This window comes from Cyprinodon tularosa, unplaced genomic scaffold (assembly GCF_016077235.1).
Source record: "Cyprinodon tularosa strain WSP-4 unplaced genomic scaffold, ASM1607723v1 ctg139, whole genome shotgun sequence".
Lineage (NCBI taxonomy): Eukaryota > Metazoa > Chordata > Actinopteri > Cyprinodontiformes > Cyprinodontidae > Cyprinodon > Cyprinodon tularosa.
Window position 1 is genome coordinate 883,334 of NW_024038210.1, and position 72,089 is coordinate 955,422.

General features: G+C 37.1%; 2 protein-coding genes across 2 annotated transcripts in view; one reads left to right on the forward strand and one right to left on the reverse strand.

Moving 5' to 3' along the window:
• The first annotated feature begins 6,464 nt into the window (after positions 1 to 6,464).
• On the forward strand, positions 6,465 to 56,588 carry cnksr1 (connector enhancer of kinase suppressor of Ras 1). The gene is made up of 21 exons (XM_038278159.1): positions 6,465 to 6,672; positions 9,210 to 9,367; positions 18,141 to 18,343; positions 18,588 to 18,672; positions 33,486 to 33,527; positions 33,638 to 33,757; positions 38,631 to 38,690; positions 39,460 to 39,528; positions 40,159 to 40,284; positions 43,344 to 43,462; positions 46,277 to 46,416; positions 48,999 to 49,135; positions 49,235 to 49,268; positions 50,693 to 50,868; positions 50,954 to 51,027; positions 51,349 to 51,420; positions 52,534 to 52,604; positions 52,928 to 52,989; positions 53,098 to 53,188; positions 53,432 to 53,616; positions 53,870 to 56,588. Exons 1-21 carry the CDS (start codon positions 6,621 to 6,623, stop codon positions 54,311 to 54,313), a joined length of 2,520 nt encoding a protein of 839 aa, XP_038134087.1. The 5' UTR covers positions 6,465 to 6,620; the 3' UTR covers positions 54,314 to 56,588.
• An 8,356-nt stretch (positions 56,589 to 64,944) lies between these two features.
• Positions 64,945 to 72,089, reverse strand: part of si:dkey-221l4.11 (claudin-23) — an 8,504-nt gene continuing 1,359 nt past the window's right edge. Inside the window, exons 3-4 of the mRNA XM_038278160.1 lie at positions 69,599 to 69,651; positions 64,945 to 66,075 (exon numbers count right to left, since the gene is read on the reverse strand). Coding sequence (XP_038134088.1) covers positions 65,142 to 65,894 — 753 coding nt within the window. The 5' untranslated portion in view covers positions 65,895 to 66,075; positions 69,599 to 69,651 and the 3' untranslated portion in view covers positions 64,945 to 65,141. The remainder of the gene's footprint in view (positions 66,076 to 69,598; positions 69,652 to 72,089) is intronic.

Here is a 72,089-nt window from a genome sequence, read left to right on the forward strand (position 1 = left end):
TTTCATTTTCACACTTAAGTTTATGACCTATGAAAATCAACTCCAATCCGATGAAAAAACACTGCTTCTTTTTCTGTTAGAAAGCAGGTTGCATTTTTCCCAGCCTTCTTATTTTGTGCTATAATTAGGACTCACAGCCTAAACCAGAGTTTCTTAACCTTGTCCTCAGGGCCCACTGTCCTTCATGTTTTAGATGTGTCCCTACCCAAGCAAATCTGATTCAAATGATTGCATTACCTCCTCAACAGCCAGAAAGGCTGCAAAAGCCTGTTAATGACCTTTTCATTCAGGTCAGGTGTATGGAGACAAGGAAACACCTACAACATGTAGAACAGTGGGCTCTGAGAACCAGGAAATACATTGAAAATAAACTGCAGACAGAGTAAGACTTCTTTCCAGAGTCAAATCAATCAGACCATTTCTTTTCCAGATTTGTGTTAACATCAGTGTTCAGCCGCCCCCTTAAGAAAAACTAAATGCATTCTTCGTCGTCAGGACTATATAATGAGTCCCTCTTGGTTGCTTCATTCCTTTCTCATGATGCTGCTGCCACCACCAAGGACAAAAGCAGGCTACAGCATATGATTCACTTTGAAAGGAAGGGGATAGGCCTCCGTCTGCTAACAAGCATCACACTATTAACCATAATGAATATTTTGACTTATACCACAGAACAGTTTCTTCCCGTCACAGATACATTCTTTTGCTTTGTAAATGCCCTACATTGCTATTTAGACTACTTGTGGTTTAACTTAACATTCCTTCATTCCACATGTTTTAGCTTCCAAACAGCCCAAACTTTTTTATTTTTCTTACGCATCATTCTGTTTTTGTTACTAAGACGCCTTATTCTCTTTGGACTTCCGAGTTTACTTTTTGCTTCAATTCTAGTGTCTGAGTTGTCATATGACTGCGGATGTCTGCTGGCCGGAGGTCTTCAACAGGGGGTTCGCGACCCCTAGGGGTCCACGGAGATACTGCATGCGGGTTACGAAAGTTTTGGTTGATTAGACTTTTTTTTTTTATATTCCACTAATTCAAATGTCTTTAAATATATATTAACATGAATTCAACACACTGTAGTAAAGAGATAAATGGAGGCAGAAGATTTATTTCAGTCATCAATGCATACATTTAGCGACACACAGGAGCTCTTTTAAGCTGGGCACCGTTTCATTCACAACACCTGTCCCATCAACGAGGAAGAAGCTATACAACCAGGAAGCTATAAGTAAATTTCTAAGCCACTGTATATGGTGAAACATGAGTACGTTGTTACTTCAAGTTGATGTAGACTTTGAACAAAACAGAAGGCCTGTATTGTCACTATACACACAGAGATTAGAAGCTCACATTTCAGTGCAAACATAAATCTATAACAAAAACATCAAATAAATAGGAGATTTTACAAAGTGTTTCATAGTTGATGGAAATAATTCAGGGTTTGGATTACAAATCAGTGCATATTAGAGTTAAAGGCGTTAAAGGATTTTGGGAAAAAAACAGTTTTTTTATCCATTGGTCTCTGTCTTGCGGTACTTTTAGTGTCTTATTTAGGGCAAGAGGTCAGACAGTTCAAAGTTAGGGTGTGAGCTGTCTTTAGTCATTTAGTAACCTGCTGCAGTGGAGCTTTAGCCACTTGATCCTCAATAGTTAATGCAAAATGCATCTAAACCACTGAAATTCAGTCAGCCTGAATAACAATTTCTCTTTAATAAAGCTTTTAATTTGTTGATTTAACAATTAGTAATGGCTAGAAATTAGACATAAAAAGCACAACAAAACCAAACTGATTTCTCCTCCTCATCCTCCATTTAATCTGTGATAAATATGATGAGGTGGGTTTTTAAAGGCAGGGGGTTGGTGGATGATTTGAAGTGTAGCCCACAGGGTGTGGCAGATTTCAGCTGAAGGACTTTTAGACTGTTGGTCATAATTTTTTCTTATCCGAGCTAAGAGAGAAGACATGAATGAAGTGCAAACAGAGTGGCACTAAAAGAAACTAATTATATGCTCAATATTGAGGGAAGAGTAATTATCCAATCTGTGCTGATTGACAGCAGCAGGAGGTGATGTAATTATTCAGAGGCCTGGATTTTTGCCACGAAGGCGTCAGATGTAAGCATTGGTTTGGCATTCCAAAAATTACTGAAATCATCACTTTCACACAAACCTCTTTAAGGAAGCAGCAAATGCAATGAAACAATACATTGAATTTGACATAGAGATAAAGAAGAGAGCAAAGTTCTTAAAGTTCCATTTGTTGCCAACACCAGAACATTCGAAGAACTAACAACAACTGACAAAATCACATGACTGAGAGAGAGCGCCGTCGAGCAAAAACTGCATGCCGGGGCTTGAATTAGTTTCTAAGGTATTTGGGTTGGGCAAAAAGAAGGCCAGTAAGGGTGTCTTTGAAATCATCTGTGATACCAGCCCTTCTCTTGTCAAACAACAACAGCAACATGATCCCAGGTTACTGATTGTCACTGTGAGATGAACAGATCAACAAGTGAACTAGAGAAAATTGAAAATGCTAGTAGTGTTTTGCAAAGTGAAATCAATGCTGAGCACCTACTGAAAGCAGGACACAGAGAGAAACTCAATCATCAGTTCCCTCTTTTCATCTCACGCTTTGTATTTTCTAAAATAAAGCCTTTATGTGTCACATATAGGATATCAATCTAGCCTTCACCCTGGCCAGGCCTCTTATGCTTTCTTTAAAAGCAGAAACAGTAGGGGTTGCCAGATATCAGGGGGCAGCACTTTGATGAATTCCGCTGTTTGATCAGGCCCTGCCCTTTGCTGCCTTAAGAAAAAACTGTATGTTGAAAACTTAAAGAAACATGGCCATGAAATGATGGTACACAGTTTCTCAAAAAATCCCTATTATGATCCAAACAACAAAGAATTAACGAACAGAGACACTGAACATGTTCTTTGACAGTTAATATTTGTTCAATACTTCACCTTTGTGAGTTCTATCTATGTATCTATCTATGTATCTATCTATGTATCTATCTATGTATCTATCTAATCTATCTATCTATCTATCTATCTATCTATCTATCTATCTATCTATCTATCTATCTATCTATCTATCTATCTATCTATCTATCTATCTATCTATCTATCTATCTATCTATCTATCTATCTATCTATCTATCTATCTATCTATCTATCTATCTATCTATCTATCTATCTATCTATCTATCTATCTATCTATCTACACCACGTTTTATTCAGCAAATCCAACATACTTTACAGATAAAACTACAGACTGTGCACTATATATATAGATAAATCAATACCTGAAAAGGTAAATTGATAGATCAAATAAATGATAAGAAAAACTGCAGTAAATTATTAAACCTAAAAGCAAAGGAAACTGACTGTGAAAACAGGAGTTATAAAATATACATTAAGCGTTCCAATATTATTGTTATTATTAACAGTAAAACTAAAGCCACAAATGATAATCGTAATAAAAGTTTAAGCTTAGATTTAAAGGAAAACTATGACAAAGTAAAACTGCGACAGGTTAGCTAAGAATATTGAATTATAAACTTAGATTAATGTAAAGCTAACAGAAGGTTTATTAAATATAATTAAAAGCCAACACAAACTCCTTTGAAGACATGTTAATGTGAAATTACAAAAATCTTTACAGAAGATATAATTCTATTCAGAAATTGACAGTGGAGCTAAGAAATAAGATTTTAAAAAGTAGTGTCTTGTATTTTCAAAACATCAACAGAATTAAAGTTTCTCTGGAAATGCCATTAAATACTAATACCATTAACCCGCAAATGTAGCGAAATTAATAACATATTGATAAACTTTGGGCAGAGTTCACTCATCTCAGGAGTCCAGACGTCAAAGAGAGTTCAAAGAATGACTTAGGCAACATTTCTGAACATTTCTCAGGAGAGCAGACTGGTAGGATAAGAGGATTAGGTCAGCTGGTATGGTTATTTTTTTTCCCACTGAGGTCTTGGGATAATTCTCGAATAGCAAATTTTACTCTGGTCTCTGTTAGTCTTAGTAGTCGTAAAGAGCAATGATTTCACATTAGAAAGTATGTAATAGCAAAATAGAACAAACTGATGTTGCACCATTTAGAGAGGAATAAGGAAAGAGACCAAATAACAAAATATGTAATATAATAAGTTCATGATATCAATTGTACAGATTCATTACCCAGAACAAAGTACGCTAAGTATCTATCTCCATTTGTATTCAAAACAAGGTTTACATCAGAATAAAAACATGTTTTTTTTCTAAAAACATCATATATTTAACTTTCAGTTCAGAAAAAGTAACATCTACAATCACAGGCAAGACTGCTGACTTTGCAGCTTTCCAGAAAGCAGACCGTTTTACCCTCCACAGTAAGATATGCCAAACAATTTATTGCTAAAGAAGCAAATAGTACTTTTAATCAAGTATGTAGATAGAAAGTTGTGTGATAGGAAAAAGTGCAGTAGAAAAAGCTGCACGGGCAGAGGGAAAAAGTGGAGAGAAAATTAATGTAATAGAAGCTAAAACAAATCTTAATGATGTAAAAGGTTAAGTGGAAGGAAAAAAAATTAAAAAGAATAGTTCAAAGGTCGCATGCAAAACCACAGACCTTCAGGGGTTGTCAAGAAAAATTTCAAGAGCTTGATGAAGATTCAAACTGTGCAAACTGCAGTAGAGTTCCTTTAGGGCCATTAGGACATGGGCTATCACTGCACCACTTCTTGTGTTAACCCACTCCTGAACCAGAGACATGAAGCACATTGGTTGAGGAGAAAAAGGAGTATGCCCCTCCTTATAATCTGGGGAACATTTCAACTGGTGGGTCTGATCTAAACATTTTAAACCATTTCAATTTTTCATGCAGATCTTATCAACTGCTGCCAAATACAAATCCCTGCTTCAATCACCATGATCTAACCATTATTAATTGGCCAACAAAGTGGTGTGACATAAACCAAACAGATAATCTGAGGATTATTGTCACACCAGACCCAACAACACTGACAATCTGAAGCCTGCATTTAAGGCAACTTGGGATTTTTGTCAGCACATCAGCAGACGCACTGATCTCTTATTGAGTGATGCATTGATACAATAATAATGCAAATGTAACTCTGACTACTCTACAATAGACCTTCTTATTTCTACGGAAGAGGATTAGGGCCACTGGAAAAAAAAAGTTAACAGATTTTTAGATTTTATTTCACTATAACATGAGAAAAAAGTCAGAATTTTTAGAAAATTCTGACTTTTTTCTCAGAATTCTGATTTTTCTCAGAAATCTGACTTAAATCTCAAAATTCTGATTTTTCTCGGAAATCTGACTTAAATCCCAGAATTTTTACTTTTTTTTCTCAGAATTCTGACTTTAATCTCAGCAGTCAGACTTTAATCTCAGAATTCTGAATTTTCTCGGAAATCTGACTTTAACCTCAGAATTCTGACTTTAATCTCATAGTTCCGACTTTAATCTCAGAATTCAGACTTTTTCTCAGAGGTCCGACTTTAATCTCATAATTCTGACTTTTCTTGGAAATCTGACTTTAATCTCAGAATTCTGACTTCAATCTCATAATTCCGACTTTAATCTCAGAATTCTGACTTTAATCTCAGAATTCGGACTTTTCTCAGAATTTTGACTTTAATCTCAGAAGTCCGACTTTTTTCTCAGAATTTTGACTTTTTTCCTTCGAATTCCAACTTTAATCTCAGAAGTCTGACTTTTCTTAGAATTCCAACTTTAATCTCAGGAGTTCGACTTTTTTCTCAGAATTATGACTTTTTTTTCCTCAGAATTCCGACTTTAATCTCAGAACTCTGATTTTTCTCAGAATTCTGACTTTAATCTTAGAATTCCGACTTTTTTCTCAGAATTTCGACCTTTTTCCCAGAATTCTGACTTTAATCTTATAATTCTGACCTTTTTCTTATATTATACAGAAATAAAATGTAAAAATCAGTTAACTTTATTAATTTTTGTCAGTGGCCCTAATCCTCTTCCGTATATTTCTGTATTAGAAATAACTGTTTTTTTTTTCTTTATTGAGTTAAGCCATAATTTCCTGAAAATGAAAACTAAACACATACATTCAACTGCCAGAAAAATAAAGCATTTCAATTAAATTACAGATTGTCTTTTTAATCAATTTATATCCACCTTTAAATCTAGAAAAATCTGTTTTTTAAACTAGTGTAAAACTTGAGGGACGTTTTTTTAGCCTAATTCCGGTCAGGTGTTGGTGTTATCCGCCCTCTGTTCACTGTGTTGAAATCTGCGCCTTTCTCCCAGATTCCTGAGCCTGAACACGAACAGATTATTATGAAGGAAGTTATGAAGCCTTAAAGCTGCAGTTCCTGCAGGTAGGTGGGGGCCTCAGGTGCGGGAGGGAGGGGTCCTGCTCCTGGTGGCGCTTCACAGTTCCTTATTGGCTGATCCTAGGAGGGGGTGAACTCTACCTGTTACCTGAGAGAAGGAGTGCCATTCGTCACCATCCGATTCCAAATCAGGATCGGCTTTTCCTTCCTCCAGGAGTCCGGAGAGGTAGAAGTCGGCCAGAACCGCCGGCAGCTGAACGAGCGAGTGGAGCAGGACTCCCAGCATGGAGCCTATAGCTGCTTGGAGCGAGGAGGGAGTCACCAGGTGGCTCCAAGGTGAGCACCATGCGCGCTTCTTCTGTTTAAAAGCTTTATCCCCTCTCAGGTACTTTGGATCGGGCGGTTAGGTCGAAAATAGAAACGACACGCAAATCCTATTGGAAGTGAAAGGTGGAGGTGGAATGAGGAAGTGAGAGAGAGAAGCCACAACAGTGCAGCTCTGATCAGTGTCAACAACTAAACCTAAACCCTTTAACAGTGTAAATAAAGGCCTTTTGTTTGTCTTTCCTGTTGATTTGGGTAGATTTAAACTATAGAACGTTATGCAAAATTGAAGAAAGTGGAGGAATTTGACCACAAAGCTCAGCATGGATTAATGGTTTCCTACAGAGTTATAACACCATGAAAATACCTGCAGAATACATTCATTCATCTGCAAGTTTCTGTTGGTATTGACTGAAAAAAAGGTTTTTGTTTTTACTTTAAAGCCATGTGTTTGACATTTTTTTCTATTTATTTCCATTTTGGAAAAAAATGCATTTCTGTAATGATTAGATTTTTTGTTTAATTCACATTATACTTCCGATGAAGCCTCCGGTGCATTTTCATTTCTTTCACTATGTGATCCAAATCTTTATGGTTGAAAGGCCTCATTGCCCTCAGCATAATCTTTACACGACTCTTCAAGATCTCTGTCCCATTCAAGTCAGAACACTGACTGGCCTACTCCAAAGTTACTATTTCTTCTTAACAGAAGCAAAATCTTGGTTAAATAAAAAAAAAAATACTCTTAATCCCAATCCCAGTAGTGTATGAACTGAATCATCTACAGGTGCTGGTCATAAAATTAGAATATCATGAAAAAGTAGATTGATTTCAGTAATTCCATTTAAAAAGTGAAACTTGTATATTATATTCATACATTACATACAAACTCATATATTTCAGATGTTTATTTTGTTTAATTTTGATGATTACAAATGACAACAAATGAAAATCTCAAATTCATCATATCAGAAAATTAGAATATTACTGAAGACCAATAAAAACAAAGGATTTATAGAAATGTTGGCCAACTGAAAAGTATGAACATGAAAAGTATGAGCATGTACAGCACTCAGTATTTAGTTGGGCCTCCTTTGGCCTGTATTACTGCAGCAATGCGGCGTGGCATGGAGTCGATCAGTCTGTGGCACTGCTCAGGTGTTATGATAGCCCAGGTTGCTCTAATAGTGGCTTTTAGCTCTTCTGAATTGTTGGGTCTGGTGTATTGCATCTTCTTCTTCACAATACCCCATAGATTTTCTATGGGGTTAAGGTCAGGAGAGTTTGCTGGCCAATTAAGAACAGGGATACCATGGTCCTTCAACCAGGTACTGGTAGCTTTGGCACTGTGTGCAGGTGCCAAGTCCTGTTGGAAAATGAAATCTGCATCTCCAAAAAGTTGGTCAGCTGCAGGAAGCATGAAGTGCTCTAAAACTTCCTGGTATGTGGCTGCGTTGACCCTGGACCTCAGAAAACACAATGGACCAACACCAGCAGATGACATGGCACCCCAAACCATCACTGACTGTGGAAACTTTACACTGGACTTCAAGCAACGTGGATGAAGTGCCTCTCTTCTTTTCCTCCAGACTCTGGGACTTTGATTTCCAAAGGAAATGCAAAATTTACTTTCATCAGAGAACATGACTTTGGACCACTCACCAGCAGTCCAGTCCTGTTTCTCTTTAGCCCAGGCAAGACGCTTCTGACGCTGTCTGTGGTTCAAGAGTGGCTTGACACAAGGAATGCGACAGCAGAAACCCATGTCTTTCATACGTCTGTGTGGTGGTTCTTGAAGCACTCACTCCAGCTGCAGTCCACTCTTTGTGAATCTCCCCCACATTTTTGAATGGGTTTTGTTTCACAATCCTCTCCAGGGTGCGGTTATCTCTCTTGCTTGTACACTTTTTTCGACCACATCTTTTCCTTCCCTTCGCCTCTCTATTAATGTGCTTGGACACTGAGCTCTGTGAACAGCCAGCCTCTTTAGCGATGACCTTTTGTGTCTTGCCCTCCTTATGCAAGGTGTCGATGGTCGTCTTTTGGACAACTGTCAAGTCAGCAGTCTTCCCCATGATTGTGTAGCCTATAGAACTAGACTGAAAGACCATTTAAAGGCTTTTGCAGGTGGTTTGAGTTAATTAGCTGATTAGAGTGTGGCACCAGGGGCCATCAATTTTGAACCTTTTCACAATATTCTAATTTTCTGATATGATGAATTTGAGATTTTCATTTGTTGTCATTTGTAATCATCAAAATTAAACAAAATAAACATCTGAAATATATGAGTTTGTATGTAATGTATGAATATAATATACAAGTTTCACTTTTTAAATGGAATTACTGAAATCAATCTACTTTTTCATGATATTCTAATTTTATGACCAACACCTGTACTCTAGTTTAAGTGTGAGTTTTCTTGTCCTTTCGGCTCTACATGAACCAGAGCAGGAGGTATTTTTCATGCTGATACTTGCATGAGATTTTCTGACAGTGGAGACTTCCATGTATACTGTGCATAGTACCTAGTAACCATTTATAATTTACAGGTCTAGATGCTCCCATTGATCAGTACCCGGTTGCAGAGTGGCATCTGTCAGGTATGGATCTGCTCCAGTTGACTTCCCTGGATCTGGAGAGTTTGGGAGTTCAGAAGATTGGACACCAGGAGCTTATTCTGGATGCTGTGGAGAAGCTCTGCTCCTTGGTGAGTAAAAAGGAAAACTGTGTGTGGAGTTTTTTGTTGTATTGCATGTCTACAGGTTTCTCCTGGGAGTGTTTTGGAAGTGTTTTCAGAGAAGGGGGAAAAACAGGATAATAAGGGAGTGATATTGTCCATGTTTGGGAAGGGTGTGTATATTCTGTGAAACAGCAGCATGGTGGCTCCGAGCTCTAATATTGTCAGATCAGGCTGGTTTTTCAAAGCTATAACAGGTATGGTTGAACAATCCTTTAAAACTCTTGCCTGCATACCCAGAACTTTTTAATTTACTAATATATAAGCATTCCCTCAGGAAGATGTTTTAAACAAGTCTGATTTGATATAGCTTCATCTATTTAAATGTCTTAAGGTTAAAAATATGCTGGTAAAGATTCTGAGGTCCAGGTCATAGTCATATTCATTGAAAAAAAAAAAAAAAAGAAAGTTAAAAACAATCCACTGGGCTTTCCAATTTCAAAGATCTTTTGACTCCCATCCATTGAAAAAGAGCTGAAATGTCTTCAAACTTGTAAACAAAGACCAGTGGTTTGTTTTTAACTTTACTTTTTTTTCGGAGGGTTAAAAGCAGTTCCCATATTATTGATGTTAGCATTAAATACGTACTCCTGCTTCATCATCTGCCAAGTTATATTTCTAAAAGTCTTGCTTCCTAGATTTTTAAGAGGGTTTAGATTCATATGGATGCATCTCAATAGGTTAGAATATCATGAACAAAAAACATTTTAGTGGATCTGTTCAAAAATTAAACAGTAAATTATATAGAGTCATTACTAGAGATAATCCGATACTTCGGCTGGATGATTTGGCCAATATCAATACATTTTCAATTTATCAGTGGATTCACCAGCCATGCTTTGAGATGCACTGTTGATTCCTATGTTTACTATGCTTTGTAAATGTTTCGCCTAAAATGTTTGTTTTATGTTTAAATTAAGACTTTTGTAACATTTTTATCACTGTAACATTTTAATCATGTAAATGGAGGAAGAAAAGTCAATATCTGTCAAGGCTCAGAACAGAGGATCCTATATTAAAGGCAAAGCAATTAGATTACTCAAAAAGTGTTTATTTAAAAACAACAGATTGTAGTGGCAGTTACTGTAGGACATCTAAGGCAGGAACCTTTGCAGGAGGGAAACATGGGTTAGTGACCATGTTAATCTGGCGGAGGATGATCACTAACATGTGAGTCACTAGCCTGGTCTTACAGTTCAGTCTCTGCCCAGAGTAAGCGGTGGATTCCAGCTGAATGGCTTCCAACTCAATTTTTGTTGCCCAAAGAGTTCAAGACTCTTAAGTCTTGAAGACTGCAGAACTGACAGGAGATCAGATCCAAGCAGACAAAGATAGGCAGGACTATCCAGAGGGCGAAGCCAAAGCCAGACAGAAGATCAGAGATCCGAAGAGGTACTGAAGGGAAATCCAGGTCAGTGTCAGGAAGAAGATCCAGGGTCATCAGAATCCAGCAGCAAACAGATCAGAAGATGAATAAGCCGGCTCAGAGGCCCAAATGCAGACGGGTCAGGATCAGACAATAAGAACACAATCAGGTATGCTTGATAACTCTCACCGCAGGCTTGAATAATATGGCACTTATGACTGGGAGCAGGCAGGTTAAATATAGACTGGAGCAGGTGACACAAATAAACAGTGATGAGAAACTGGGCGGAGTTAAACTGGTGAATGAGATAAAAAGTCAAGCTGGTCATCAGTGCCAAGATCATGACAATATCAGCTTTAAAGAAATCGCCTCATATTGACGATGGGTTAGATTCATGTCAGAATAACCGGTATCAGCATTGGCCTTAAGAACCCTGTATCATTTGATCTCTAGTCGTTAAACATAAAGTGATAAATTCAAGTGTTTTCTTGAACTTTGTCCAGAAAAGTGGATAATTTAATAAGACAAATAATATAATAGTTTTAAAGCAGAGATGTGAGGCTACTGAAAATTATGGTGATTTACTGTAAAAGATATGGGCTTCTTTTGCATCAATTTCAGCTTCCATCCATCCTGTGCTTCTGCTGAGGTGTTCAGGAATCTCAGTCCACAACTGGTCTGTATTGTTAATTCTAGTGCCTCTTATCATCATCTTTACAATTCTATAGATTCTCAGTGGGGTTCTGGCCAGAACAGTGTACTGGTCATTCTAGCACAGGGTCACCACAGTTATTGATCCAGGTTTTTGGTTCTTTTAGTGGCGTGGGCCGGTACCATGTTCTGCTGGAAAATTAAATCATCATCTTTATAAAAGAAACAGAATCTTCTTTAAAACCAAGTGGACCAACAACAGCAGAGGACTGGGCTCCTCAAATCATCACTGACTGTAAACGTTTTACATTGGAGCTCAAGTTACATGGATTATCTATCTCTCCATTTTTCTCCTTTAAAGATAAGACTGCAGTATTTGCTTCGATCTGAAAAGGAAACTTTGGACCAATAAGTAACAGTTCCATCTTTTCCTGATCTAAGTAAGACACCTTTGACATTATCTGTGGTTCACATGTGGCTTAGCACAGAAATGTGACAGTGTTAGCCCATGTCATGGATAGGTCTATTTGCTGTGGCTGTTGAAGCACTTATTCTTCCACAAACTGCTGAATGAGGTTTGCCTTTGCCTTTCAAGGCTGCAGCAGAATGTCAGATAGTTTTTTTCCTATCATTAACAGTCTCTGATACATCGTTCTGTGTCCAGTCAGCGTCTCTAGTGCTGATCGTTTGTCCCTCAACCTTGTAGTGGAGGCTGTTAGTGACGTCAGCTCAAGACTCTACCTGAACATAACATCTGTATATTGAAATCTTTTTTCTATCTTCATTTTTATAAAAAAAAAATAGACTTTTTTTTTTGTTAACTTTAACCGTTCTCAGTAAGGTAAAGTAAATTAACATTCATAATATATCACTTTTTATGTGTAAATTTCCTCTTGTGAGACTTTAACTTTTGGAAATAAATCACTGATATGAAAAATTCTAATCATATTCTAAGTGATACATGTGCAATAAAGCATGTTCACCCTTTAATTGAATCTTTGTTCTTTTTTTCTGCTGTATAAATGCAACCACTATGAAATCTTTCAGGAGGCTTTAAGGATTTAACAAATGAGCTGTTATATGTGGAGATTTGCGGTCTCCCGGTATAGCCTTTTGCTCAATTTAACCACTGATTCAGCAGGATAGTAGCAGGCAAACGTCCAGCTCTGGTGGCGTAACAGCCTGTAAACATCAGACTAAGACGGCTTAAACTGCTGGTTGTCGAGTTCCTGAATTAGCCGTGAAGCAGATTGAACCCCTAAGCCCAGAGTCTGTGTGAATGAGGAAAACTAGTCCTTTAGTAATTGCCTTTAGGCTCAAACAGAACTTGTGTGTGGGTGCTTGTATCTGCCATGATGCTCCATGAAACTCTAACACTGTCCTCATTCATAAACAGCACCCCCCATCAGATGCTCACATGGCACAGACAGAACGCTTTCAAGTGCATAGCTACATAATTACCAGTTCCATAAAAGATTCATGGCCATTTGTTGACAAGCTCGTTCAGGTAGCTGGTTGATGTGTGCCAACAAAGCCCGACCCGTCTCAAGCTCTTGACCTCGGAATGAGTGGACCGTAGCAATCAAACACTCTGGTTAAACAGTATCGTTTTAGGATCTGATGCAGAAAATTGGGGTGATGGGCAAACAAAGAAAAACTTGAGGGACAATTAACATAATTTCTACATCTTTCTGCACCCTAATTCCATAGTAGGGATATGTCTGTGTAGGCTTTGATTTGAATAGCATTTTACTAGATATAAATCCGTTTAAGGTGTGGCGTTATGTGCATTGATTATTATGAAATGGGACTGAAAGGATTTATCATTGTAGCAGCATCATACGTGTGTAACACCTGCTGTTATACCTGCTTTGTTATGCAGTGTTTTTGGCCCACAGATACTCTACCTAAGCTTTATAACAACTGAACTGCATACAGTTTTTGAATGGCAAAAAAACAAGGATTAACCTGCAATATAGGCATGTAACAATTAGGGCTGGGCGATATGGAAAAAAAACTATATCACGATATGGATTATTTTATATCACGTTAACGATATATATCACGATATACCACAACTGATGTTGCATTTTATGTTTTCTGAAGGGGAAAAAGTGAATGCTACAGCACCTTTGTGTGTAAACACAACACTCACAGGTGCAGTAGCCTTCACTTTTCCCCCCTTCAGAATAAATTATACTATCAGTGCGTCCAGTAATGGATGCGTATGCTGTAAAAGCACACAGTTCATTGGTGTAAGCATATTAGTAAAACCAATAATAGTAAAACTAGCGAACGCACAAAAGTGCATAGCAATGTCAGGCTCATACCTTGGGCGAGCATCACTCCGGTGTGGTCCTCAGGAAAGTACACGGTCTGTAGACACCGAGCGCGGAGGGTCCAGTCCTTGATGAAATGGATGGTGAGACTCATATAAGGCTGTGTTGCTCTACTCATCCACATGACCGTAGTCAACGCATAATGCGTCGCACCACTGCGTACCTCTCTCTCCACTTCAGCCCGACAACTAGCATATAAGCCAGGCAGCTCCACTTTACTGAAATGTTTTCGACTAGGCATCACATATCTGGGATCGAGTGTACGGACGAGGTCCCGAAAGCTGTCTTTCTCGACTATGTAAACGGGGGCCATGCCTTTACAGATATAGCGTGAAATAGCACCTGTGATCTGCTTGTGTCGCTGAGACGTCTTCTCATATTGTGATCCTTGGGCGAATGCTTCCTTAAGCTTCGGCTGTGAGAATTTCTTTCCAGTGCTTCCTGTATTTTCATCCCTTGTTTGTTTTGATCGGACTGGTTGTAGTTTCCCGTGTTCTTGTTCATGATTTTTCTTCAGGTGGTAAAAGAGGCCGGAAGTATTTGCATCAGCCGCTGGAACGGCTTTGCTGCACAGTTTACATATCGGCTGCGTTTGTTCTTTATCAGATGGCTGAAATCCGAAAAATAACCAAACAACCGAGCTGCCTCCCCTTTTGGGCAAAAGTGGTGTTTGTTGTGTCTGTGACCTGGCAACCGTTTCGGACTCTGTAACCGCTGCTGTGGTAACATCTTCTTGGGTGTCCATCATTCATTTTTTTTCAAGCCAGAAAGAAATTTCGCGGGCTCTCTCCGTCAGTAATGTCGCAAACGTATGGTGCAAAGCCCGGTGACGTAAAGCGGTGTAGTGTCGCAAAACCACGTTCTCTACACATTATCTTTTTATTCTCTTTTTTTTTTTTCGTTATATACATTTAGAGTTTGCATAGCAAAAACGCAAAATGTTATATTAACAAATTATATTAAAATGTATATTAGCAGTAATAATAATAATAAAAAAGTTTATCACGATAGAAAAAATAGAGGAGAAAGGTCACGATAGACATGTTTCTCTCGTCCTCACGATATATATCGCCATATCGCCCAGCTCTAGTAACAATATGAAAATATAGTATTATAAATGTTATATGTAAATGTATTATAATTGTTAAAGGTATGATGGTTTTGTTGAAACAGGATAAAAATATACTTTATTAAAGTCATAGAGAAGTTATATTTGAATTTCAAATCATTCTGGCTTAAACATGTATGTAAATATAGTCTTTATCAGACCATATTGTCGCAAAGGTTACAAATTTCTATAAAAAAAAATGCTGTCTTAAAATCTGTGTTTTTATGCAGGCCAGTTAGTTATACGTCAGCTTGTACACCTAAATTTGGCCAATCAAATATCAGCTGTCATCTGTCAATCAAATTTTTTCAAGTCATTGCGTCTTGATTCATACGTTGCAGCTATTATATGCAACGGTTGAAATAAGAAATAAGAATCAATTTACTTTACCATTGAGTTCCGTCCCAGTGTTCACATGGATGGACGTCTGTGTCTTCTGCAGGCGTAGAGCTAAGAGAACTGGCAGCGTTGCGAGGCAAGGGCTCAAACATGTACGGCTATAAGCCTTCTACACCGAACAAACCTTCTGCTGCCCTGGCGCCCTCATTCACAACATCTTTGTCCCCAATTTCCACCTCTAAATAAAAAATGCATGACGGAGGAGACTCATCCACGACCTCCGACACAAAACTCTCCTCCTCTTGCATGTTTCCGCTGTCCATAGCATTCCTTGACAGTGTCAAATGCTACTTGGTCCTAATGTAATTTCCCATTGGGAACCTACTAGCACTAAGTTGCTAACTGGTTAGCAAGATGCTTCTGAGACACCAACCATAATCAAACTTGCTTGCAAACCTTCCGCCAGAAAAATCCTTCCCCCTTGATAAAACACCAATCACGTTCACTTTGTTCACTCGTGTAAAGTCAGGCACCACTTAGGAGAATTTGGAACTGCAATTGTGACTTAAGGGCCTGAGCTGCAAAATTTGCATGTCTTAAAACAGGTGCAAAAGTGCTTGTATGCGCAGAGCAGAGCTTGAAAGAAAGTGCAAAGTAATTTGGGTTTGCAACTTAGTAGACAGATGCCTAGTTTCAAGCTGGCCCCTAAACACTACCCCTATGCACTAACCCTCCATTTGCTCGTTCCCAAAAAAGGGTCCACTGGGCCATCCTGAACCACATAGTGGGTAGGGCGAGTGGACCGTTCAGCCCTTAAATAATGAGTCTGCATCAATGCAGCCACTCTGAAATTTGGCAGCAGGTGTAAGAAGAAACATGCATTTAAATGCATCTTTGTCACGCTGAAGAAATGTACAAATTAGAAAAAATAAGTCATTAATTCCATAAGAGGAGGTCTGATTTAAAATATTATTAATTTGACTGTATGAATTTATTTTTAAGAAAAGGCCAAATGTTTGATTTCATTGCAACCTGTGCCACAGAGCTAAAGCCATGCACATGGGGTGTCACAGTGTTGCCGTAGCAACGCCTGCTGCTTTCCTTTTGCATTAAAGGAAAGAGGGTGTCCCATTCTCATTTTGTCTTGTAACAGAAATGTAACACTATTCCCAAAGATGGCACATCAGTTGCACAAAACATAAACAAAACAAACTTTTTCTAAATGAAATTATTTGAAATCTAAATCTGCCAGGGGTGTGAAATATTTTTGGCTTAACTCTACTGTTAACATAAACCTATATTAAGGAATATTAATACAAAACAATGATGTTATTGTTTTGTTTGCTTTCTATGTTTCTTTTGTACTTTAAATCAACTAATGTTCTTTTCTAAATGTAAAGAAACATTTTATTACTACATAATTTTTATTGATATAGTTTGCCATCTATTTCATTTTGCTTTTTGTTTTTGTTGACAATAGGTGCAGAGATTGTACCGTATTCACAACAACAATCCTCTTGATGCCGGGATAAAGCTTGCACTGATGGATTATTTTGCTTTTTTACAGTTTTCTCTGTTTGCCAAAAAAAATTACTCAAGGAGCACAACTTTTACATGTTCATTTTACTCAAGTAAAAGTAGAAAGTCATCCAAGAACTCACTTCTAAAGGGATCAAAAGTTTGATTTAAAGCTACAGTGTGTAATAATTACAGGGATATACACTCAGGAATGTAATATATTATACATAACTATGTTATTTATCATCATCTACGAGCTCAGCCTCTTAACCTTAATATTTGTGTTGCCTTAGAATTCGTTATTTATAATTACATAGGAGCGGGTCTTGCAGCCATGGAGGCAGACATCTTTGCACTACGGTAGCGCAGAGCCTAGTACTAGCGCAGAACTAGTGATTGCGAGATCGCCCATTACACTCAAAAGTAACTACGGCAAGTTGAGAGAGATGAACTGAGACGGTACTGAACAATAGATGGCAGAATTAAAATTATCTATGTAAACAAACCTCATCACTTGAGAAGGTAGGTGATGCGGACGTCGTGGAAGACATTTTGTCCCGTAACGCTCGCCGTACTGTTGGGGGGGAGAAGCGGTGGGGGGGAGATGTTCATGTTGCTGCGGTCTGCAGTCTGGACGTTAGATGTCGCTGAAAATTACACACTGTAGCTGTAATGGTTGCAACAATGTAATCAGGCAGAGAGCTATTTGCAAAATCTGTAAATTCAAATTAAAAACATTGAAAAAAACAACATCACCACAAAGCTAAAAAACAAGGGGAAAAAACATTTTTTTCAACATAACCGATTTTAAAAATGGTTAATACAATAATGCAGAGGATAAGAAATTCCAGATATGAAATGATTTCTGTATATATTTTTATGTGTAGCTCCTGTTACTCATAGTCGATTAACTAACCAGGAGTTTTATGTAAGCAAAAATATTACAGAACTAAAAGTAAAAAGTACCATACAGTACAACTTCTCCCAGAAGTAAATTTATATTTTTAAATGTTACTCTATTAAATATAAATAATTAGTACCTGCCTTTGCTGTTTCATAAACTATTAAATGACTGTTGTTTCTTTTTAAGGAGGATGATTGTTCATTTTTTAATCATTAAAGCCACACTGTTCAGAAAAAAGTCACATGAAAGATGCTATGCATTGAAAAGCATAATAAAAACAGTTTTCTTGTCTCCAATAATAAAGAAAAATAGAGTTCTTTTTTAGGCCTTCTATGGATTTCATCAAACCAGGCAGTAGGAAAGACACAGGAAATGAAGATATGTGTTAAATATTCAGCTGGAACATTAAGCTGGACTTAAAAACCATCTCTTCCCTCCTCTGAGGGGTTTGGCGACAGCAGGGGGTGGAATGTACTGCCCATCCGTAACCATGTGTGTTTGTGTATGCTTGTCTCCAGACTTACGGCATGGGAGGACAGAGCCTGCGAGGTCTGACAGAAAAGCTGCGTGCTGTTGCCCACTCCTTGCAGATGGGCATCCAGAGCCGCTGGCGCCTCAACGGCTACGACGGACGGAGCTCCACCAAGCTGCCAGCTGGCATTCTGAAGAATGTCATTGAGCTCATCACTTCTGCCAAAGGCCTCTTCTCATTGCTTAACAGGTTTGTAAAAAGGAATTCCTACCCGCATCATTTTGAGACTTAGTGTATTTAGCTCTTATCATAGGGCTTAGTTTGTAGAACTCACAATTCTTTCTGTTTTCCTTCATTTGTTGTATGTTAGAATAATTTTACTGTTGGATTCTTTCTTTAAAACCTTAATAAATTATCTTTTCTTCACTTAAATGACCCTGCCTCCTCCCACTCCCTATCATCCGAACTGATTTGTAGCATCATGTCTTTCCAGATATCAGTTAACCAAGCTGAGCGGATACACCTCTACCCAAAATATATTCACTTATTGCAGAGATCTGAGCGAGATTGTGCACAAGGTGGGTGTTATATTTTGTTTCCCACATCTTTTGAGCTCAGATCTGATGTCTTTCACTACTTCAAGCTGCTCCGTCTGTTTTTATTACAACTCTGAGAGCTAAAACACAAAGCTCCACGCTGCGTGAGGACGGCAAGCCCTACTGCAATTTTGGTTCCCAAATCCTTGATCCATTTTGTGTTAAAAGGAACTACCTATCAGCAAGTATGTTTTCTCTTCATAGGGCCATGCATGACAAACATTCAAAGAGGAAATACAGTCAGATGTGTGCAGGTTTATTTTTTTATTTCTATTAATTAGACTAAACCAGAAAAACAGAAGCAATGCATGACTCTTTCCTCCTCAGCTGAACTTTATTTATGTTGTTTTTCATCTGCAAATTCCTGACATATTTTTAGGGAGGTTTCACCTCCGTGGAGCTTAGGCGGAAAAACAACAAACATTTAGCTGGACTAGGTATCTGTTTCGTCCATCGTGGTGTTGTGAAATACTTGACAGAAACTGTTGAAGAAGGAATCCGGGATACATAAGAAGTGGATAAAAAGTGTTAAGTGGTTCTTGAAGCAAAGGGGACAGGCCTGGATATGTTGCATTGCCTGCCTGCCTGCCTGCCTGCCAGAGGGAGGGAGGGAGTCAGAGAGCAAGGGAGGAGACTTAGAGAGGGTTTGCACTGCTGCTGTCAATGACTTCCAGCTCTTAGGGGAGTGAACACCAAACATTGAGGAACAGGCAGCGAGAGAGAGGCAGGTTACTCCGAAACACAACAGAAGAGAAAGAAAAACAGACTGATAGAGGTAAAGAAGAGAAGAAGACAAAGGAAAACGGACCAGAAGAGACTAAAGCGTTCCAGTGAGTCTGAGAGCAGAGACCCAGTTTTTATAGGAGTTTAAATATATCCGGATCTGGAAGCCTGCCCTACATGACAGGTACTCTTCTCACCGCTCTGATTGGATAATCCGGCGCAAAGTGATCCTTCCCTTTTCTGCTTTTAGATGTGTTTTGAGGGAAATACTGAAGCAAAACTTTGTTCTCTGACTTAGTAATATATTTAAAAAAAAGAACTGATTTAAATATATTACTGTGGGGAGGATGGCAAATCAGAAGTTAAAGTTGTATATTGGTGTATTTTAACTGTGAAAATATTCTGATTAACCTTGTGTAACACTGAGAATTGAAGGAAGTGCGAACGTCAGCTTGGTTTAGAAGTGCGTTGACTCTGAAAAGATGTTTCTTTTTGTTTGCTCCCACACGTTGATTCAGAGCTATCTACCTTGACAGCTGTTTTCATTCATTATTCATGCTAAAAAAACACGGGGGAGAGTGTTTAGTCAGTGTTAACTAAGTTAACACTAACCTTTTCTGTTACTTCTAGGTTGCTTTATTTATAGGTGATTGTTTGTGCAGTTCCTGTTTTTTGTGCCTCACATACTGTATGTTTATTGAGAGCTACAAAGCGTACAAACATGCTGCACCTGCAAAGAAGGAATTGATTCTACATTTTAAGCTCTAGGAATCCACCAAGCCATCTTCTTCCACAGGAAATGTGTTTGAAAATGTCAAAATATTCTTTAAAGCGACTTTAAAACATTTTTGCTTATTTATTGTATCTTGCTAGCCTGATAAACCAGACTAAATGTGAGATTAAATGTGTAATTTAATCTGGCCCCGATGAATGAGACATCGGAAGATTGTTGATGAGAACAACCCGTTATTTTTCAAACCATTTCTGTGCCTATTGACCAACACCTAGACCAATGAGTGCAACTGACTGTGACGTAGAAAGCGTGACAGAAAGCTGGTGGGGGAGTGTAAACAAGTAGCCTGTCGGTTAAACAGCGAATACGTCCTTCTTAAAAATGAATGATCGTAGAGCCTCTTCTTGCTCCCATTTCAACGAAAACCCCAGGTCTAATCCCTCCAACGTTGAGTCAAACGAGAACTGTTCAATAGTTGTTGCCATCTTCCTTGTTGTGCTTTCTCCAGCGTCGTGCAGCTTTGTCGTCACGCCCTCAAAACCCCGCCCGCTTTGCATCCAGGAATTCAAAACACATCTCTGCGTTGTGATTGGCCCGCCAGTTCTAGGGCCTGGGGCATTGATCGAGGCTAGACCACCCGCAGGCAAAAATGATTTTGGCCGCTGGCGGGTGGGGCTAGTTTACTAGGCTAGTATCTTGCAAATGTTTTTTTTTTAATGCCGAAATATATTCCCCGTTATGTCTTATCAAAACGAGACTTTCTTTTTATTAACAATTTACGTTATACACTTACCTAAGCTGTGCATAGCTGTAAACGAGGAAAGAAAACGTTGAGAAGTGAGACATAGATTTCTATCCAGCCAAATATTTGTGATACCCTTCCATCAGGTGTTTTAAACTCTTTTTGGTATCAAGCCACTTCTGGCTCATCAAGTAAAAGGATCCGTTGAAGCTATATAGATAAAACTTTTAATTTCATTCATTTCATTTAGAAAGAGTACACCACTCTGGTATCATAACTGTAATGTTGTAGTTTCAGCCACTTTTTACACTTCAAAAGAAAACATGCCTCTATTTTATCGCTCTTTTTGCCTTATGAGGACTGGATATATTACTTGGGGTTTGACACATTTGCTAAGCTAGAAGACAATCCAAAAGGAATTTCATTGAATCTAAGTGTTCATTAACTTGCTCTGTGAAGGCCTGAGCGGTATGTAAGAGAAAGAATGGCATCAGACAGACCAAGGAATCAGAATTTGGGTGAGGGAGGAAGCTGTGGAGATATTTAAACCAGGATTAGGCTCTAGAAGAATCACAAGATTCTGAACATTTCACAGAGCTTTGTTGAATCCGTGTAAACGACTATTTAAGACACGTATGACATGCAAAAATAAAGAATTTGCTCTGAATCATCTGGCTGAGCAAGTACAGTATAAACCTGAGAAACTTAATCACAATAGATTAACACTTGTAGACTGCATTAATCTGTGACTTGTTGATAAAAGGGGCTAAAAAAGAAAGTAAGCAAAAAACAAAATCTATTCTGCTTTAAGCTTTATAAGGGTAACCGGAAAACGTGGAAGAATGTGGTCTGGTGAGACGAGACTAGAATGCAGCATGCTGTGTTTAAAGACAAAATAACGCATGACATCTCTCTAAACTCTTCCTTTATTATTATCATAAAACACGGTGGTTGCAGCATCATACCTTTGGGATGCCATTCTTTGGTAAGAGTAGCAAGGCTGGCCAGAGTTGCTTCTAGATGTCCTGTATTCAATGGGGAGGAAGCTGTTAAACATACAGGCAGAAAAACAATGGAGGAGTTTATGTCAAGGGTTGCTTTGTAGTGGCTCTTTATAAGTTTGGCCAGAATTGATATAGAACTAAGCAGCATCTCTAGCTAAAATGGTAATAGTTTTAGTAGTTATTTTTATATACAAGGGGTAGTCAATAAGTAATGTCCCTGATCCACTTCCATTTGTTTGATCTAGCTGAAGTTTTGCGTGTGCAACTATTTAAATCTATAAATTAAGTGACAAATTAAAGCTCTGTGTCAGCAGGAACCTGTGATCTAGTTTTTGAATTTGAAAGGACGCACACCACGGCAGACTTTTGATGAAATTAAAGTAACTTATGGTGATGATATAATCTTATAACCTTCTAAAACATTTTGCATGGTCATATGATGGCGCATCGTCATCAAGTCTTCCTTGGTGTGCATCCTTTCAAATACCAAATCACTGCTCTACACCCAATAGGGTTCATTTCAGAACTGACTCAATTCAAACACTTGTAAATCAGAAACCCCAATAAGTTCAAAGCTGTAATTTGCCTCTTAATCTAAAGAATAATTGCACATGCAAAATTTCATCTGGACCAAACCACTGGAAGTGGGTCAGGGGCATTTTTTATTGACCACCCCTTGTAATAAAAATATTGATTAAAGCTGATATAACATTGACATTATTAACACTGTTTTTGTTTACTTTTCTTTTTTTGTCAAATTGCTGCAAACGGTGCTTTCATTTCTGTGTTTATTAATTCAATTCAGCTTATTTCTATAGCGCCAATTCACAACATCTGTCATCTCAAGGCACTTTGCAGTCCACCAGTTCGTACTGTCAAATTGATTCAAAGTTTTCTATCTAAGAAAAGCCAGTTGATTGCATCCATCATTGACTCGGATGCAATCCCTCACACTAAGCATGCTTGTAGCGACAGTGGAGAGGGAAAACTCCCTTTTAACAGGAAGAAACCTCCAGCAGAACCAGGCTCACAGTGAGCAGCCATCTGCTGAGGCAGACTGGGTTCAAGGAGGCAAAGGCCAAAAAACATGTAATTCATTACATCTGACACAATAAATAGTTAAAATATAAGGATATAGTACTTCTCTGATTCAGTATATTGTAAAAATATATTTAGCCCTTCATGAAAGATTCTTGATATGAGAGAAAACTTGATTTTTTTTAAGGGAAATAGTTGCTTATCAATCATTAGTCGATTGCACAATCAATGAGAATAAGATTATTTAACATCAGTTAAATCAACAGTTTGCATCCCTAGTATTCACAAAACTTATTTGTCTAATAGTTAAAGAAATTAGGAGAACTCGGGGTCAAAATGACTCTTAGGATTGTACAGGTTTATGACCCCAGGTTTAAGTCCAAGCATATTCATCTGTTAAAAGGTCTAGTCGAGTCCAGACATAGATTTAAACTAAGATTCTGTTGCAAGACTTGAAAATCAATTTTCACATTACTTTCAGACGGAGCTTGAGGTATTCTGCAAAGAATATTGGTGAAAAACCACAGTTTCTAGATGTGCGAAGTTGATTTAACTTACCCATAAAACTTGCAGCTGTATTCTCAGAAAGATGTGGTTTAATTACTGAGTTTGGCTGACTACAAAGCATGTCAGACTTTTCAGATATTGATTACACAAATTCTTAAAAGGCACATATGATATTCCTTTCACTTCACGATTATGGACTAGTATTTATTCATATAGGTGAAACATTTAAGATCGCAATACCATGCATTGATCTTATATGTTTGCAATTGTAAGATAAGATGGAGAAATTTGAATGCATTTGGTCTTCAAAGAGAAATAAAAGATTGCTATATACAATGAACCCGCAAGCACAAGTTTTGCAGGACCGAATGATAACTACACCACCATCTTTAAGGAAGAACTGTACAGCTGGGTGTCAATACATACTAATGCATTTTTCCCATGCCGCAGAGATGAGCAAAGTCATGGTTGCTTAAACCTTTTCTCGTGGCTAATTGAATCTGGTGTCATTCCCCGCGTGACATTTGTGCTGTCAGGGGGCCAGGGCTTAATCGTGACGTCTTTTCTGAAGAGGCACTTTCACAGAAGCCACACCACATCCTTTAGAGAAGAAAAGATTATTATTGCTTGATTCGCTGCAAGTGTGTGTGCATTTGAGAGTGTATTTCTTTCTCCCACCCTGGGGGTGATCTGGGTCAGCAGTCAGCTGGTGTTGCCACGACCCAACACTTAAGTTGTCAAGTAGGAGTTTTACTGCGGCGCAGCTTCAGTTTGCTTTAAAAAAAGCCAGACAGCAGAGAAAGCTAAAGAGACTGAGAGCAAAGAGGGAAAAATGCAAACTTTCAGGTATGTAAAAGCTATTCTGTTTCAAATAGAGAAAGTATTTCTTAAAGTGTCTATAAAAAGAATGCTTTTTTATGGCACATTTTTTATTGACATTTTTATTGACTTCATGAAGGCTCTGATGCTTCTAAAACAAAACATCTATGACAGCTTTGCTGCTACTGTGTGGTTTGGATTATATAATGCTTCAGCCTGATGGGAAATGTAGAATAATGGAGTACAATAATAACACAGCTGTCACTCGCTTAGCAAATATTAACACAATGGACGTTAACCACAACGGATAACTTATAAAGAGGGCAGAAAGGAGAAAATACTCATTAATATTGACCGGATTGACAGATTAGAGGATAACGCTGTCCGTCTGCAAAACCTTTTCTATATAACATGTTAAAAAAGAAAGGAGACCTCCAGAAAAATAAGCAAAGTTAAGCAGGTTGCCACCAGTGGAGAAGGAGAGTTAAATTTAATAAAATGATTGCAGCAGGTGTTAGATGATTTATCGTATTTATATTTCCTAATCTTTTTTTTAGCACATCTGACCTGGTAGCTAGCATGATGAAACACAATCAGAGCAAGTTCCAGAACTGAGCTAGAACTTTTTTCTTATCAGACGGAACTTTTACTTTACTGTTTGATCAACAGCAGTCAGCAGCAGCGTGAGGTTCACCTGCCTGTTTTGTCATTTAGAAATTTCATCATGTCAGAGCACTGTCTGTGGCCTTGGCTGGTGTTGAAGCATGGCTCGGCCCATTTAAGTTGTCCTGTTATTTGTGTTTTCTAAGAATGCTGCGCCAACGTATTAGCACATCAAGGGAGGTTTTTTAGGAAGCAACTTTTGTTGCTAAAACAGGAAAACTAACCACAAACATATCCAGAGTATGAGTCAATCCACCTCTTCATTACATCTACTGTAGCTTAGTTCATCTATTCATGGCCAAGTTTGGCCCTTTCATGCTGGTCTTGCATCATTTCCTTCCTACTAACCTGTAGTTTACTATTTTGGATAAGTGACAGGGATAAATAATAAAACAATCCTAATATCTTAAATATACTTAATATAATTGTAAAATATTCTCTGAAGATTAAATATCACAAACTGATTGCACTGATATGGACCTAATTTATATCTGGACTCAATGGATCTTATTTGATATGATCATTTATAATCCTTATGAACCTTAATTAATCCCCCAGTGGAAATTTGATTGAAGTCACATTATCGCATTTCCTGAATTTAGAACTTTATTAGATTTAAGAAACCTGTTTGAAATTATTGCGAGAGATAATGAAGAGTTCCCTCAAATCGCTGGTGCAAAGCTAACCTAAAACAGGTAAAAATTGACAAGTTTCCTAGCACATGTATTAGAAGGAGCGTGGTATGAAACATTCAGCCAGTAAGGAATTAACACATGGTGATTAATAAGTCTCTGTAAGACTGCTACAAAACCTAAAGATGAATACAAAGGACAGATGCTCAGCATAGAAAAACAAACTAAAATTTACCTTTGGTGGCATTTCCCTACATAGTATACATACAGATGCCTAGTTTGTATCAAACTTCTCTTAGATGGGTAGGAATGGTATGGGAAGGTACCTATAATTGTGTCAGATAAAATGTGATTAATCAATACTTGCAATAATATTCAGTGTATTTATTAGTCTACCGTAAGTATCATTCACTTAACTTATATATATATATATGTATATATATATGTGTATATATATATATATGTATATTTGTTCTAGGAGTCTTTTGAAGCTCTGCATTTGAGTTCTCGTTAAGTTAAAAATCTGTTAATCAGAAATAACTTTAATAGTTATATTCACTTTAATTAAAGGATCAAAATCTCTCGTGGAAGCTATCTTGAAAGCAAAAACTCTGAAGGAGCAAAATGATCAGCTCTCAATTAGAACCCAACAATGCCTAACAATACTCTGAAACTAATATTTTTACTGGATATTTTTTTTCATTTAATAAAACCAAAATCAAGGAGATTCCTTTTTCTAATTTTTGTCTCAATGATTTTTTCATTGAGAATGGATTGGCTTACAGTCAGTCGATATTGAATATTGTATATTAAGTATAATTGAATATTGTATATTAGTTGAGACTGATGTGTGTTAGTTTGTTTAGACATGACTCGGGAAACTTTAAAACACTGCTTTCTTTAACTGTGTGAGTAGTTGAATTAATATGAAGCTGTTTTTTCCAAATTACTTTGTTGCCCATGTGGAACTGGACATTGGTCAGCCATAGAGCTCCTGCATCCTTAATAAATGTTACTTTTAAAGGATGTGCTTCTTTAAAAAAAAATCAGGTGTGGTTTCTCTGTTATAATCCTTTTGACATAGAATGAATAGAAGGACTGGAAAATGGAGCATCAAAATGCTGGAGGCTGTTGAAAAGTTGAATACATCTTCACCACACCTCATCTCTTTGTGCTGGATCTGCTTTGTCTTTGTTCATGTTGTTGACACTACAATATACTTTTTTCATATGAATATTAAAGGGTATATGGAAGAATATTCAACATCATGTTTGGAATTGTGATGCAAGCTTTAAATTACAATGGTCTTCAATAATGTATCTGTTTTGCATTAGAAAGCATTGGTTGAATATTTTTCTATCTATCTCTGTAAAATAAAGGCATTGTAGAAATTTGATCACATTTAGGAGCACTTGGTGTTTTCACACCAGTAAGCTTTTTACACAGACCAAGAAGCCACTTGCCTCACTTAAGGATAGAACTGGAGGGCACTGGTTTTGATATCTCCACCCCAACCTTCTGACCAGTGTACTTACAGAAACGTATTGGATACTTTATATTTGCCTTTTCCTGTTCTTTTATAGTTAATTTAAAATGCAGAACTGATTGTCTTGTTGTGGGCAAATTTCCTGCAGTTGGTGTACAATGTAAAGCAGAGGGATGAGCAATTTATAAAATGCAAGAGGTGTTGCTAAGTAATAACAGAAGTGATACTTAGTGAGGTAGTGGGAGGTGGCAACCTCTGTTGAACCTGACAAACCTTACCTCACACAAGTAATGGTTTCATTTTGGTCCTTGGTATAGGACATCTTATAAGGCTAAGGCATAAGATACTAAAATTCATTAGCTAATCGTAATGCCGGGACAGAATCTAGAGACCTGATGGTATATGACCTGTACTTATAGCGCTTTTTCTGGTCAGGATAATTGATCAGAGCACTTGGCGTTACATTCAGTCATTCATACTCTTTAATCACACTCCCACCCTAATGTTGGTAAACTGCATTGTAGCCACAGGTGCCTGCGGCCACTGGGCTCTCTGGCCACAATCAATGTGGGTGAAGTGTCTTGCCCAAGGACACAATGACAATGAAGTCTGGAGCCGGGGCTTGAAAAAACAACCCTCTGGTTTCAGGGCACAAGCAGTAAATGTTAGATTTAATTTACTAAATAAAGATTTATTAATAGGTGGATTGCTGTTGCAGGGACTGACTGAAACTGGTATTACTTTTTCAGAGGAGAGCAGGGTTATTGGCAGAGAATAACTCAGTGGTGTTGCTACTTTACTAAATATGCTGATGAAGGTTCTCAGTCATCCAGGTCATAGTCATTACTTTACTTACTTTACTAAACGAAGGCCAGTAACATTTGCAGAAGCCAGGAGGTTGTATTGGCTCTGCTGATTGATTCCATTGGCTCCATTTTGATAGATCACTGATTGACTGATCCATATCTTGACTACACAGTAATAAATGAGTCTACCTTAGCTGGGCAAATCATGGTCAGTCCTGGGGTCATGCATGGGGAGACAGTCCACAAGGCAGAGGTTTCCAGAAGAGCTAGACAAGAGGGGTTCCAGGCATTAGTTTCTGTAACAACAGGCACACCAACAGGGCAGAGGGTTCAAAGGTAAGAGGCAAACCCGTGGTCCAGGCTTGGGTCATACACAACTTCACAGAACAATCAAGACAGGGATGGAGGCAAACAGACTTGGTCATTAGGCAACGCAAGAGGTCAATATCCAGAGATCACAACTCAACAACAGTATCCAACAGGGGCAAGGCAGGCAGGAGAAAGCAAGGACAGATCGAGATAAGGAGGTCAAATCAAAGATTGCTTGGCGGCCTACTCACACGTATGGCTTTTAAGAATCTGGCGGTTACAGTGACGTCATGGCGGTGCACACAGCAGCTTCACAGGAAGGAACCGACAGGGACCGATACCCGATACCTGGCTGTGCAATATTGGCCAATACAGATACCATCTGTTTGAAATTGATGTTTGTGTGTATATATGAAGAACTGCATACTACTTGGATGTAAAATAATTGCCATCATGGCTTCGTCAAGCTGCTGCCTACCTTTGTGGAGCAGGAAAAAGACTAATACAAAGTGAATCCAGTAGAACTTTTTATTGTCTACCTGAAATGGGTGACAATAGTTGGGTAAACGGTATCGTTGCCCTATTTGTTGGTACTCGCCGATACTTATACCACCATTTTAGTGCTGGATCGGGACCCTGCCTGATACTAGTATTGGTATCGGTGCAACACTAATTACAGCTAACATTTGCTTAGTATATCTGTGCTACACTAACATGGAAACATGAAAACAAGGTCATAAAGGAATGACATTTTGCAGGAACTAAAAACTACTACTACTAGTATAGAGTTTGTATATTTTATATTAAGTTTAGATTTGAAAGTCAAACTAATATGACCAAATATTATAATAAATAATGGTATTGTAACTAAAAAAACAATATTAATATTATAACATGATTACTTTTCTGTTCTTTACACCTTTATGTTAGTAAGAGTTCTCCCTTTTCTAAGTAAAATATGAAATTGACCCAGTGATGTTCACCTAAAAACACAAAACAGCGCAGCAACAATGGGATGTTTAGTGGTAGAAAAAAAATAGACCGACCATCAGCCTTTCAGCTTGACAGCCAAGCTCTTTATGACTCCTCCCCAACCTCCCTATGACCATTTATGAGCTGTTAACCTAATTAAAAGCCACCTTAATGGCCTAATACAACATTATTTTGATAACAGCATAAAAGCTCCTTAGATGAAATGCGACAGTGAAGCTCATGAGACAGACCTTATCCTAACAATATTAAAATGAAATAATTTTCATTTACCTTGGAATTACACTTACATCTCTCAATAGATAATGAAACAGTGAGCAAAAATATCAGGTTTTTTTTATTATTTTATTAAAAGTTAAGATATGCATAAGGGATTTGTTCCTTTCTTAGTAAAGGGGGAAAAGATCTATTAGCATTACCTCAATCAAATTGTGTTGTTTGTGCCCATCAGCTTTTTTTAATGTTTGTAATAGTGCTTTGATGATTCATCTTCGGGCAAAGGCTCCCTGCTGCTCTCCTGATCTTTCCCCCATTGATTCTTTATTAGTGTCAAGTCAGGAATCATGCTGAGTTGTTCCAAAAGGTTAAAGTTACCTCCAGCCAGAAGAATTATGTTGGTAAAATGAAAAGATTACTTTAAACATGTCTGGGCGAATTCTGTGTAATCTGGTTCATGGCAACAACAAAACAGGCCCAAAACAGGATTAAATCAGAGGCAGCAAGACTTTTGCTAATATTTCAGATTATTTTAAACCTAAATCTGGTGAAATTACACATATATGGAATAACTGTAAAATAAAGTCCCTCACAATTTTTCCCCCCCTTTTTTTTTTATCAAGGTTAACATAATCTTAGAATTTAATCTAGGCCCATCCAATCTGAATTGGTCTAATATGAAGTTTTTCCACTCCTAGTCTAACCTTTTAAGTTTTGGTCATCGACAACTTGATTTAATAACTGAGATGTTCCCAATTGAGTCAAAGTTTAAGGAAATTCCAAGCTGAACCTTGTGAATATGAACTGATCAAAATTCAAGCAACATTAATGAGGTAAAAAAAAAAAAGAGCAGAGAATCTTTCATGCGCACCAGAGTTCACTCTACTGCATGCTTTTATAATGAATGTGATTCAACACCAGTAATTAAGCTCACTGTACTTTTAACAGGGTGATGCTTCGCAAAGCTATTTAAAATATCTACTTTTCGTTGTACCTGGTAGAGATTAAAATCATTCACAAATGCTTGAGTGCTAACAAGAGCTTGGTGCTAATAGGAAAAAGCAAACAACGGTCATCTTGAATCTTATACATGTGAAATATTCCTTTTTAAAATAGTTCAAACAGCAAAATGATCTTATTGAACATCAGAAATACAAATATTTTCTAAAATGTTCCTATAGCAGTTTAGGTGTAGCTTAGTTTTCAAAGATGTTCTTCTCTTCACAACGCCTGGCATTTTTCTTCTTCATCTTTTAGACCATCTGTTGAAAACAAGCAATCTTTATTGTAGTTTTGTTTCACTTATTGCACTTAGGATTAGAGGCTGCAGCAACTCAACTGGCTTGTTTGTTTATTCAATTCAATCCAATCCAATTCATTTATAAAGAAAAAAAAACTTGTTAATTGAAGTGCTGTACATATCAATAAGAAAAAAAGAATGGTTATAAAATAAGACATTAAGAAATTAAAATAAAAAAAAACGACTCATGGGATAAAAGAAACACCTGAAGGTGTGTTAAAATCCAGGAAAAAAAGTGAGTCTTAACAAGTTATTTAAAAGAAGACAGTGTTATGTCAAATATGGCCTCGCCCTTTTTGATGACATCATATGCAAACATTTTATTACCACTGTCTGGTTGCTCAGACAGTCGAAACATATTGACTTAGGATAATATAAGAAATAAAGGACGGATTTAAATTCTCCAATCCAATTTTGTCATATTGTTTGAGGTTTCATGTAGTGTTTTATTATGTAAAAGACTGAAGCAATAATTAAGATTCAATACTTTATATAAATAGATCAAGCTTAGAGTAAAGTGAATACAGTTGGCAAAATTTCAATTTTATAAGGAAAAGTTTTGAAAATAATAGAAAAGCATCTCCTCTTCTATTTCTTAAAAAACTAGTGAATGAAGCCTATTTGTGTTCATAATCTCCACTGTTGTACCTTTTTAAACCTGGTTACTTATTAATAATTTTAGGGATCCTTAAGTTGTGAAATAAATCTGATTACTTACCCAGCTGGCCTAAGAAAACCTAAACAATTAGCTTCAATGACATGAGGAGGTTGCTTTGCTTAAACAGTCTAAAGTCTAAACAACTATATTCATCCGCCATATTATTTTTAAACCGTCAGTCATTATCACATGTTCTATTAGGTACCGATACTCTAATGAATATGGAGCTGGTAATCCTATTTCTCCCTTGAGTCTGGTGTCATATAGCCTCTAAATTAACCCAGTCGGTTTGTGTTCATCATTTTATAGGGGTTAGCTTTCCCATATGCAAAGCTCTGTGCAGCTCGTCACCCGGCCTTTTGAATTACCTCTGGGCATTAATGATTTTTGGTCTCCTATGCTGTGTAAACATGGCTCCTATTCTCTTTGAATTTCTTATCATTCTCTTTTATATGAAGCTTGTTTTTCATCTCTTCTCCTCCCAGTCTGGACCCATTACTGCCCCTTTAGGACTATTATTTCACTCACATCCCAGAAAGCAGACATGAAAGCAATTTAGTTCTTCTCTAATAGCTTTAATAACTGTGTCATTCAACACAGGCGCCTTGGGAATAAAATGCTGTTCACCAATCTAAATAAATGAAATGAGGATATATGGATTTTGTTATCATTGTTCCATTCTTGCTGTCCTGCTGATTCTATTGAATATGTCTGCTGGTTTATAAAATGTTGATTAAAGCAACCTTTTTTGGATTTTCCATCCCTCAGTATAAATAATTCTCAGGTTATGACTGAGCTGATTTATTCTGCAGCGTCCTTATCTGTCTGATCAATCCTAAACAGACCAAATGTATTATAAACGGCAAGAGTTCATCACGAAGGATGCAGTTCTTACAAAAGTGTTTAAGCTTATTGAACTTTTTTTCATGTTTCATCACTTGACAACCACTAATTTAATTTTTATTTGGATTTTATATCAGAAATAACGATTTTTTTTTTTTCAAAATTGTGGAGTGGAAACTGAATTATAGAATATTTAAAACGACATTGTGCATAAAAAAATCTGGTTCGTTTGTCTTTAGCTTTCCCTTAATCAGCCTTTTAAGAGCACCTGTTCACCACAGCTGTGAGTAATTTGACCAATTCTATGTTTGGATTTTAACTGGACCGTTCTAACATTTGAATGTGCTTTGAATGAAACATCACAGCTCTGGCTGGATGTTTCAGGTTGTTGTTGTGTTTGTTCACCACAGCCTTCGGTCGTATTCAGCCTTTTCTTGTGATTGCCATATATTTGGCTCCGTCTGTCTTCCCATTAGCTCTCAGCACTTTCTCCGATCCTGCTGAAGAAAACCTCCCCACAGTCTTATTCTGCCACGCCAGGGTTTCATGGTTAGGAAAGTGATTTCAGGATGATGCGGAAATTAGCTTTTCTTCCCAAGAACATTAGGTTCTTGCATGCAGGTCAAAAACAATTAAAAGACCAGATGATCTCTTTCACATGTTCTCTGAGTTTTCTAAATGGCTTGTTTCATGCTTTTGATGGCTTTCTTTTAGTGAAAAATGGCTATTCTTCCATAAAGGCCAGGTTTAGGGAGTTCATGGCTAAAGGTTTCCCTGTACAGAGATTCTCCTTTGTGTGCTGCAGACTGAAGCTCCTACAGATACCTTGGGCAATATGGCTGCTTTTCTCATTCATTCTCTCCTTATCCAGGTGGATTTATTGTCTCTGCAAGTCTGAAGTTATGCCTAACTCTATCCATATTCTAAAGATTGATTGTACAAAGGTCTAATGATTAATTTAATTGTAAGAAATAAAAATCTTTCCCTTTGTTACCCTACACAATCTACAGTCCTCTGTGTTGGTCTGTGTAATAAAAAAAACATTAAAAGGTGTTGGTGTTTATGGTCATTAAATGCAGACAGATGCTTTTGGAGCTGCAATCACTAACAGATATATGAATCTTTGCTATTGACTTTATTAGATTGCTTTCGACTAGCGTGTGGCTTTTTTGCTTTCTGACTCAAGCTGTGAAGAGGAAATGGGACATGGGTTTTGTCTCAGTTTGTCCCATTTCCACAAATCAATGCATTTGCATATAGGCTGATTGGGTGTCATTGTGTGACTCGTTTGGTTTATCAAATCATGTCGTTTCACTCATCCAACAGGATACCACGGTCTATGAGAAGGAGAAGGACATTATCTCTGTGGTGAGTTTGTCTATCATTTGCTTGTTTTTTTTTCCATGATTTTCTGAGATATTTTTAACTGCGAGAGTCTGTCTCTTCCCACTTGGTAAAGCTGTGTTTTCCTTTTTCAGTGCCGTCAGTTGGTGGAGGTTTGTGACGAGATCCTGAGCTCCAGCTCCGACTCACTTCTAACCCACACGGCTCAGCTGGAGAGCGTCGACCTGGTGCCTGCCTCACCCGGTGATCAGTTGGTAAAGCTATGATTTAGCTGTTTTTTTTTATCTTCTCCTTCATTAATATCTTAATAATAAGATATATCAATAATATAAATGTCAAGTCATGTTGGTGGTGATAAATCCAATCTATTTCAATCAAAACCAGGCCTAATCAGACTTCTTTAAAGAAATTCTGTCTTTATGTATAGTTTATATTAAATATAGGACTTAAATGCATCAATTTAGAATAATAAATGAGAGAATATATGAAATCAAAATAATAATAAAATTCATTGTAGAATGAAATCCTTAATCTCCATGCTATCTGAACTTAAATGAATCTGAGCCAGTAATACTCTGAAGCTATGTAGCGCTCCCCTCCATCATTTGTTTGGGTCGGGAGAACGTACATTTAATGTGAGGTTAATGCGATGAAACAGCATCAAAGGATGGGAGTAAAGTAAGTCGTGCAAGATCACTACAGAGCCTCAACATTCTAAAGCTAAAGCTAATATTTAGATGTCAAATAAACAAGATGCACATTGTTCAGTATTTCTATGCAGACATGTTTCAATCCGGGAATGTATTTTTATTTTTTGTTTTACTTATTATCTTCTGATTAATTATGCTTCTATGAGATTTGAGGCCTGAAATTAGAAAAAAAAGTGAATTAATGTAGAGGATTCCAAAAATTACATTTCATTAACATGCAGTAATTGGGATTATTATTACATCTGCATCTGGATCTGTATGATTGGATGAACCGTGGTGTTCTGAATAAAGCTAAATTGATGTAGAAATTGCTTAATATCATCATAAAACACATTTTATGTGTCTATATATTGAAATGGCTATTAATCCAAATAGGAAAATAAAAACATCGCTCACAGTGTCAAAAATTGTTTTTGGGATTAATTAAAAGCGAAGTCTGTAATTAATTAGAGACATTTTTTGTGTCCTGAAATGAATTATGTTTATTAATGATGTTGGAAAATAAGTGCTTATCATCCATTTTAAAACTGCAGTATTTCCTTATTAGATGTATATATCCAAACATCAAGCCTACACACAGTAATCACTACAAAAAGATTTCAGCTTCGTCAAAAATAATCTTTTTCTTATTAATTTTTTCCTGCTTTTATCATTTTATTAAAGATGGTAAGAGGTCTGGAATTTTTCTTGACACTGACATTTCTGGTTATTTTCTATCTTTATCACTGCTTGAAGGTTTCATCATTAGATCCTGTCAAATGATATCTCTACCATCTCCTGGTTCTCCCTGTACCCTCTGTCAGTACTCTGAAACATTCCCTGATGTTTGGTCACTAAGGCACAATGTTCTTTTTGTGCTGCTTGTCCTTTTCTGTTGTGAAGTCTGCACATTTGGTTCTGTACTCACTGCCATCTTTTGTGACTGCTATCACACTAATCACTGTGCTTTTAGTATATATTTTTCATATTTATTTGCACTCTGTGAACTCAAGCCATTAAGTAAATAAATCTTTTATTAGATGGTGGCTAAATTATTTCCTTTTGAGCACATTATGTTTTTTCTTTTTAATTTTTTTAATTTTGCTTTACTGGTCTTGAAGTTGCACCTGCATGTTGTTAACATCATTGCATTGATGTGTTTTGGCTGTCCTCTGTAAAAAAGGACTTTTTCAAATGTACTTAGGTGGAGAGGACAGAGTTTGTTAATTACAGCTGACAGCAGGTAATTGATTAAAGCATATCACCAATAATGAAGTCAGTCCTCTGACACATTAAGAGTAATAGGAACTAAAGGCAGAGAAGGAAGTGAGAAGCAGAAGGCATTATGGTTCTGATAAAGGGGGTTTACAGAATGTGACGCGTCACCACCTAATATATGAATATGAAAATCAAAAACTTGTGTTTTTACCCAGAGTTTTGCTAATTGTGTGTAAATATATTCAGAAATTTAGAAAAAGAAATAGAGAAATAACAATAGATTGATGTTTAGACTCTGTTAATGCTTTACTTTCTGGAATTTAAGTCATGAGGATGACTAACTTATTTAGACTTGCAGAGGCTATATCTTGGAAATATTTAACATAATTTATTTATTAACTAACTGAGTGATATGAACAAGAATATAATCACAATGTTTTATTTCTTTGGTAAATAACGTAAAAATAAGTAGAATAAATAAAAGTATAAAATAAGTAGCTCAATAAGCATTTAAATTAATAGCCTAGTGCAGGGGTCTTCAATGTTTTCCACGCCAAGGACCCCCAAACTGATGACGAGATGGAGTGGGGACCCCCTAATTATATATATTGTATGCAATTGTGTTATATACGTATAACTGATCCTATGGTCACTCTATTACAGATGGAGTAATGTAATGAAAGTACTTCGCCCTGGGATTATTAAAGTATTTCAGACTGACATCAGAATTGATGACTGAAAGACATCTTCTGCCTCCATTTATCTGGTTACTACAGTGTGTTGAATTCATGTTTTCGTGTATTTAATGACATTTCAAAATATAAAAAAGAAAGTCTAATCAACCAAAACTTTAGCAACCCCATGCAGTACCTCCCTGGACCCCCCCTAGGGGTTACGGACCCCCTGTTGAAGACCTAGTGTATGGTTAAAAAAAAAAAAATGAAAACTTTCTAAAGCTACTAAGATCTTTTTTCAGTCTTTTTTTCTTTTTATAAATTCCTTTAAGATTGGCAGAACTTTATGAATTAATGACATTTTATTAGCTGACTAATGTGTTAAACAGACAAATCCCCTATCTGTTCTAGTGCGGCTAAAAAATAAAATAAAATGAATGAACAACCTTGTTTTCCTTCCTTCATTGTTGCGTTTTTATGATTCTGTATTGATCATGAATATAGTTTTATTGTCTAGTGCTCAAATTAACTTGCATAAATTGTATTTGGTAAGTGTTAGGGTTTCAATGACACCAAAATATCAAACTCTGCATTGCTACCCAGGGAAATATTCGATACCTGTTGTAATGTTCCATAATGCGAGGATAAAAAAAAGACAAATAATTAAAAGCATAGAAAATGTTTCATAAACATGAAACATAATTGTTAAACAGACCCATAGATAATATTTAATTGTTTAAATAAATGCATATCTAATAGCCTTATTATAACAATGTTTCACTATATTTCAATATAATTGATTTAATGTGCAAATAAGCTAGAAATATCAAATTAGGAGTAGCAAAAATATGTAAACAACACTTGTCTGTAGTGTTGATACCATGCCTGATTAGTAGTGTACGTGGGTACAGCATTTGAGTATCAATACTTTTCTGAGTAACTATATTTTTGAAAACCCTAGTCAGAATATATATTTGATTATCGCTTAAAGCACATCTAAATCCTTCTGCCTAGGAGGCTTATTTAGGTATTAATGTAATCTATGATCTTTTTAATCTTCTTTGATTGATATGTTTTACATTTAAAGCTACTGGATTAAGAAAATACTTGAGAAAGTGTTAGAATTATTGACTAAAAACACCCCAAGCTGTTAAATGTTTATTTTGTGCGTTTTGTCATGATGTCACCACCACAAATCTGACTTTAGATACTTGGAATTTTATGTGATACATCAAATACAAGCAACGCATTGCTCATAGGTCAAAGGAAATTATTCGGGGTATTTCAGTATTTCTATAAATATTGATTTGTACTGACATACATACACTGACATAGTCATTCTTACACTGATGTAAACCACTGGTATCCATTGGTTATATGTTTAGGATCACTGTCCTGTTGGAAGGTGCACCTCTGGCCATATCTCAGATCTTTTGCAACCACTTAGAAGTTTTATTTATTTTTTCTCCCCTGCTCCTCCAAAGCATCCCCATACCATGATGCTGCCATCGCCAATTCAGACCATGTTGTGTCTAGCCTGATGTACAGAATTAATTTCCTGCCACATTCAATTCAAATGAATTCAATAATACTTTATTAATCCCAAAGGACATTTAAGTAACAAAAAAGAAACAGAAAACTAGACCTCTAATTCTTGGTATGATGGTTTCCTCCTTCTAATATTTAATTTTTAAATTAAATTATTAAATTAAGCCCTATATATATATAAAAATAAAAAAAAAGATTTCGGGACTACGCAGTTACTAGTTGTGTTTTTCTACTTTGGCTCTGAATCTGCAGCTCCTTCAGACTTACCTTAAGCCTCTTGGCTGCTTTTCTGAATAATGCTCTGTTTTCCCGGCCTCTCTCATTGGTGTTGTTGGTATGCTTGTAGTTGTGCTGAATTAAGCGGCTCAGAGATCTTTGGGCTTATAACCTTACCTTGTTTTTAACTTCTCCAGAGTTTACTTTCTTTCCTACCTGCTGTGTCCTTTAGTTTTTATGAAGCTGTCTGTTCGCTAACAATTGACCTCTGAGGCATTCACAGATAAGCTGGATTTTTGTTGACAAAAAAAAAAATCCAACGGACTCTTAACTGGTTGGCTTGAATAGGTTCTCTTGTATTTTATTTGGGGGTATTTGAGTAAATGGGACTTAACTTTACTAGTTTGTGTTATTTATTTGTATAAAGAAAGTCCAATTTTCTCTTATCAGGTTCTATTAACCCATCACAAAAAAAAAAAAATTGATAATTTCTGCACATGTAAGCCTGTGTCAGAACGTCATAGCTGCAGAATTAGCATTTTTTTACTATGTTGATATTTCTGTAGTCACTAGGTATGTATTTATTGTTTGATTTGATTGTAATCAGACAAACAGACACTGATATCCCTTATTCAGTCCAACTATGATTGTAACATTATCATGTTGAGGTTTTTTTTTGTTTATGATGTGGAAAATAACAGTATGCTAAGCGGCATTCACAGAGTATGATTATTTTATCTTTCTGAAATATGCAAAGTATTTTTTGTTTCCATTTCTCTCAGGGGATTGAGATAACATCCACCAGCTCCAGCAACCACTACGTGACTGGAACGGCTGCAGAGGTCAGGTTCACAGTTTTGCTTTTCTTCCCATTTAACTGTGGAATTGACTGGTAAACATTTAGCCATCTGTGCCATTTCACTGTGTGACTCACTGCACCTCCTGAACTCGGCTCCATTGGGGTCAACTGTGGCTAAATCTGTGTGTCCAGTGAGGTTGATCGTTAAAAGGCTATTGCGTTGTTAAAAAGGCACTGACATATAAACAGAATATTTTAAATAGCAAATCTGAAATGTCTCCACTGTAATGTGTCACCCGCTTTTTGCTGAAAAAGAACATTTTTGTTCTTTCTGCCGGTATTTGATTTGTCTGTGGTATTGTGCCAAACTCTTCTTTGTCATTTTCATTATGAGGAGTGAAACACGACAACAGTTTGTATTCTGTGGCATTGAGAATGCTAAAAAAAAACAAACTTCTTTTGTTCTTTGCTGTTTAAGGTAGCAGCAAGGTGACTGCACAGTTTTCTCGGCTCTGCACAGTTAAAGGCAGGGAGGCAGCTAGGAAATGTTTATGCATGACACATTATTTTTAGCCAGGCTCATCTGTCTCCACTAAACTCTACATGCTGCAAGCACTTGCTGCTACTGTGCATTTGTAAATTACGTAACTTAATTCCAGTTCTGGATGTAACAAACTGTAACTCGATAAGCTGAGAATATTCATATTTTCACGCAATTATTTGTACTAATGCTCCAGTTTTTTGGTGTCACTTTTTGTTGATTTTGTGTTTCATCAGCTCCTTCCTAATACTTTAAGTTCCTTCTTTTTCAGCCCTCCACTGATGCCTATTTACGAGTCCTGTCTGGTGATGAAGTGATCCAAGTCAATGAGCAGATAGTGGTAAGTGTTGCAGCCCATGTATAATAATAATAATAATAAAGCATTTTATTTATAGACACTTTTCTGAACAATCAAGGTCATCTGACTTTCCAAACATACTAAAATACAAGAGAGGCACATAGTTAATACAGTAGAACAAATACAAACATGATTAAGGTGAAACAGTTAAGTTAAATAATTAAAGCGAGCAGGAAAGTTTAAAAAGGTGAGTTTTGATGTTAGATTTAAAAAGTGATAGAGAATTGGGGTTACGGGAGTGAGTTCTAGAGCAGGGGGGCAGAGTGGCGAAAAAGAAGAGGATCTGAGGGTGCAGGTGGGTGTGGCTACATGGAGGAAGTCAGAAAAAGACGGGGGAGCGAGGTTATGGATAGCCTTGAAGGCAAGAATAAGTATTATGTAGTTTATACTGCTGGAGAACAGTTGTGTCTGATGGGTTGAGGGTATGTGTGTAATGATATGAACAGCTGAGTTCAGGACCAGTTGTAGTTTATTTAGTGTTTATTGTGTTGTACCAGATGGTATTACGTTGTATTGCCCTGTTTTAATGTGCTGATCAATACCATAGGTCACTTTTTTTCACTGCACAAAGAAAAGACTATTACACTAAAAGAATCTGTGCTGCTGCATCAGGTGGGTTGGAGCAGAGCAAACCTTATTAAGAAGCTGCAGGAGAATCCCAATGGAGTGACTCTGGTCTTAAAGAGAATCCCTGGATCGGTGCGACACAAACATTCAATCCGGATCACCCCTGTGCAGGTCAGAGACTTTCTGCACTTATGGCTTCACACCACAAAGAGCTGAAGTTTCTTTCAACAAATTGATGTTATTTCTACCTTTTATTCTCGTGAGAATAAAATCTCGTCACAGTGAGTGTCAAGAAGATGATGATTTTACCCTGGGAGTTTGAAAAATTAGACATTATAAAACAGCAAAGAATATACCCTGTATTGTTGCAACTGTTTGATGCTGAGTTTGAGCAAGTGACCAATATATATACCACTGTATACACCAAAAATTGGACTTTTAGTTTGTTTTTTTAAGAGAAACAGATACAGTTGTTATCTACAGGTTTAGTAGGTTTTAATTCCTTTTTTATACAGAAGAATACAGAAATCCTCCATCGAATCAGAGGATTATTTGCAATCCTAATTTTACAAACTCAAATAAAATTTGTGACACTTATAGACTGTTTAACTATAATACCCCAAATAATTCGGGAAAAAAAAGATGAGATCCTAAACACACAGACATCCTCTGCTCACGTGGTTAGGTCAATGTAAACTATACAGCTTGATAAAGATGTACTACAAATGAAAGTTTTTTTTGCAAAACATGAATAACATTCTAGTAAGGCTGTGCAGTATAGTGAGGTTTTTAAAATATCGAAACTGTAAACAAAGAGACAAAATATACTGTCGAGATGTAGTATGTTGGTTATAATTATACTTCAGATCCCCCAGTTCATCCATTTCTTCTTCCCCATTTGTCTGCACTGAACTTCCTGTTGCCCCACCCCCTTCCCTCTCTAAACACATTTAGTTTGAGAGGGATCATTATGTTTCCATGCGACCTTTGGAACAAAGCTTTGATTTAAATCAGTTTTTTCATTAATATGATTCGATTTATTGTGATTTTTATATTTAAAAAAAAAAAGATTCAAATCATACATCACCATCAGAATAAAAATATCAATATATTATTTTTGGTCCAGATGCTTTTAATCAATCAACAAGCAAGCTATCATATTATGATAGTTAAGTTTTAATTTTTTTCTGGTTGTTTAATATCTTGATAGTCTGTTGTTAATTGGATGCTGTATAAATATGGAGTTTGCGGTGTGATTATTGGGTAGAGCTATTTAAATAGAAACCACATTTCCTTTTAATTTACTTTCTAAGAAAGTCTACTTCTGCCAAAAGAATCCCAAAGAAACAACATCTTGGACGGCAAATAATGCTAGACGGTAATGAACTAATCAATTGGCAAATGTTGAAAACAGTGTTCTAACAAGATGGCAGAAAAGACCTAAAGTAAACCTTCTGATGTGTTTTTTGCCCTTCAGGCTTGAGTTAAATGGTTAAAATCAGAACCGTTGAGTGTTAGAGTCTTGCCAGCAGACGATCAAACTAGTTAGGTTGCAAAACATAGACAGACCTGTGAAAATTTTGGTAATTATTTCACAAAGTACACAGCTGTTACAACATTACTTACTTATTGAGAGATTGTACTACATCTTATGGCTTATTTTATCCATGTGAAATGTGTTTTTTTTTTTTTTTATAAAGAGCCTGTTTCAGCATATTAATTTCACTCAGATGTGACTCAAGGCATAATCAATAGATCATTATCTATATTTAAAACTAATACATTTGCGGTGATATAATGAATTTAGCGTTAATTCAGTAAAAAATTAAAAACAGTATTTTTCGTCACGATCACTGAGTCCAGGAATGGCCATTTTTGTCCCAATATATTAACACCTCCCTCCTGCCATCTTCCAGCAGTGACGTCACAGTGCGGTAAGCCTAGCGCCATTCTCCCCGCTTTACAAGCAAAATCAATGGGAACTACTAGACACATCTGCAAATAACAACAATTATTGAAGATTTCCAGAGGACTTCACCATTGAAATTCACCAGAGCTATAGTTAAACTGACAATGCCCTCGTGCATGGCAGTTGGATGTCGTAATACATCGGGTAAAAGTGAAAAAAAAGTGTTATTTCACCTTTCTGATCCATGATCCTTCACGGATGGGTTCGTAGTTGGATTGCCAACTGGGACTTGCTTGACAGCCGATACAGCACCATGACGTTATAAACTGTTAGGTGGTAGTAGTGTTCTTTGACAAACATGGATGTCTCCGGTAAAGCACATTCAAATGATATTACTCTTAATTAAAAACGTATTATTGAAAAGTATGTTATAATTTCATAGTTAAAGTACTTTCAGAAGTTTTTATTCCGAATGTGACCAGACTTTTCCTTTAAGCTCTGTGCATCACCATTACTCTTTGAAATGCTCATCAATGGAGTTGTCAGAGCTCTCATACTAGATCCTTCTGGTTAAAAATAAGCTCACAAGCAGCAGTTGACATAGGCAGAAATCTGCTAATATTATAGTCTGTGACTACTGACCTAAAAAAATAAAAAAAGCGAAAGTGGTTAAGTGACTCCTGTATCTCTGGTAATATAACGAGTCAAACCCAAACCAATGTTACATCAACGTCACATATTATGGAATTTTTTATTTCTTTTAAATGTCATATAACATGTTTTCCTAATACTGTTTAGTCTTTGTACTTTACTTGGAAAACTCCTAATTATTCAGCTCAATTTCTGCTTATCACCTCTTGGGATTCAGTTTCCACAAACACTTCAATCCATCACCATGTCGACTGCTGTTTGTTTATGATCACCACGGTGAAATACAGCCTGCATCAATGCACAAGTTCACCAGCACACAATGTGTGCTTCACACCCCCTTGTGACCATTGCCATGATAATCTCAGATTTAGCCGGCAGCATGGGTTGATAGAACACTTCAGATGATGTGAATCAGCTGCATATATCAGCCCCCCTATTGCCCTGAGACAATGCCCTGGTTTCAGTGAGATTTTCACAGACTTTGTGTTTGTGGGACTGTGCTGCCTTCTCATCTGCTCAACCGCAGTGAGTGCAGATGGAGCCCCGAGGAACGGGGTTGCCATCGCAGTCCACATGACATCCGCTTTCTTACCCCTGCTCTAATCCGTAAACACACAGAGGCGTCAATATTCACATTCAAATGTTTGGATTTGGTCTGATTTGTTCTTAGAAGGAGGAAGAGGAGAAAGAAGAAAAGTCAGAAGAAGAAGAACAGGAGGACAAAGACGAAAATCAGAGATCCTCCATATTCGAGAGAGTTGCAGCTTCTGTTCGATCCTTGTCATTCAGGTAGGATTATTAATCCATTTATTTATCACTTTGCAAAAGTGTTCATATATGTTCAGCTCTGTCATGTGAAAATCCCCGACATATTAGCATTTTATGCAAATGACACCAAACACCAAATGGTGCATAATTGAAGGGTAAACTGCTTTTATTTTCTATCAAATAAAATCTAAAAGTTAGTGTGTTTTTGTATTTAAGCCTCCCCTTCACTTTGATAGCCATTAGTAATGTCCAGAGCTACCCTTTAGGAGTTAATTAACTGCTGAATAAAGTCCTGAATTGCGTAGGGTTAAATTCAGGTTTACCAGGTTAAATTCTTAGTGGGCTTTTTAAGACGAAGGAACAAAGCAGAAATATTAGGGTGGAGGTTGAAGCAGAGGTAGGTCGTAAAACAGTATCCTAAGCTTTAAAGATCTCTGGGCTCTTTTTAATCAATCATGTTAACATAGAGGTTACCAGGACATGGAGGTCCGGCTAAATTGACAGATTGGAAAAGGCGAGAAGTAGCTGAGAGGCCCATTGTAACTGGAGGAGCTGCAGGGATCCGCAGCTCAGTTAGAGGAAAATGTCAGCTTTTAGTCCTGCATTCTAACAAACCCAGCATGTGGAGGAACACACGCTGGTTAGAATGAAGTAGGTTGTATTTCTCATATATGAAAAAATCTTTGACAGTCTGAAACAATAAAGTCAGCCAAAAAAAACCAAAAAACTTGTGAGCTATTCTCAACTTTGGGGTCCCGTTCTCCGTTGGAGTCTTGAGATGATTTCTGAGAGATGACAAATCATTTTAGAAAATATAATTTGGAAAAAATTTTGAGCTCCTGACCGGACATTAGAAGGATGGTGAGTTACTGTTCGCCATAACTTAAAAGGTTTTGTTCAACAATCAACCTGTCCACTAAGGTCACAGTGTTAAAGATAAAGCTGGAGCAGAGGGCTGGGCCAGTGGATGGTGGAAGGGTTGAAATGTTCTTGGGGCCTGAGGTCTTTATGGAGCCTTACGACATAACCATTGAAACCATGAGCATGCTTTAAATTTTCAGTAAGTACTTCCTGAATAATGACTCGCCAGAAAAGAACGACTGCACATGCCTTGAACCACCTTAACTATACACCGCTTGTCATCAGAGCTGCAGGACACCCTGTCCAATCTTGCCTCTGATCCCATATTAACAGACTGTTTTCTCTGTGTGCATGCTGAAAGACTTCTGGTTGTCCGTAGCAACTGAGTAAGCAGCTCTATCAAAAGCTGCAACTGATGCGTTGTTTCCATTTGCATCCGCATATCACTTTCTGTGCTGACATAGTATATGGATCCCTGCATTGCTGTTTCTAACATAAAGCCCTCAATGCAGCAGCTCTCTTCAAATAAGTATGCCCAGCCATCACATTAAATAGTTGCTGTAAAACATTTCTGCTTTTGACAAGGAAGTGTTTACTTGTTAAACATAGGCTGTTTTCTATTGTGTTTTGTAAATGTGTAGCTGTTATTTTATAGAAGGAAATTAATGTTTACATTATTTGTTTATATTTTAACAACAAAGTTATGTGATGTAATGACCTTTGCCGGTCAGTTTCAGAAGTTAGCCTCTTGATGCTGCTTAGTTTGTCAAAAGATCCCATCCATCCATCGCTTTTTCCATCACTTATCCCTGCTGGGGTCACAAGGAGTACTGGTGCCTATCTCCAGCTCTCAATAGGCAAGAGGCGGGGTTCACGCTGGACAGGTCACTAGTCTAATGCTGAGCAACAGGACATACAGGACAAACAACCATTCAAGCACGCACTCACACCTAAGGAGAATTTAGAGAAGCCAATTAACATAACAGTCATGTTTTATGACTGTGGGAGGAAGCCGGAGTACCCGGAGAGAACCTACGCATGCACAGGGAGAACATGCAAACTCTGCAGACATACCCAGAACCGGGAATCGAACCCGGATTGTTCTTGTTGCAAGGCAGCAGTGCTACCCACTGCTTCCCTGTTCATCCAAAAAGAATCCCAGTGTTTATTAATGTTAAATACCATACCAAATTTATTTATAAAGCACTTTCGACACCCAACAGGACCAAAGTGCATCAAAATGATAAAGAGACAAACATCTGAAGAGGATTGAGGCCTGTCTGATTATGTAAATGCAATGTATAAGTATATATTGGTCGGGCATGGGGTCGTGACTCAAAAAGGTTAGAAGAAGAGCACTAAGTCAGCACAGGTATGCTTAATACAACAGAACCTCTGATGTCTCCTCTTTTCAAGCTGCCATGAACCTAAAGGGTACAAAGATGCCATAAAGTCCAGAAAGCACACCGACAGCCCAGATTTCTCTGGAAATGGGAGAACACTAACATATGCTGACAAGAATCTCAATGAGTTTAGGAAAGATGAGGAGAAATCAAAACAAGAGAAATTGTTGGAAAAAGTGAGAAGAAGCAAACATGAAAAATGAGAGCTGACAGGGAAGGCAGAGAAACGGTGGGAGTGATGCACAACAGATCCAGTCCTGGAAAAAAAATGGACTATAGGCATGTAAAGTCTTATCTCAGAACAAGCTTTGGCCTCTTTTCAATGTGGACTTTTGAAAAAGCAGGTTTCCTCTATTTTTGTTAAATCAGAATCACATGATTACAGATTTTATTGGTGTCTGAGGTCAATTCTTAAGCTTTTTTCACACAGTTATTGATTCTGTTATGCTTCTTTTTTTGGTTTTTAGTAAGGGGGGAAATCTCAGTATTTTCAGAAGAACAGCTTTTTTTGGATGTTCCTAGAATCACCACCAAGCTTCTGAGAATAATTTCTCTGTGTGTTCTTCTGCAGGCGGGCCGTTCATGGGCCAGAGGTTCGACAGCAGCCTATGGGACAGGAAGAGTCCGAGTTGCCTTCTGACAAGGAACCGGAGAGGGGACTGACTTTAACTGCATTTCAGAACCAACAGGGCAGGTTGTCTCCTCTGCCAGGTAGGAAGACGGCTTTCTTAGGATCCCTCTAAATATTATTTATTTTTATTTTTCGTATGAAATTCATCTGCTTTTAAGGCAGGATCCATTAGGCAAACATTCTTATACATTGTAGTTCATGGGTTTTTTTTTATAATCCTCTACACACTGGGAAAAAAAAGGATATCTAGATAAGTCATTTTTTCTTAAAATAAGTGCATTTGTTCTTGGATTGTGGAGGTTAAAGAGACATTTCGCCAATGGAAAATGACAATTTACACTTAAAATAAGAAAACACAATTGCATTGTCTTATTTCAGGTGCAAATTATGTAATTATCTTTTTTTAAGATTAAAAATACTCATTCCATTGGCAACACATCTTATTTACCTACTTAAATTAAGGGTACCGGTAAATACACTAATTAAAATAACATAATTAGATAACATTCACTTCAAAAAAGACAATTCAATTGTTTTTTTGTTATGGTTTTAAGTTTAAATTGTCTTATTTTATTGGCAAAGGATCTCACTTACCTCCTCAGTTCAACAATTTAATTCAACAGTTCAACAACAATGTCATGAAAAAATTATGTCATGAAAAAATTTGCCTTAATTCAGTTTTTAAAGCCAGACATTCCAGTAGTGTCATTGGCAAGTCTGAGCCTGGCACTGTGGAGATTTACTCTTTGGTTTCCAAATAAGATAACATATTTTATTTAATAGACAAAAAAACAAAAAAAAAAAACTGCTCTCCTTTAAGAAAAGAATTCTGCCCCATACCCAAGTACCACGCGAAGTAATTAGATCTTTTCCTCCCTCTGATTCATTTTTCTAAGTTTCCTTCATTAAATTTAGACATATTTGATATGTCCACAGAAACATTACAATCTTGACTAAGAGCCAATTTAAAACATTTCCACAAACCCTTAACAAACTCAAACAAAAGAAAAACATCTCTGCTGAAAGCAGTGATCTTATTGATTCCAAAAATATAAAATTTTTCCCAATCGACCCAGAATTCAATCAATCAGCAGCCAAAGAACACCAGAGTAATCATTTTATAATCTTAAAAATAATGTAAAAAAGCTTTCCTACCCTTTTTTTTGGTCTTTTCTTGAATGTACCTCAAAGCCATATTTTCCAAACACCTTACTGTCCATTTGTCTTCTCTCTGACCCAGTTACCACCACTTAACTGGACAAAGATAATATTCCAACAACTTTCATAAAACTCCTCAATTTCTTTCCGGTTGTTGTTTATTGATGTAAACACAATGATGAAAATGACGGGTCATTAGTTAAACTCAGCCAGTCCAAGCTGGAGTTACGCCTCTGCATAATGCCGATGGGCAGCCAGAGCCATAGCTGCACTGCAGCGCCTGATCTTACAGGCTTTAGGAATCAGATCTGGGTTAGTATTGTTTATTTTGCTGGTTAGACTGCTTGTGTTTGGAACTGAATAGCATCCCAGAAAATGATGTATGCTGTGGAGGAAGCATTAAAGCTTTGCATTAAGAACACAGCAAATCCATGACGTAAATCTATGCTGACACCCACATTTACACGGAGGATCCCATGTTAATGTGGTAGCTAGCAGGTATTGCAGGTGGAGCCAGAAAGGTGGCTAAAGATTAAAACCCTAATTCATTGTAGGACCTGTAATGTAATTCTCTGTTTCACACCCATAAAAAAGTAGTTCAGATCTGTGGGATTATGAGCTGAATTCAGCACCACAGAATATATTATATGTATATATATGTATATATATATATGTAGCTGTTGCTCTGTTTTTTAAAAATGTTTTGAGAAGGTTAATATCATTCATATATATTTTAGACATTTGAATAGAATGTTGTTCAATTATGCAAGTCAAAACATAGATTATAGATGTTAAACAAATCCCAAATGTCTTTACTAAAACCCCTCTACTTTTATATTAATTTTAGTTTTAACTAAAACCTCTCTAACTTTATTTTAGTTTTTCTCAGCTGCATAAATCTTTGCACAGATAAAGCCCACAGTAAGATTTGAGGTTTTCTAACTTCTGTGAAATTATATTTCCAGGAGACTCTTCTCCTGTATATTGTAAAAAAACTTCTGCAACAGGAAAAAGTTTTATCTTATACTCCAATGTTTCATCCTCATGTCTCTGGAACTATAGCAACTGCTGTGATACTAATACTTCTGATGTAATTTCTAGTCGTAGCTTTATTTTTATACCAGCATGATTTCTAGTCTTTAAACTGACTAGAAAGGAGCTTAAAAGGTTCAAAACATTTGCTTAGTCAATATGAACTAAAACTGCCGTATTAGTTCTATACTGCTCCCCTGGAATTTGCACTACATGTATATCATGTACACTTAAAATAAATAGTCTCTTATTGCAGTAGTATTTAACCCTACACTGAAAAGAAAATAAACACTAAAATGGAGCCTCCATGCTGATAATCATGATTATTATGCAAGAAAGCAGGTTATTGACTTCTAACATAAACCTATTACCACATTTAATTTTGAGTGATGATGATGTGTACAATAAGACATGTATTTCCCCCACTGGTGTTGTGATTAAGGGACTATCTTTCCTGTTGTACGTTTCTCAGTCTTTGAGAGTAATTCGAACAGGCTCTCTCCGAATCTAAGGAGAGACCGGACCCCCTCCCCAAGAAGTCCGTCCCCTTTTGAATTTAACCAAGAACGAGTTAGTGTCAGCTCCTGCCCCGAAATGGTGGGGCACACGGTGAGACAACATTTGTTTTAGTTTTATCTAGGTCAATATCCTGGACCTAAGCATACACCTGATCTCTGTAACTTGCTGAATTTTTTCTTTTTTTTTTAGACAAATAAGGAAACAAAGAAGACGTCTACAAAAGGTAACTTTTTGGATCATGCAGCATCTAATAGAAGTATTTATCCCCCTTTAAGGAAACAAAACATGTAAAATCTACTTTAAAAAAACCAAGGGCTTGATATAAGTAGTGTGTTGGTATATCAAATGAAGGCTAAATAAAGTCTACAGAGGTTTGTGGTCATAATTAGAGGCAGAGGTGTCAAAAGTATTAATGTTTCTTTCTCAAGTAGAACTATAAATCCTAAAGTTTAAAAACATTTTTGTAGGAGTTTTTAAGATTTTACTCAAGTAAAAGTGTAACTGTACCATTTTTAAACTACTTAAAGTATGAAAGTAAAAGTAATGCAGGAAAAAATGTTAAGGACATATGCTTTAAACCTTATACTCTACTACCCTGTTAAAGGAATATTTTTCTAGGATTTTGGAGGATAACTTCCTCATACTTAAATATCTAATGGTAACCGTGACAAATTTAACTTTGCATCATCTTGAAAAACTCTTTATTTTGATATGTGGTGTACAATAAGGTGATGCAGGACCAGGTCCAACCACAAGGAAATGAATTGTCTGAATTAAACTAATTATTTTGATTCATTGTTTTTTATTTTTTATACCAACAGACCATGATGAAAAACGAATGTGTCTTGTTTTAAATTGTAAGGAGTAGAAAGTAGAGATAATTGTAAAAAAAAAGAAATAGAAGGAAAAAGTTGTAAATAGCCAAAATTTGTACTTAAGTAACGAAGCATTTGTATTTATACAGCTCTGATTAGAGGTAGACAGATAAATAATCCTGATGATATTTTTTTGGATTTTCTTTTCTTTTTTTTTGCATCGTATTGACACATAGCTGCATGCATTCCAGCAAAATTTTCAGATTGCATGATGGACATGCCTTGGCATTCCCTCCATTTGCAATCAATCACCTTTTACAGTTGTTCTAGTCATGTGTTTTTTATTATTTAAATGGAAGAAGAAAAAGCAATATGGGCTTTAAGAATCAACCCCCCAAAAAATGGCTGAACATATCGGGGACTGATTAATCTTATTTCCAAAATCATTGGAATCAGGACTGGCCTCAAAAACATCTGTATGGGGTGATTTCTAGTTGTAGAAATTATTCTGCTTTTCCTGTAAATATCTAAAGGTTGCTTCATTTTAAATGTTATTTGTATATAAAATTTAAAGTGGTAAATTAAGCAAAGACTTTAATATTAATACAAATAAATATTTTAGAGCCTGATTTAGTCTAGTTAGTTTTTCTATGTAGCTTTTATTTGCTGAACAGACTTTTATTGATTCGATACTGGGCTTAAAGGTGATAAATATTATTTCAATCTGTTATATTTGTGCTTTTTTAAGGCTGGAGAGCTGTTGAAGCAGAATCAATCCTTATTAGATGTGTACTTTACGTATCCGACCTTTTTTCTGGTTGTGCTCTCCCAGGTATGTCGACAGCTCTGAGCCGGCGACGTGTGTCCTGCCGGGAATTGGCTCATCCAGACTGTGATGGCTGGCTCTGGAAAAAGAGGAAGGAGAGCAGCGTCTTCCTCACCCACAAGTGGCATCGCTTCTGGTTTGTTCTGCAAGGACCCAGCCTTTATTGGTATAACACCCCACAGGTAGGATCCGATTTCTAATACCTGCAGATTTAAAATGATTATGTTGAATTCACTAAGTTTTATCTATTTCTTTATTTTTTTTCAGGATGAAAAAGCAGAGGGTCTTCTCAACATATCCAGCTACAGATTAGAGAGTGGTGGAGAGCACAAGAGAAAACAGTGAGTATTCCTTTAATGGTGCATCATAAAGCAAGCTATAAGCAATTTTCCACTGGTGCTGTGGGACTTTGTGGTCTATGCATAGTAATGAATATATGATGCCAGAATCAAACATGATAAAGCTAAGGTTCATAATTTCTGTCTTTGTTTTGCTTAATATGCAGCTTTTATAATGAGCATCCTAATAAAAATGTCTCAGTTAAAGTAGAACTGTCCTTTTACACTTAAAAGGCATGAAAATTTGTCTCATCACCATGTCTGCATTTTTTAAATAGTTAATTATATATATCTGACCCTCAACCCTCCGTCTTTGTAATGCAGCGTTTTCCAGATGACCCATCAGAAATTTCAGAACTTCTTCTTCGCTGTTGACACTGCCAGCGACCTGAGCAAGTAAGGAAACAGAGCATTCCCCATGAAGGGTATTGAAATTGTATCTTTTTATTTATGTGGTCGTGTCATTAAAAGTTTAACATGTTGATGCAAAAACTCCATAAACTAATCGTGTTCATACAAAAAGGCATTTCATTGTGTTATTTTTGAAGCTTTGTGCACAGCGCCCCCTGCTGTTTAGCTTGTTTCTTCTCCTTATATTGTTCTTTTTTTTATTTTTTATTTTTACTTTTTTTAAACTTTTTTTTTTTAACAAATATGCTTTTTTTTAATCATAATTAGCTCTACAACCTTTTTCATTGACGTTTGCACCAATTTAAATCTTGCAAAAGTATTAATATACTTTGCTTTCTAGTCATTAAGTAATGTTACATCAACCATTTCACCGTATTTTTCTGGGTTTTCTGTCTTGGAAAATAAAACAATCAGCTTATAACTATTTGGTTAATGAATAATAATTCTTGCCTTTTAGCATAAAAACAAAAATAAAAAAAATCTATTTGAGGCCAGATTTGTGCAGCTCACAACTAATAGTGGTTTTGTAAACAAATCCCACCCAGGTTGTCGATCCATTTTCCCAACTTTTAATTTATGCATGTTTTTTTGGTCTGCAGTTTTGTCATACTTTGTCAATTTACTTATGACTGACTGAAGAAACATTTGTGTAACACCGCTTTAAACCTCTCCGTAAAGGTTTCTCTGAGCCTTCTGATGTGTCCCTTGAAATTCCGGATGCTGTTTGATCCCCAATGTTCTCTAAAAAGTTATCTGAGGCCTTCAATAAATCAGTTTAATCTACTGGAATTATAGAAAACCTATTTGGGAGTTTTTTTACTGATAGGATTTATTCTAAAGGCATTTGGATCTAGTGTAATTTATTTAAGGTCATCAGATGAAAGGTGGGGGTAAAAATGCACAATGAACAAGCAGTTTTAGCTAACTTTTTTTCCCATGTCGCCATTATGCACATCTTTGTGGTGGTGCATCACATAAAATCATAGTGAAATGTACTCCAGTGCATTTTGATACAAATGTGAGATTGTTAAGGGGTATGAATATTTTTCTTCCAGGGCAATGTAACTCATTGTTGTTGATGATGTTTTTTAACTTCAGGTGGATAAACAGTCTGATTTCAGCCATTCAAAAGTACAAGAAGCTTGAAAAAGGTCCAGATAGTGAAGAAGGTGGGGCAACAATTTTTTGATTCTTATCTTTTTAAAGCAAAATATTAAAATCTCCTGTTGTCTTAATGCATTATATTGATTTGCAGCCCTGCATGTTAAGGCTTTGGTATCAGCACCAGTGGGGGGAAGGAAAAAAATAATAATGACTGCCTCCTGTTCCATTATTATGCTTTTAAATTATGCAACATTAACAGTTAAGAGAGAATGGAGTTTAATTGCTGTTGCTATGGTTGCCAGGCAGCTACTTATTAACAATAACAGGAAAGGAGACACATATTTAAGGTAATGTCGTTAATTCAACGCTCTTGTTAATGTTTTAACAGAGTGTTACAGTGAAACTGAATCAGAGAGCGATTCGTCTCCCTCACCTCGCAGGAGAAACAAGGTCGGTGCAATTATGGAGAGACAAAGCAGCAGAAACAAATCTGGTTGAAGCTGATAATGATGATGATGATGATGATGATGATGATGCCTCTGTGTGTGTGTGTGGCAGAAGGTGCAGTCTAACACCCTGCCTCGACCCAAGGGGAAAATAGCCAAGGCGCCAATACCGACTTCTTTAACAGAGGGCAGCAAAGGAACAGGTTTGCTTTCTAAGAGTCTCTCAACACCTTTCTTTTTCTTTGTTTATTTTAATACAAACTCAAAGTTAGATGTTTTAAATTCTTTTTTTTCATCCACTAGAAAAAAATGTCCTTCAAAAACCACACACTGTTGTACATATTTATATGTAACCAGCTGTCATTAAAAGCTGTCAAAAACAAATAAATAGTAGTGATTTCGTTTAAGATGCTCCATCTTTGTCTTTTTCTGTTCTCGCTTTTAAGAGGGCGGCAGTGTCGATGAGATGGGAATGATGTTTAATAACCTGAAGGAAGGAGGCGTTTCTCTGATTGGCCACGAGCAGCCGTTCACACACGACCACTTCAGGAGGTCCTTCATTCGGCGCAACAAGAACCCCGTCATCAATGAGAAGGTGCACGCGCTTCGCGCCCTGCAGAGCACTCTGAAGGTGAGGAGAGACACTCGCTTTGGTTGCAAAAGAGCTACCATGTTAAAAATGTCTGATTCAAGTGTACAAAATTGTGTTTGCCTGATGTTAGAACTCAGTAAATTAAATAAAAATGTTAGTGAACAGTAATCTTTAACTCTTGATTGCTCCAGCCAAACTTGAGTTTGGGTGAAAACCTTTGTAGAAAACATGTTTCTTGCAGATGCATTACAACTCCAAGCTGCATGTAAATGGAAAGCTGTTTTCTTTGCAGGCAAAAGAAGCTGAGTTGGTGCAGATCAACAAGATCCTGGACGACTCTGACCTGACTGCTTTAAAGTACCGGCAGTGGAAGGAGCATAACGAGGAGCTGGTTTCAGAAATCGAGAGGCTGGCCACCCAAAAGGCCTCGACGGGAAGAGAGGACGTTGCTCTGGTGCAGGACACGCCTGCTGAGGACGTCACCGTGGAAACTGTTGCTACGGAAACCCCCGCCGCAGAGACAGAGGGCGCGTACAGACTCAGCCTAAGCGACGGCGAGCAGCTTGTGGATGCAGAGCCGTCTGATGTTCTGCCGGAGATCCCAGTGTGCTCTTCGAGTTGTGAGTCGAGCCCGACGCTGGGACTCTCTGTGGGGTCGCTGAAGGACTCGATAAACAATCAGCTGCGTAAAAATGCAGAAAGCGGAGAAGCTCCTGATCATTACTTCTACATTTAATAGGACAGCTGCTCAGTAAAGCCCCTTTTGGACAAGATAAGGACGTTTGCCGGGGGCTTTGTAACAGAAGCACATGTAAACAGATTCTCTTATGACTTTTCCCTGCAGGGATCACTTTACATTGCCTCTCAATCCAAAAACTGCATCCTTAAAGATTTGATCCTCTTCTTATGTAAGAAGAAAATCTACCAAGTGCATAGCACATATTTATGAAATAAATAATTTAGTTATGAGGTAATAATTTAGATTTTAGGTTGAACTTCTTTTAAAAGTTCACAGAGAATTTCTCTTGTTAGGTCATGCCTTTTTAATATGTAAATATTTACCCATAACTACTGTTTTTATTGGTTTACTCACATTACCTTAAAGGTATCTTTGAAAAATATTGTTGAACCTTTCCAGCTGCTGATCCAAGATTTTTAAGCTCCTTTGTCAGTGCTTTAGTGCACCACTTTAACGTGCTTACTTAAAGATGCCCAGTCACATACCATACCTACCAAATTTACATGTAACTATATCTCCCTCGTAACTCATTATATTTTATTTGTGCTTTACACACTGTTTTTGCTCTAATTGTTAGTATGTTTACCCTAAAGAGACCAACAGACAGGAGGTACAACATTGCGCATGCGTTGATTCAGTGAACAGGGAAGTAATTGAGCCAAAATACACCCATCAGAGGCGTGAAAAGAAAGAAAACCTCAGAATCAAGTTTTAAAAAGGATATCAAAATAATTTATGTTGGAGTTAATTGAAACAGGATGTTGAGTCAGCGCTGCCAGCCAGTGGCAGTCCTCACATAAACAATAATGTTTATGTCTGCTGATTGAGCTTGCTACAAAAAGGATTTTTCAGCCTTAAAAAGAACAAGGTAAACAGGATCAGGATGAATAGATTATTATGCTTTATTATAACATGAACATATTGATACTGGTGTTTTTGGTTGAGGCACAGTATGTGACTGGGCTCCTTTAAGAATCCTTCATTGGTCTGAAGGATTTTTCCATAAATAATCCGTACAGTATTTGCCTTGAATGAAGCAGAGAGGCTTTTCACCATGCTGGTTTACAGAGTGAAGATGATTTAAGAATGCAAATGCATCACAATAAATTAAACTTGATAAAAAAGTTCATAAATTTCAGACAGTGAAAATGAAACAGTAAAACTCATATACCATCTACAATAATTGCACTCAGTGTGATATATTAAGAGTGTTTATTTCTGTTTATTTTAGCCTAAAGCTCATAAACCACAATACACTTTATCAAGAAATTAGGTGAGAAAAAGCAGGATTATTCAGGACTTGATCAAACTGTTGGCCTGGATTAGCAGCTGTCCTGACTCCCTTCACTGACCGTGGAAACTTCACACTGGACCTCAAGCTGTCTGGCTTCTCTGCCTCTTTTCTAAACACTCAGAACAAATACAATGTACCATTTTTTAAAGCAAAAGTTAAGTCTTTTTTCTTTAGAACCCCAGGAAGACACTTCTGACATTGTCTCTTTTCAGGTTTCGTTTTTACCAAGTACTTTTTTTTTTTTGCAATTGTAGCCCATTGCCTGAATCTTACCCAAACTCATCAATCACTGCTTTACATTCTTCTTAAGGATGAGATGAACACCTTCTACCACAGTTTTCACTTTAAATCAACTCACAGGCGTAACTTTTTGAACGACTGGTGGGGACAGTCCCACTAATAATTTCAATACTTAGACTTTGGCATTAAATGTGATTTTGCTGCTTTTGAAGGAGGATATTCACTAATGTAGCTGAAAGGGAAAACATCCATCCATCAATCCACATTTCTTTGGATGGATTGATGGACGGATGAATGAAACTAAATTTGTGTGCATACTAGGGAGGCATGATATTTTGCTTATGGCATTGAAATCGGCTGTTATTCATCCTTTTTTTAAATACATACATTTCTTACTACCCAGAAATATAAATATCAGTGTATCTTTCTTGTTCTCAAAAATAGGAAAGATTTAAATAAATATATGTTTGAGCTCATTTTGGAAAATGCATACCCTATTGAAAGCGTTGTCAAGTAACTGCAGGTCCAATAACCCCCCTCCCTAAGAGTGTCCCCACCAATTTTCATCACAAAGTTACACCCTTGACTTAACTTGTCATTGTTTTGTTTTTTGGGGGGATTTAGCAGTTTGTAAAAGTGTCATCAACTAACTGTTGGAAAGTTAGGAGGGTTCCCCATGATGACGTAGGCCATAACATGACCATAACATTGTTTTTGCATTTAAAGTTCTTTCCGTGACCTTTGGGTGGTCCCTCTAGTTGCATTATACACTAGACAGGTCGCCACTCGATTGCACTCATGACAAACAACCAGGTACACACAAACTCTTTAACCTAAGAGCAAACTAGGCATTTATTTTCAGACATATTTTTGGACTGCAGGAGGAGCTTGGAGCATCAAGAGAGCACACACATATGCACAGAGAGAACTTAGAAGCTCTATGAAGGAAGACATCAGGTAGGGATTTGGACCCAGAACCTTTTTGCTGTGAGGTAACAATGTTATCTCCATATAGCATCATTTTAACCGATCTTATGTAAGATTTAGCCTTTCTGAGAAGGTCAATGTTAGGGTTTTATTAGCCAATTTCAGCACAATTAACACAAATGTTTTTGTGTCAATATGGTAAGAATCCTTATTGTATATAATTTTAATAATTGAAAATACTTACGATTGCATGGTGGTGCTTTTTTTAGCACTGTTCTGGGTTTGATTCCCAGCCAGGGGCCTTTCTGCATGTATGCTTATGCAGATTCTCAGTCATCCAGGTCATAGTCATTCCGTAAAAATTCAAAAAATATCCACTGGACTTGGTTTCCAAGATTTGAAGACGTTTCGCCACCTCTCCAGGAAGCTTTCTCAATTCAAATGTCTGGATCCGCAGTGAGTTTGAGTCTTATATAGACAAAGCCTTGTATCACTTGGAAACATGCAAATGGTAACCCGGAACTTTCTGCATGTAGTTTGCATGTCTCCCTGTGCACGTGTGGGTTCTCTCTGGGTACCTTGGCTTCCTCCCACAGTCTAAAGACATGAGTGTTATAGAATGCTATATGGATGGATGAAAATAATTATGTTTATCCAGATGCTACTGTATTTAAGATTGATATGACTGAACACTATACCTGAAAATCACTGGCGATTCTTTTTTGTGTCAGTGTTCATTAATTTAAAGCTTTATTATTTTGCTGGTTGCTCTTGAATCTGTTCTCTGAAAGTCCACTAATTCAACTATAATATAGTTTCCTGCTCACACTTTTATGACCAGAACTAACTACCACTACAACCAATTACTGTTTTCTACTGGCAACAGATGTAAATTAACTGAATGATGTTTATTCTTAGAGTCTCTGGATTGCTTATAATTTCTGCAAAATTTTCCCTCAAATAACCCTACTACATTATCTGCCTTTCATCCTGTCATGCCTGGTAAAAACAAATTTGAAAACCGAAAGTGTTTTAGAAAATCTAGCCTTTAATTTTAGAACATCTATTCAGTTTAAAAGAAAGTCCCATGTTTAAAAAACAATCCCTGTGAGACGACTGGAACAGGCATATTTTGTATTTTGATCAGAGTTTTTACCATCTTTAGTTTTCAGTCTGCCTGGAGAATAAATAAGTTGTGACACTGAGGCGCATCTCTACTCGCAGGTTAAACCATGGACATAACCAATTTTTATCTCGCCACCAGGCAAAGTAAGTCAAAAATTGCTCATACATATGTAGCTGTTGTAGATTTTAATTATTTTATTCTATTGAGAAGCTTGCTTCTAATAGAAAATAAGGCAGACATCTGAACAAAAGGTAAATGAAACTATGTATAATAAAACATTTTTGAAAAATATAGTGTATCTGTTTAATCAGAATAACATAGTATGACATGTCGAAAATTATTTTCACTCTTCTTAATAACAGTATAAAAATCTGTTTATGCATTATAGTAAAAAATTGCAGAGCAGATCTTTGCATGTTTCCACTGGTACTATGATGATTCATCTTTTGGGATCAACTCCAAGTCTTTGAGCTGGAAAGGCCTCCCTTGTCATCATCATGTTGGTAAAATTAAAATACCGTTTTAAAACTTAATCTGCAAAGAGTATGAAAATTTTTTGGCTCAACCCCCTGAAAGGCCTTGTGTTCTTCTTGAGGTCAGAAAGTCTCATATTTCATGTGTTTCAAGGTATGTTGTTCTGTAATTATTTGATTTTAGGTGTCATCCTTTTAGCTTTACTTTTACTCAAAGTTTTAAAAAGCAATTAATCAATCATTCAACCATTAGATGCCACCTACTTGGTATGATTTGTTTGGGAAGCATTCCAGGAATACTCCTTTCCAGCCCTACAATCACAAAGGTAAACATCTGGAGTTCAGTAAACTCTGTAGGTCTTTAACTCTGGGCTTCGGTCAGATGAAACCATGGATTAAGCTTTTCAGCAACAAACACTCAAGGTTAGAGTCAGCTTGAAGAGACCATTCTTAAAGCTTACATCATAATCAACATATTCGAATATCAGGACTTTTAAATGCATTGGTTCCTCTTTACCAGTCAACACAGAATAAGAATGAAATAATGAAATAATCCAAATGCACATTTTGCAAAAGGGGGATGCTGAAGTATTGACTGCAGAATTATTACCAATAAGTTTGCATTCAGTTTATTAGCAAGAACAATGATTGCATGAACTGTTTACTGCTCTGATTAAACATTAATCACATTAAAATATGACATTTTCTGGATTTTTTCGTACTGAGATTAAGGTGATGCAATTAAAATTAAACTTCAGATGGAGTTCTGAAGTTAAGTTATTTTCTCTGTGATATCTCTGTATCTGAGTAACTCTAACTGACTACTTTAAAACATAGCACCTTCTGCTGCACTTTTCTACTGAGCACTTGTCAGTTTCACACGGTTTTATTTCTGATAGCAAGGAGTAGCTAGCTTAGGCTAGCGCTAGCTTAGCATTGCTATGGCTTCTCTCTCTCCCTCCCTTGACTCTTTTCCAACTCTTCCTTCTCCCTCTCCTCTCTCCTGCTCTCTGTGTCAGATGTTCAGTTATTCCTCTGCCTCCTTTAGTGATAATGGGATGTGTAATAAGTGTAGTATTTTTGTAGCTTTGGAGGCGAGGGTGTCAGAGTTAGAATCCAGGCTTCAGGCTGTTGACATCCAGGAGTTAAAGTAGGCCCCCCACGTAGCTGTCCTCCAAAAGTGCCTGAGCAGCCAGGCGATTGGGTAACTGTACGCAGAAAGCGTAGTCGTGGATCTCTGCCCACTGGTCACCACCAACCCGTTCACGTTTCTAACCGGTTTTCCCCACTCAGTGACACACCCACTGAGAAGCCCACTCTGGTGATTGGCAGCTCCATAGTCAGAAACGTGGCATTAGAGACACCAGGGACCATAGTCAAATGTTTGCCGGGGGCCAGAACGGGCGACATCAAATCCTACCTGAAACTACTGGCTAAGGATAAGGTTAAATACAGTAAGATTGTTATTCACGCTGGTGGTAATGACACCCGGTTACGCCGATCGGAGGTCACTAAAATTAGTGTTGCTTCGGTGTGTAAGTTTGCCAAAAAAATGTCGGACTCCGTAATTTTCTCTGGTCCCCTCCCTGATCTGACCAGTGATGACATGTTTAGCCGCATGTCGTCATTCAACCGCTGGTTGTCTAGGTGGTGTCCTGAAAACAACGTGGGCTACATTAATAATTGGCAATCCTTTTGGGGAAAGCCTGGTCTGATTCAGAGAGACGGCATCCATCCCACTTTGGATGGTGCAGCTCTTCTTTCTAGGAATCTGGCCACATTTATTAGTCCTCCAAAACCCTGACCACCCAGGGTGCAGACCAGGAAGCAGAGTTGTAGTTTAACACACATCTCTGCAGCTTCTCTACTGTTACCCACTCTTTACTCCATCCAGACAGTGTCTTGCCCACGACCAAAATCTAATAAATTAGCAAAGATTCCCAAAGGAGTAAATCATGATAATCTAATTAAAATCAAAATAACTTCAATTGGGGAAAAAGTTAAAACAATTAAATGCGGTCTGTTTAACATAAGATCGCTTTCCTCTAAAAGTCTGCTAGTTAATGACTTGATTTGTGATAATCACATTGACTTGTTTTGCCTTACAGAAACCTGGCTGCAGCAAGAGGATTATGTGAGCATAAATGAGGCAACTCCTTCAAGCTATTTAAATTTTCACATACCCAGAAGTTCTGGGCGAGGAGGAGGAGTAGCAACAATCTTCCAGTCTGACTTACTCATTACTCCCAAAACAGTTAATACCTACAACTCTTTTGAACATTTAACCCTTAATTTCCCTGATCCAAATTTCAAGGCAAGAAAACCTCTTCTTTTTGTAACTTTGTATCGTCCACCAGGTCCCTACTCTGAATTTTTAGATGAGTTTTCAGAGTTCCTTTCTGATTTGGTATTAAATACTGACAGGGTCATCATAGTGGGAGATTTTAACATCCATGCTGACATTGAAGGCGATAGCTTAAGAGCAGCCTTTAATGCTATCTTAGACACTATTGGCTTTGTTCAAAATGTGAATAGTCCCACACATTCTCATCTTCATACTTTGGATCTTGTGCTGACATACGGCATAGAATGTGAAGAAATAACAGTATTTCCTCACAACCCTGTCCTCTCTGACCACTTTCTAATAACCTTCAGGATTACTTTAACAGAGTTCTCCTCCCCCAAAAGAAGGTTCAATTTTAGTAGATCTTTATCAGATAGTGCAGTTATAAATTTTAAAGAATCTGCTTCACTTTCTCTCTCCTCTGTGTCACTGAGCAGTGCTGCAGAGTGCAAAAGCTTAGCTTATTCCCCTTCACAGGTTGATGATTTTGTTGATGGGGTTGCTAGTTCTCTGCGTACTGCCTTAGACAAGGCAGCTCCTTTGAAAATGAAAACCGTTAAAAATAGAAAGCTTGCTCCTTGGTTGAATGCAGAGCTGCGTACTTTGAAGCAAAATGCTAGGAAACTGGAGAGAAAATATCGCTCCACAGGCCTGCGGGAGTCCTTCCAAGTCTGGAAAAATGGTTTACTGCTGTATAAGAGGACCCTTTGTAAAGCAAGAGCAGCATACTTCTCCTCATTAATAGAGGAGAATAAGAATAATCCTAGATTTCTTTTTAATACAGTTGCCAAACTCACCCAGAGCCATAGCTCTGTTGAACCGTCCATTCCACCTGCTCTTAGCAGCAATGATTTTATGGGATTCTTTATAAATAAGATTGATCTTATTAAAAATAAGATCATAAGCACTCCTCTATCCGCGATTGTACCTGAGGTAGTCATGGAATCTGAACCGGGTTTAGACTGCTTTGATCCAGTTGAACTTTCTGAATTAGCAAAATTATTGTCCTCATCTAAGCCTTCAACTTGTATGTTAGATCCAGTTCCAACCAGGTTATTTAAGGAGGTATTCCCTTTGATCTCCTCCTCCATTTTAGATGTGATTAATCTATCTCTGTTACAGGGATATGTACCTAAAGCTTTTAAGGTTCCTGTAATTAAACCTCTGCTTAAGAAACCGTCTCTTGACCCAGATGACTTGGTTAATTATAGACCTATATCCAATCTTCCTTTCTTATCCAAAATTCTTGAGAAAGTAGTTGCCAAACAAGTTTGTGATCACTTACACCATAATTAACTTTTTGAAGAGTTTCAGTCTGGCTTTAGAGCTCATCATAGCACTGAAACAGCTCTGGTGAAAGTCACTAATGATATTCTCATGGCCTCAGATAATGGACTTGTATCTGTGCTCGTCCTGTTAGATCTTAGTGCTGCATTTGATACAGTTGACCATAATATTCTTTTAGAAAGACTTGAATATTTTGTTGGAAGTAAAGGAACAGCACTAGACTGGTTTAAATCTTATCTATCTGATCGAATTCAGTTTGTTCATGTTAATGACAAATCTTCCACATGCTCACAGGTTACCTGTGGAGTACCACAGGGATCAGTGCTAGGACCAATTCTCTTTACTTTATACATGCTCCCAATTGGTAGAGTTATTAGACAGCATGGGATTAATTTCCACTGTTATGCTGATGATACCCAGCTATATCTGGCTATAAATCCAGATGAAGCTAACCCATTACATAGATTACAGGCATGTCTTGAAGACATAAAAATCTGGATGACTCTTAACTTTCTGCTTCTGAATGCAGACAAAACAGAAGTTATAGTCTTTGGACCAGAGTCTCTGAAAAAGAAGCTGATTAGCCAGTCACTTCATTTGGATGGGATTAAACTGATTTCAGATAATAAAGTAAAAAATCTTGGTGTTATTTTCGATCAGGACCTGTCATTTAAATCCCATATCAAAGAGGTTTCTAGAATTTCCTTCTTTCATCTGAGGAACATTGCAAAAATTAGAAATCTCCTGTCCAGGGGTGATGCTGAGAAACTAGTCCATGCATTTGTTACTTCAAGGCTGGACTATTGTAATTCTTTACTATCAGGAAGTCCACAAACTGTAGTTAAAAGCCTTCAGCTGATCCAAAATGCTGCAGCCAGAGTTCTAATGAAAATTAAAAAGAGAGATCATATCTCGCCTATCCTGGCTTCTCTTCATTGGCTTCCTGTTAAATCCAGAATAGAATTTAAAATCCTCCTTCTCACATATAAAGCCTTAAATGGCCAAGCTCCATCTTATATCAGAGATCTGATTGTTCCTTATGTTCCTAACAGAGCACTTCGCTCTCAATCTGCAGGTTTACTAGTGGTTCCTAGAATTTCTAAAAGTAGAATGGGAGGCAGATCTTTTAGTCATCAGGCTCCTCTCCTGTGGAACCAACTACCAGTTTTAGTCCGTGAGGCAGACACCCTGTCTACTTTTAAGGCTAGGCTTAAAACTTTCCTTTTTGATAAAGCTTATAGTTAGAGTGGCTCAGGTTATCCTGAGCTATCTCTATAGTTATGCTGCTATAGGCTTAGACTTTTGGAGGACATAGGGACCCCCATTTCATCATTCTGCTTCATTCTCTCTCTGTTCTCCTATTCTACAGAATCTGTTAGTTCAATCTCTAACCTTCTGCTCTCTGCTTTTCCTCAGAGTAGCTTTGCCTCGTCTGTTCCTGTTTGGCTGTGACGTCATCCTGGAAAGAAACATCAGCTGTGCTGCTTCCATCAACACCCTTGTTTATAGATGTTGGAGATCGGCCTGTTTTCCAGTGTAGTCCTGTTTCTCTGACCGTGACTGAGTGGATGTGCTCTCTTCGTCCTCTGGAATGGGAGCTGGCTCGGAGCTCGTCTGCCTGGCTGTGTGTTTCCTGGACGGGGCCGCCTTTTACGGCTGCTTTTTGTGTCTCTGCTTCCGTCTCCTTGAACCCCAGTCGGCCTCGGCAGATGGCCGCTCACACTGAGCCTGGTTCTGCTGGAGGTTTCTTCCTGTTAAAAGGGAGTTTTTCCTCTCCACTGTCGCTACAAGCATGCTTAGTGTGAGGGATTACTGGAGAGTCAATGAGTCAATGCAATCAACTGGTTTTCCTTAGACAGAAAACTTTGTATCAATTTTACTGTATGATCTGGTTGAACTGTAAAGTGCCTTGAGATGACATGTGTTGTGAATTCGGCGCTATATAAATAAACTGAATTGAATTGAATTAAAGTCTTTGCTCAGATTAACATATTGAATTTGTATGCTTTGAGATGGGTCTTACTGTTTGCCCCTGGCTTATTGTCTTTGCCTGCAGATAAACTGTTCAATCACTCTGCTATTATGTGGGAGGCGCTGCCTTTAAATACGATGTCCTAAGACCTAATATGGCTGTAAATGGTAAACTCTGTTTGCCCAGCACTGGCAGATTAGATCATCCCAGCTTCATATTGACTGAGAAGCTAAATTCAAGCCGTTAAAAAGACTGAATAGATGCCAGTGCCAGAGATACATTGTAGAACTAATGTCAGCATCTCCACTTAAATTTTATATTGTGCACAACTTGTACAGGTTTAACTACAAAAAACAGAATACCATTAGAAACTAAGAAACAAAATATTAAATATAGATTCATGACAGAGTGATAAAATTTTTTTTTTTTTCTGTTTATTTTACAGCTTATGAATTAGAGTTGATAGCGTTATAATAGCCTCTTTAATAGTATTCAAATTTTTGGAGATTTGCATCTGTGTTGCATGTGTGTCATAGGTTTTAGTTAGAAAGTTTTATTTTGTCTATCAATTTCATGATTATACAAAAACCGAATAGACATTTCTGTATCTTTCAAATGTTTAATTGAATGCACACTGTACAAACAGAAACACAACAGAACAGTTTGCACACCACTTTATCTTCTCACTGATCACCTCCTGACAGTCATACAAAGCTACTGACATTTAAAATAACATTTACCAAATCACAAGTAGATCATCAGTCGATCTTGAGTATTTTCTCTGATTTTTGTAGTATTAAATAATCAAATAAGAGGGCAGAAATTCCAGTGTCTAAAACGATGCTTATTTTGAACGACACAGCATCTTCAAAAAACTGCAAACACTATTTCTTACGAATATCTGACACAGACACATCCAATAGTAACTCCAACCATTGCACAAAAATGTACTCATTTTTTTCTTATTTTTTACTATAAAATCCAACATTTTATATTTACAGCCAACATTGTACTTTCAGGTTTGAGCTGATTTAGCAATAGATTTTTCTGGACTCCAATATGGAGCAGAAGTAAAATCTGTTTTTTTTATTTATTTTTTTCCTCCACTGGCAGATTTGTAGAGGAAAGATCTCAGTTTTAAACATTTGTGTTCACTCACATTTTAACAGCTGACTTCATAAACATCCATGTCTGTCTTGCTTGTAATTTCTGGACATGAGTGGCATGCAGGGCAAACCGTTTGCTCCTGGCGTGACGGACAGGTCGGACATCTTGGTCGTTTAAAGCTGAACAACAGCGCACCGCCTCCCAACACCTGCAAACAAGAACCCAGCCAGCCGAAGTAGAGCGATCCGGCTGCAGTCAGGCTTAGTTGGGGAAACTTGGTGTTGTTTAGTCCTTGACTGGGATCCACCCCCAATCTCTTGAGGTTGTGGGTGTATACGCCCAATCCAGTCAGGCTCAGAAGGCCTGCAGTCACTACAAGGAGTCCACCCGAAGCTGCTACTCTCCTCAGAGGTAGATCTGTCCAGCATCGGACCCCAATGCAAGCCAGAACTATGCCAATGCCACACAGGAACAATGAGGTAAGCACCAGGCCTTGCACGAGCCGAACTCGAGCATCTCTTTGATATGGACCAGTTACAGGCCAGCACTGCTTCAGCTCTGGCTGCTCAACCTGTAAGCAGCTCTCCCATAGGCCATCAGAGCGCAGCAAGAGCAGGGCCTCCATGGACCCGGACCTGACACCCAGGCCCTGACCCTTTGCTCCTGATCGGAGAACAGACCCTGTTCCTCCAATGTTCAGACGGGCCTGTCCTTCCCGCCACTGAGGGGTGATGGCAGCGGTAAAGACCAGGACAAGTCCCAAAGGTGCAAAGACAATCCCCATCACCATGGAGGCTGGGGTTTGCATCGCTTGTGCTAAAACTGATATTTTCTAAAATATCTTGAAATGTGTAAACAGAATCCGATTAAAACACTGTAGAATTTTCACAGTAGATTTCACAAAAAACACAGATGTTCAGGTTGTCACAGGAAGTTAATAGGAAGGCAGCTTCCCTGGGTCAGCTCCAGCAGAATCATGTGGTTTAACTCTGAAAAAGTAAAGCAATACAGTCATGATGTATGTATTTAGAAGAAGATTTTTAAATACACATAAAAAAACATTACATCAACTGTATTTTTCACATTCAATCAAACAAGAAAGTCTTCAATTCTGGGGTGGTGCTGTTTTATCTCAGGGTGCTGCAGAGTGGGGCCATCCCAAACATAAAAAAAAAAGACAGTTTGTGTCACGTTGCATTTCAGTTTGACAATTAAAACAGCTGTGCAGTGGTCAATATGAACTTTGTATTAACAATTGTTCTCAAAAAGCCCCTATCAACATTATACAATGGTGCAAATCACTTTAGACATCTGCACCGGTCGACCCGGTCGATTTAATGGAGTTACAAACTGATTTGATCTGACAGACACAGGAGGGAAGGAAAATAAATCAATTTTATTTCCCAGAGAAAGGAAATTCAGGCTATAAATAAAGAAGAAATGAGACAAAGAGAAAATCTATCATGAAGAAGCAGCTTTTAACTTTTTTCGATGGAAAAAATGAGAAATGCAGAACAACTTTATGATCACATCCAATCTGAAATGATAACAGCAGAAGTTGTGTCAGAGTAAAGGTATAAAAGGAAATTATTTTACATTTTCATCTTACAGTTATAGTGAAATCCTTAAAATTTTAATTAGCAAATTTTAAGCCCTAAATTTTTGGAGCGTTTTTTTTTGTATCTATTAATTAGCAGGATGGAAAAGATAACAGGATACCAAAACAATAGCTTTAAAATAAAACTGCAATGTGGATTAAAAAAAAAAATCCATTATGTTAAAAATGAATAATATGGATCCCACAAATCAGAAGATTAAAATATTGCAACCCTGAAGCTTTAGATAAGAATAAATACAACAAAGTCTAATGACCATTTGACCTGTTGGTGGTCATTAGAGTAAGACTTAACGTCTTGTAGAGTTCATACTATCTTTAAAAACGTTACATTGTAATCATTGCATAATTAATTACCAAAAACTTTCTAAGGGCGTGCCACACAACAGAGGAGCCCAGGCTAAATGGGATTCTAAAAATGAGGAATAATTGTTCAGAAAGGCAGAAGGTACAATAATTAACTCCTGTGCCTTAAAAATGTCTACCATCAATGCAAACAAGCATATTCAACTTTTTAATATGACTACAACATGTTAAAATAAAACAAAACATGTTCGCACAAAATAATGAATTAATACAAAGTAAACAGTATTTAACATCACCTGTTATAGATGAAAACAGCAAAGTCGACACACAATCCTAATTAGATTAAATATAACATAAAAAAACACAAAAAATTAGTAATAAAGGTCATTATTAGAAAATGGAATAAAGTTTTTTTTAATTTTATTTTTATGAGGATTTCTATCGCTGTTGTTTAAAGGAATCCAGACTATTAACCTTTTAAATGCCACATCCCGACTACCAGACGTACACTGCAGAAACAAAAAACAAAAATCTAGAAATAAGTAAAAAATTAAAAAGTAAAAAATTAAAAAATAAGATGATTTGCCAATGGATTGAGTATTTTCATTCTTAAGATAATTAGATAATATGTACTTGAAATAAGACAATACAAATATGCAAATATTTTTTCTTATTTTAAATGCAAATTGTCTTGTTCCATCAGCAAAGTGTCCTATTTACCTCCTCAATTCAAGACAAAGTACACTTGTTTTAAGAAAAATGTACTTATTTAGATTTCAATTTTTTGCAGTGTATGTAATGCTTCCATTTTAGCCTTATACAATACTACTAAATAAGGCTAGGTACAACAGGTTTATATGGCACGCCAGACCCTCCTAAGAGTCAAAGAATGGCAGATGATTTATTGTATGCTATTTCAGGCATTTTGAGTGATTAAAAGAGAATTAACAGGTTAAAAGGATGTAGAAACAGAGGATGCTTGCTCTACAGTAAAGACCGATCTCCTGGAGTTTTTTATCTCGTCCTCAGGATGAATAGATCTTGGTTTGAGGATCTGAAGGCTGCTTTAACAGCCTATTAACATTGTACAGAGTTTAACCGCACAGACCCTGAAAGTTAAGGTGGGAATAAAAAAATAAATTCTAAAATGAGCAGGTGACCTGCCCAGAATCTTGTTTTCTGCTTATTAAGTTGAGAGAATTGGGAACCTTGTAGCAAGTAAGGCAGAAGCTGGAGCTCAGGGCCGGTGTCCACCCTGAAGACCCCGTCCTGCCAAGCTTTAACTTCAAAGCAGGATATGGAAAATGTCCACATATCCACTCTAATATGTGGACCCTAATGCAGTAAAAACCCTCCACGACATGATGCTACCACTTCCTTACTTTACAATACGAAAGTTGTTCCCAAATGTAGATGCTTGTGCATTATGGCTGAACCTTTCTTCTTGAATTCAGTAGATCTCATGACAGGTTTGCAAAAACATGGTCTTTATCATTACATCTGTAAAATATAGTGTGTCAGTGTTTGGGGCAATAACCTCTTCCTTTCTGACTTACTTTTTATCCATGGTCTGGGCTGCTTTATGGAAAATGTCACTTGAGTCCAGAACATATTGTTCAGGCTCCCTCCTGAACAATATGATGCACTGGAAAGAAATTAAATCTAGATAGGTAATTTTTTCTTAAAATAAGTGCCTTTGTTCTTGGATGAAGGAGGAGGTAAAAGAGACATTAGATTAGATTAGATGAGCGTTATTGATCTCACAGCGGAGAAATTCACTGGTCACATATTGGCATAGTAATTAAAGAAGGAAGAAAAAAAAGGAGGAAAAGGTGCATTAGGAATAAAAATAATAAAAAAATAAAAAAAATATAAATAAAAAAAATAAACATAAGAAAAAATAAATAAATACAAGGGAGTAACACAGAGATTTGAGGTGACATATGTACAATCAGGATGGCTTATATCTTGCATATGGAACAAGACAATTTACACTAAAAAAAAAGAAAACACAACTGCATTGTCTTATTTCAAGTGCATATTATCTAATTATCTTATTTTAAGTGTAAAATACTCATTCTATTGGCAAATCATTTCATTTACCTACTCAAATTAAGGGTAAATACACTTAATTTAAGAAATTTTAAACATTTTCCAGAGTGGTTGAACAATCAAATTGGCACTTTTAGGCATCTTGGAATAGTATAGAATGATTACTCTTAGTTATGAAGTTAAAAATATTTTATCCTGAGAGTTAGGCTGAATTGTTTTGATTTTCTTTTGATCTAACGCACAAGGAAACAGTATATTAAAAACATGACTTCATTACCTCCCATTACCTCTAGTGTTGTGAAATGACCTATTACAGTCCATGACATCATCATCTGGACTTTCCACAAGAGTAAAACAGGAAACGCTTAGCATGTTTTAAGGCCAGAACAAGAAAATAAATTGTTTTTGTGCAAACAGTTTTCTACTATAAGTTGTTCTTGGAGGCCTGCAAAAATGCTGAATTTTAAAAGATAAACTAGCTTGTAACTAATGTAAGCACGCTCTGCACAGTGTTTAGAAAGAAAAGGCTTGCCTCATACCTCTTACTGGAAGCTCACCCGTCATTTAGCTGAGGACTCTCCATTCTAAGTATCTGGGTGGGAGAGAAAGATTCTTTTAGAGAAGGATAGCGGAAAATAAGACATGGAGACTCTACAGAGGTCTGAAGAGAGGCACAAACAAGCAGGTAGATAAACAAAAGGACAACTGGCTTCACAGCTCCTGTTTTGCACTGAAAAAAAAAAGGTCGATGCCTGAATCTGTTGCTAGGATACAATAACCTGGCCAGCCTCAATGTGACAGCTGAGTATGTGGAGCTGTATTAATGAGACGACCTTGCTGGATCCTTCTCTATTCGGCTTTGTGCTCACAAGCACATCTTGGTCATGTTTTTGCATGCTTGCACAGGAGGGAGCTGTTTTCTACAGGTTTGGGGACTAAAGCCGAGGTGTGACCTTGGAGGAAATCTGGTGGGTTAGTAGTCATGTCAGGTATGAGTTTGATTTAACCTCCAGACAGGACAACCAGACACTGCAGACACAGCCAGTATAGTTTTATGACCAACGGATGCTGTTATCGGAGACATCAGGGTAACAGGAAGGAGGCACGTTTGTAATAAAAGTGCTGTGGTAAACACTTGATCTGTGTTGATGCCTCTAGTTAACGTTAAACAGTGAACTGCAGATGTTCTTTTGAATTATATTACAGTAAAGTGGGCTACATAGACAAGGAAAAATATTGCTTTGAGTTTAAAATAAAGCTGTTTACCAATGTTTAATCAGGGAAATGCAGTTTAGGATTTATTCTTTTGTTCTTACAAAGGCTACAGTATACAGCCTTCTTTAGAAACAGTTCAGTGTAACAGCAGCAGTAATGAAATATGGGACAAATATAAGCTGTCTTGGCTTTCGGTTACATATTTTGCAGAGAAATAAAATTATTGTCACTTTATAACCACAAACTTTTGTCAGAAGTCAGATAATTAAATATGTTCCAAAGTAGGGGGAAAGCCTAAAGCATACTTAGGTCATAAAATAACATTTAGACATTTCAAAGTGCTTTGTTATTTTCCAACAGGGTTGCATAGTTGCATGAGGTTTGTAAGGTGAGGAAATGTGGAAATGTTTAAGTTACTTTTTAAAAGTACTATGAATTTAATATGAATCTAAATGTTTAGATCTTTAACAAACTTAAGAGCTGAGAGAATAAAAAGGAATATAAGCTGACAGGACAAAATGTTCTGGTAGTGTTGAAAAGTATTATAATCTCTCTGTCGATAAAAAAAGGTGCAAAGAAAAATCGAATCCTTTTTTCCATAAAGATTTCCTTCCTCTAATATGCAGTTTTGTTACTTTTTTATCTGGCCCAGGCTGCAGTGTTTATCTATCAGGAGACGCCATCAAGAGTCTAGTCCTGAAACTTTCCATTAAAACACATTTGCTTGTTGAAGAAGTGGAAATACCCTCCACAGCTCAACCAGAGGATACCGAGCCTGGATGAATCGGCTCTCTGAATATTTTTATTATTAATTAAACAGTACGTAATGAGGGATCAGAGACTGGCAGAACTAGCTTTAGTGTATTTTTAGCTGTCACAAGCAAGCATGCTGCCATGAGTGTTAAATTCAATTATTTTAGAATGAAACTACATTATTCTTTTGCTGCACTGGGCTGCTGGTCTGACATTGATTCTGATTGTGCAGGGTGCCATGCTGTGAAGGATCATGCTGTACACTCAAGAAAAAAAAAAAAAACAGCTTCAAATACAATCTTATAAAAGATGTTTACACTGAAAAAAAAATAATGCAACCACTTTTGGCATTTACTTACTCTTATTAAGTTACTTTAACACAATTGTTTTATGTCCTACCCTGCTAACATGAAACAATTGTGTTAAGTAACTAAATATGATTACCATCCTCGCTACAAGCATGCTTAGTGTGAGGGATTGCATTCAACTCCATGAGTGATGCAATCAACTGGTTTTCCTTAGATAGAAAACTTTGAATCAATTTGACTGGATGATCTGGTTGAACTGTAAAGAGCATTGAGAGGACGTGTGTTGTGAATTGGCGCTATATAAATAAACTGAATTGAATTGAATTAGATAAATGCTAAAAATGATTGCATTACTTTTTTCAGTGTATGAAAAGTAGGGCTTTTTTGTCACAAAATGTCCCTTTAGTATAGAAATAATATATCTACCTGTATCTTTGTATAACATTCATTTTTGTTATATAGAGCATGATTCACAGCTAAAGATGTGTCTGTTTTCTTTTCACCTTACAGACAGACTGTGACTGAACCGGCACAAACACCCATCAATTAATCTAGGGGAAATAAACTTGGCCAAATTAGGATGCTCCTTGAAATTCTGTTCATGCTTATTCCGGAGCTAAAAGATGACACATAAAATATACCTTTAAACAGTATTTGTCTGTCTAAAACGTTCCCTCTTCATTTTATATTGCAGCTCAGAGTTCCAAGTCTTATAAACCCCTTTGTTAAGATTCATAAGAGGCAGTCAAAGTTT

Bases quoted from the DNA above. Each gene is read 5' to 3' on its own strand.
- cnksr1 (XM_038278159.1), top strand. From the start codon at position 6,621: ATGGAGCCTATAGCTGCTTGGAGCGAGGAGGGAGTCACCAGGTGGCTC. The intron at 9,368-18,140 runs GTGAGTAAAAAG...GCTTGTCTCCAG, and splicing joins TGGAGAAGCTCTGCTCCTTG to ACTTACGGCATGGGAGGACA. The intron at 43,463-46,276 runs GTAGGATTATTA...GTTCTTCTGCAG, and splicing joins GTTCGATCCTTGTCATTCAG to GCGGGCCGTTCATGGGCCAG.